This window comes from Podarcis bocagei (genome assembly GCF_964188305.1).
Source record: "Podarcis bocagei genome assembly, chromosome: 3".
NCBI lineage: Eukaryota > Metazoa > Chordata > Lepidosauria > Squamata > Lacertidae > Podarcis > Podarcis bocagei.
Window position 1 is genome coordinate 54,610,623 of NC_138127.1, and position 72,089 is coordinate 54,682,711.

The following is a 72,089-nucleotide window of genomic DNA, read 5'->3' on the forward strand; positions in this document are numbered from 1 at the left end:
AGAATGTTGGCTGCTTTAAGACTCCTTTGGGTAGTGATAAAGTGGCATATCAAATCCAAACTACTACTACTACTACTACTACTACTACTACTACTACTCTTCTTCTTCTTCTTCTTCTTCTTCTTCTTCTTCTTCTTCTTGAAATCATTTCAATTATTCTATCCAGACACCACATTGAATCCACATTTGTTTATGAATTGTTGCTTATATCATGCAACCAATGTTTATTTCATTTCTTTCTCTATTTTAAATATGTCTGTTATGGCAAAGTCCTCCCAAGGTTGCTTGTGTGCATAATAAAATGAGCTGGGCATGGGGACCAAAAGGGCAGGATATCAAAGTTAATAGAAATAAATAAAATAAGTAATATATAAAAATTGTAACACCTCATTACAATAAAACTAAAACAGGCATCTAAAAGCATTACACTTCTACAAAACCAATTTACTTTTGTTTGTTTTTTTAATCCAGCAGCAATGTGAAATAGTGGGAAATGCATGGTGCATTATAGGAGCCTTACCTAAACTGGTGCTATCCAGATGTTTTGGACTACAACTTCCTCCATCTCTGATCATTGGCTATGCTGGCTGGGGCTGATGGGAGTTGTAGTCCAAAACTCCTGGAGGCTGCGGTAGGCTATTTTATTGCAGAATGGGAGGGAAATAAAGGTCTTTGTCTAAACTTTAATTGCTAGGAGAGAGCAAGGATAAGGAATTGGAGCAAAGGGAAGATGTATCAATGTTTTAGAGGAGTCACCAGCAGCTTTTGCAGCAAAGAAATATTTGATGAATGTAAGAGGAGAAGGTGGTCAATGGCACTGCTGACACCACAAAGAGGAGGACAGGGTATACTGGGCAGGGGTTTCTTGTAGCCAGGGTGCAAGGGTTCCAACAACGACAGGAGCATTGGACAGCAAGGAGGTACATTGGCAGGAATGAGCCAAGTACCCCTAAGTTACAATAAACCAACCTGGACATGACCGGTTGAGACCACAGTTTAGATGTGATTTCTCCAGGTAAAGACACAGCTGGCAGAACAGGTGAAGTTGGCAAATAACATTCCAGACCACTGCACTTTGTGGGTATTTAGGAGAATTTGGTGGATGGAGGACTCAACATATCCCCCAAGATGAAAACCTGCTTCTTTCAGTGGAGTGTAACCCTATCCAGATGCTTCAATCAACAGTACCTGTATCTTGCTAGGATTAAACTTGAGTTTGATCAGCTTCATGCAATCCAAAGCATGGCCCAAAACACCAGTTCAGAATTTCAGCTGCATTCCATCTGTACATTGGAAATAAGAGAGGTTCACTTCCAAACATATGACAGCCACTGATGATGGAGCTTTGAATGGAGCAATGGAAGGTGGCTGCTAATGCATTAGATATCCATATGTGAAAGTTCTACTAGAATGAAAGAACCCAAGGAAAGCTGAAATGACATAATTAAAATCTCAAGCTACTCATTCAGAATTTATGATTCACATTGTAAGTGCTACCATATGCTATTCAAGCTGTAGCAAGCACCCTTGTGGTTCTATGGGTAACAAGATCAAGAATAATAAGAGCAAACTTGATCAAAATAAAGAACACCATTATGCAAACAGTATAGATGAACTTAGTCATTATGAGAAATATAACCAACTGAGTGGTGGCAAAGGGTTGTATACAGGGAAAATTAGGAATGAAACTGTGTGCTGTTTTTTAAATTCTGTTTTCACTGTTACTAAAAGTTACCTTCTGTCTTTCTGTGTGTTCAGATTTGAATTGTGCAGGGTAGCACTAAAAGGAAATTCACTCCATCGGAATCTCAACATTCTTAGGGCTATACTCAAAGCTTGTATGCAGATACATTTAGTAAGAAAGTTGGGCAAAGTGACTTTTCACCTAAATTCCCACTTTTCTTACTTTTGCTGTTTCCACCTGCTCAATTAGGATCACGTAACATGATGACATCACGATGCCACATCAGAGGAAGGACAATACTGTGAATGGATGCTGTGAATGGCTAGACGCATTCACACTGCTCCAAAAATGTCTAGAAGGGGGAGTGTTTTTTGAAAGTAACAACAGCTTTCATTTGGCTTTGGGTAAGGATAAGCAAATTTTTCCTATTCCATTCTTTAATTGTTCTTTTGATTTTGTTTCTCCTGTATTTCACTTACTCAGCATTCTGGTTTAATCTGGAATTAGAACATGAGTACAGTGGTACCTTGGTACTCAAACTGCTTGGCTCCTGAACGCCGGAAACCCAGAAGTAAGTGTTCTGGTTTGCAAACATTTTTCAGAAGCCAAATGTCTGACGCAGCTTCCGTTTGAGTGCAGGAAGCTCCTGCAGCCAGTCAGAAGCCACACCTTGGTTTCAAACTGTTTCAGGAGCCGAACAGACTCCCAGAATGGATTAAGTTTGAGAACCAAGGTAGTCTGAAGCAGCTTTCGACTTCCAGAGAGTAGGACTTGAACCAATGGCTTCACATTACAAGAAAGGAGATCCCAACAAAACACCAGGAGCACTTTCTGGTTGTAAGAGATGTTCAACCGTGTAACAGGCTCCCTCTCCTTCCTTGGAGGCTTTTAAGCAGAGTTTGGTGCTATGGATGCTTTAGCTGAGATTCCTGCACTGCAGGGGGTTGGACTAGATGATCCTCAGGGTCCCTTCCGCCTCTGTGATTTTATGATTCTATGTGTTTTCTGAAATGGTACAACCCAGTAGAACCCAAACACACATTTAACACATCAGTGATACCTAGGCCTCAAAAATTAGATTAAAATTCCCCATCTTCTACCATCTGACATTACACTTTTCCCAGAGAACTTTGAATTGTGAAGGAGATATCAATCCCCTCCCCCAAAAAAGAAATTAACAGTTGCTTTAGAAATACAGTTATTTCTGTACAGAGTACCCCCTGCCTCGATGGATGGATGTTTCATAGAAAAGGCTACGTTTGACACCATTTTCATTATACCTTTGCGACTCACCTTGAAGGTGGTGAATTTTGAAAGGGTCCTCTGCAGCAAAGTAGGTACAAACCTTTCAATTCCCATGTAATACTTCACATACAGGGCTGGATAGCTGATGATGGCCAAAAGTAGGTCTTAGAAGAATAAAGGAACCAGTTATAAATGAAAGGCCTTTGTCCCGCTCTTAAATACTGCAAAGAATAAAAACAGAATGAATGAAGCAGAATCAACTTATCTGAGTTTAGAGATGAGTGAATTTGAGAGGCTGGAATAACAGGTGTTGCTTCTGCCTTGGTCTTATTTCATCAAATACTATTATGCAAATTATAGATATCTAAAGTGTTAACACTGATATTATCGAGAAGTGAAAATGGGATTCCTTTACGAGATGAGATCTAACTGCTAGATACGCTGTTTTTGTGTGCTTTTTGGATATTTGATAGTGCTAAAATAAAATAGGAGTATAAATTAAAATAAAATTACATATTGAGTGTGCAGTTGGTAAATTGCTTATAGGTCTGTATGAATTAATTTGAAAATGTCTCTAGTTTGTTTCCACTCTGTCTTTTCTCATACATAGGCGCTTTTGTATTTTGCTGTATAAATGAAACAACAATTTAATATATATATATATATATTAATTCCTGGGCAAAAATATTTTAATAGCTGGTGTAATGTCAGCACCAGCCATGTTTCCTTATTGGAGGGTGTTTCAAAGTCAGGATGCCAGAGAGAAAAGGCCCTCTCATTTGTAACTGCATGACACACTTGTGCTAAAAAGGGGGGGGGGGACTTGGGAAAGGGACTCTTAAGATATTGGCAGGCTGCTATGGGAAGAGGCTCCTCCTCAGGTAAGCCCTGCAGACAATGCGGTGGGGGGACGGGAACGTGTGCATCCCAAACCATGCCCCCCCACCAAGGTTTTTTTAATGTCTTTTTAATTTGTGACATGGCAGGTATGGCAGGTAATGACAACCTCTTTCTAAAGAATGAGGTTGGTTTTAGAACTGGAGCAATTTAAAGATAGAGATATCTTTAAAATTATGTGCACAACAAAAGCCTCATTTGGAAAAGCCCCCTAAAGTCTGCTCACTAGCAGAGGGGGGAGTTTTCATTATAACAATCACCCTATGATTACTTAAGTGATCTTGAGGCGGGGAGGGGGGTGGCAGCCTGTATAATAACCTTACCTTTTAAGGGGTTAAATATGAGAACTTCAGACTCCACCTCTTGGACTTTAGTTTCCTCTGCTTTTCAGTTCCAGTCGGGTTCTCTATATACCAACCAGCAATAAAGGAACTTGTTTGTTTGCCTGCAATAAAAAGTAAGAGTTTGTTTGTTCTGCCTCTTTGATGCTGAGCAGAGCAAGATTGGGTGCTTGTTGCTGAAAAGGTATATTGTGAACCTATCACTCAGAAAGCTTTCTTGCATATTTATCAAACATTTTTGTAAGTCTATGAAAGGAAGTCTATTATGCAGTAAATATATTATAAAGCTAAGAACCAAGTCTCATTGACAAGAATATTGTTCTTGGTGCCACTCTCCCTAAATGCTCAACTGTGGTTGCACTGCAAGTGTGTTCTTACTCTGTTTCTAAATCCCCACCCTTTCTTTTTATTGGTGTTGTCATGATACAAGATTAAAACAGATTTTTTGAGAAAACAAGCTCCACACTAGTTTTTAACTTCTTAGTTACAACATCAACTACAGTGGTGCCTCGCAAGACGAAATTAATTCGTTCCGCAAGTCTCTTCGTCTTGCGGTTTTTTCGTCTTGCGATGCACGGTTTCCCATAGGAATGAATTGAAAATCAAGGGAAACCGCCTTCAGACCAGGTCCGGGGACAGTCTGTCCCCGGACCTCTTCTGAAGGCTGGGGGGGGGGGACAAGGGCTTTTCTTCTCACCCCCAGCATTTTAAAAAACCCTGGGACAGCGGAGGACTTCTCCGCTGTCTGGGCGATCTTAAAATGCTGGCGGGCGGCATTTTAAAATCGCCCCGGACAGCGGAGGACTTCTCCGCTGTCCGGGGCGATTTAAAAGCCCCTGGGAAGGCAGGCAGGGGGGGGACAAAGACTTTCGCCCCCCGCCCGCCTTCAGAAGGTGTTCCCACCCCCCCGCCCGGCTTCGCAGCAGCGCTACGAAGCCCGGCGGCTGGGGCAGGTGCTCCTGCCCCCCCACCCCACTTCGGAGCAGCGTTCCGAAGCGGGGCGGCTGGGGCAGGTGCTCCCGCCCCCCCACCCCGCTTTGGAGCAGCGCTACGAAGCCGGGCGGCTGGGGCAGGTGCTCCCGCCCCCCCACCCCGCTTCGGAGCAGCGTTCCGAAGCGGGGTGGCTGGGGCAGGTGTTCCCACCCCCCGCCCGGCTTCGCAGCAGCGCTACGAAGCCCGGCGGCTGGGGCAGGTGCTCCCGCCCCCCCACCCCGCTTCGGAGCAGCGTTCCGAAGCGGGGTGGCTGGGGCAGGTGTTCCCACCCCCCGCCCGGCTTCGCAGCAGCGCTACGAAGCCGGGCGGCTGGGGCAGGTGCTCCCGCCCCCCCCCACCCCGTTTCGGAGAAGCGTTCCGAAGCGGGGTGGCTGGGGCAGGTGTTCCCACCCCCCGCCCGGCTTCGCAGCAGCGCTACGAAGCCGGGCGGCTGGGGCAGGTGCTCCCGCCCCCCCACCCCGCTTCGGAGCAGCGTTCCGAAGCGGGGTGGCTGGGGCAGGTGTTCCCACCCCCCGCCCGGCTTCGCAGCAGCGCCACGAAGCCCGGCGGCTGGGGCAGGTGCTCCCGCCCCCCCCACCCCGCTTCGGAGCAGCGTTCCGAAGCGGGGTGGCTGGGGCAGGTGTTCCCACCCCCCGCCCGGCTTCGCAGCAGCGCTACGAAGCCCGGCGGCTGGGGCAGGTGCTCCCGCCCCCCCACCCCGCTTCGGAGCAGCGCTTCGGAGCGGAGCGGAGCAGCGGGGAGAAGCGCAGCCACTTGCTTCAAAAGAGCTTTACCTCAGTCTAAGGACGGAATCCGAACAGTGGAAGGGCACCAGTGGCGGGAGCCTCATTAGGGAAAGCTCGCCTTTGTTTAAGAATGGTTTCGGTTTAAGAATGGACTTTTGGAACGGATTAAGTTCGTAAACCAAGGTATCACTGTATGTCGTTTGTTTGATTCCTGGTGCTCATACTGAATTTTCTGTTAACTTGACCTTTACAAAGTCCATTATACAAGTTAGCACCCTGCCTGCACAGAGAAGAGCAAGACGGATAGTCCTAGCCTTTCTCTTCTCCTGGGCCTGGCCCTTACACCCTCCCCACCAGTGAGGGGGGGAGATTGGCTGGTGCCTCCTCCTACCCCAAAAATGCCCCAACCCAAAATGTGGCAGTCCCATCTAACAAGGGAGGCTGGCTACAGGAGTAATGCTTCCACAGAAAATGTCTCCTTGTTTGTTTTGTTAATAGGCTTTTATTTTTTGTAAACCGTCTTGCGGCTTCATAATGGCATATTCATTCCAGGGCTGGGGAACCTGTGGCTTTTCAGCTGTGGCTTGGCTACATCTCCCATTATCCTTAGTCACTGGCCATGCTGGCTGAGGTTGATGGGAATCAGAGTCCAAGAACATCTGCAGGGCTACAGGTTCTTTGTTTTTCACAGACCTTAACCAGGCTCAGTGGCACAGATCAGAACTTATTACACTTGGAGACACCTAATGTAGCAATCTATATGGACTCTGGGCATGGCCTAAAGCAGGGTTGCAGAATTTGCAGCCCTCAGTTTGATTACATGTATATGGGGGGGGGAGGCGGGGAGCCCAGAGGAAAGGAGGGAAGATGGGGAAAAGATAAACTGGAGAGAGCAACAGAAGGAAGAAGGAAGCCCTCTGCAAGAAACTGATTCACACCTGTAGCAAAGAGGAGGGAAAGCGGGGAGCCAGATGGGTAGTGTGATGGAAAGGGGAGAGCCCTCTGCAAGCAATTGGCTCAAACCTCTGGCAGGCGCTATCTTTCCTCCTTCTGGCAGCCTGCTGGGTGAAGAGAAAGAAGCAGGAAGAGAAGGAAGTATTAAACATAATGAGTGAGTGGGGTTAGCAGAGGAAAAAGGAGTGGCAGAAGCACAGAGGAAATCAGTGGCGTAGCGTGGGGGGTGCAGGGGGGGCCGGCCGCACCGGGCGCAACATCTGGGGGTTAGGAGGTGCAAATCCACGGGTTAGGGGGCGCAAATCCACTGGTTAGGGGGCGCAAATTACTTGCCTTGCCCCGGGTGCTGACAACCCACGCTACGCCACTGGAGGACATTCATGTTTCACTAAATATGACTAGGAGCAATCTATGGGGCTCCCCCCACACACACACCCTTTTCATTTAGTGAGCTTCCTACTCACTAAGCAACACACACATGAATCTACTGTCTTAAACACAAAATAGAAGAAAAATAAACAACGTAAGTATATCGTTGTGTTGGAGGTTGCAGTAATACTGAAAAAGAGAAAATAGGAATAAAAGGTATTTTGAGATTATAAATCACAGTGTCCCATTATAAACAGGACTGTGTTATATTTTAACATTAAAATAGAAAGTTAATTTCTTTGAAATACCCTTTTTAGCACCCAAAGGAGAAGAATCCGCCATGTGTCGAAATGTTGCAGGCTGCCCCAAACTAAAAGTGCATTTGACATGATGATGAAGCAAGACCTCTTGCTTCAAATTGTCCTGGGCTGATTCTCTCAAGTCAGAATCTTATTAAAAGCAACAGATTCTAATTTAACAAGTGACAGGATCCAAAGGCATGCTAGTGACTTTCCTCTATTAATTTTTTAAATGGCCCTTGACACTTCCATTCAATCAATTAGGAGTCTTTGGGGAAGACAGCCTAAGAAACACATGGTAAGGACTGTTGCGTTTTTGTGGGGCGCTGTTACCAATCTTCACTTTATCCCAGGCTCCCATTTGCGAAGAAGATGTGATGCTTCCTGTGAGCTGTTTGATATATCCATAGGGAATACATGTATGTGATTAACCTAACTGGCCACTGGGTGTGACCGTTGCTCCACACAAAAGCAACAGAGGCTTCTTTTAAGTGACTTGAATCGCTTCACATGAAAAAGGCTCTTTTATCTTAGGAGGTAAAACATTCGCAATGAGAATGTCATATAATTTATGTTCCTTCAGAAACAAGAATAGTAGTATTAATAAATCCAGGAATGAAACACCCCAAAGTTTCACAGTGACGTATTTAAATGCTAATTGTGTTATCCAAAGAGACCCAGAATTTTCTCATCCCAAGTATTCAGATTTATTGAAGCAAAAATGAATGTGATTGTTTCAGAGAATGGGTTCCTTTTGTTCCAGAGATAGCAGAAATGTGTCGCCTGCATACTCTTAAGTGTGCACCTCTTGTGATGAGGGAAACTGTGCGATCACATTGGAATGTTAGCCCTTGTCAACTTTAGAAACAGATTTTATCCCATAATATTAAGCTACTGTGAGGTTTTGCATCTTACCACATTAGGTATTCAAACACCATTCTGTCTGTGGACAATAATCCAACTTATTATTTCAAATGCATTTTATTATATCAAGAGTGCAACGGAAACCTCATTATTTGTTAAGAACTCTTTTACTCCATATCACTGTCCCCTGTAGGCCCATGTCAGTGTAGCCATGTGTAGGAAGCATTTCTGTTTATAGTTTCATTATCTATATAGTTTAAATTTATCCCCATTCCCTACTGGGGTTGTGTGTTCGTGGTGTGCATTCCTGTACATGATGAAAAGCACAGAATGTTTTGTCACAATGGCATCTTTTTCTGCCAGGCTCTGAAAGGATGTTGAGTAACTGGGCTTTGTTGTTTAGTCGTTTAGTCATGTCCGACTCTTCGTGACCCCATGGACCAGAGCACGCCAGGCACTCCTGTCTTCCACTGCCTCCCGCAGCCTGGTCAAACTCATGTTGGTAGCTTCGAGAACACTGTCCAACCATCTTGCCCTCTGTCGTCCCCTTCTCCTTGTGCCATCAATCTTTCCCAACATCAGGGTCTTTTCCAGGGAGTCTTCTCTACTCATGAGGTGGCCAAAGTACTGGAGCCTCAGCTTCAGGATCTGTCCTTCCAGTGAGCACTCAGGGCTGATTTCCTTCAGAATGGATAGGTTTGATATTCTTGCAGTCCATGGGACTCTCAAGAGTCTACTCCAGCACCATAATTCAAAAGCATCAATTCTTCGGCAATCAGCCTTCTTTATGGTCCAGCTCTCACTTCCATACATCACTACTGGGAAAACCATAGCTTTAACTATACGGACCTTTGCTGGCAAGGTGATGTCTCTTCTTTTTAAGATGCTGTCTAGGTTTGTCATTGTAACTGGGCTTATATTGATTATAAGCACTGATTACAAAATATACCAGCTACCAGCATGAGTTTGACCAAACTGCAGGAGGCAATGGAAGACAGAAGTGCCTGGCATGCTCTGGTCCATGGGGTCACGAAGAGTCGGACACGACCAAACAACTAAAAAACAACAACAACAAAAGATACACATTTTAAGTGAAGTATAGTTCTCTGCACTGCTTTTTTTCTTTAAAAAGTGTTTAGGGGTACTCTCATTTTCCTACTCATATTGAAATACTGCCTCTCAATGAGGCCAAATTTAGATTTAGATTCACAAAATGTTTAGGGGTATGTGGACCCCTGCGTTCCCTCCCCCCCCCAAAAAAAGCACTGGTTCTCTGTATTCTTTTTGGGGGGCAGGGGGAATGGCCAGAAGTTTCTCTAACTGCTCATCTATATATTGTAGTCAATGCATGAATGCCTCTTTAAGAGCATAAAGAAATACCGTACTTGTAAGATTAGGTGAATTTACCCTGATCTTTTTAGGGGAGAGGCATCTGTATATGTCTGCTCTGAAGTAAGCCCCACATAGCTGAATGTGGTTCACTTCCTCATGGGTAAATAGGTATAGGATTACAATCTTAGTTTTCACTGTTGCACTACTGTGTAGCATCAGGCTCACCAGGAAAAAGTACATCCTGGGGACATTTATTAAGTCTGTTTATGAACAATAGTTATCAGGGTAGCAGTGGCAAATCACGTGGCATCCAGGTGGACAACCTTACATGAAGGTAGCAATCTTATGGTTCAATATTATTATCATCATTACTATTCTTTTTTTTTCTGTGCTGCATTAGTCCAGTTGGATTATTATCTTACATAGGAGCCTGAAGTAGTGCTGAGTTTAAGAGTCTGTAGAAACTCCATGCATTTTATCACTTTTTAGCTACTATTGATATTAATCATATTTTGACAGTTTTGAAATACCTGTTTGTAACTGTTTTTCAAGAATGTTTTATTTTATATTTTGGTGTAAGGTTTTCTTACAGTCAAACGGTATATAACTTTTGTTGAATAAAATAAATAAATAAATATTTTTTTATTTTTAAGTTTGATCATAATTCCCAAAGGCATTTCGCATTTTACAATTTTAAGCGTAAGCTTGCAGTGATTGACATGTGGACATAAAGTACTGAATGCATCAAGCAAAAATCATATGGTGCTTTTATCAGGGAGCAGGGAATGGCTTCAGCTTTTTATGTGATACAGCCCTCTCTGATATAGCCCTCTTTAAGTGGTCCTGGGCAAGGCCCTATTTCTCAACCTTACCTAACTCACAGGATTGCCATAAATATATAAAATGATACAAGGATAAACCCTTAGCTGCTGTGATAGCTGTAGAGACAAAGAAATCTAAATAATGTTCCATCAGTCCCGATAAGTGTTTGTTATTCTAATCAAAACTACAGCCCTCAACATGCCCAAGAGACTGTGAAACCTAATAGCTAAAAAAACTAGCATTGCCAATTAGTTTCAGAACAATGTTACCCTACTATGAGTTATACCTTGCTCCAAGTCCTGCTCTGGATATGTTAAGAGATGACCGTGTGCAACAGAATGTGTCTTTCCATCTGTTTTCTACAAGAACAAGTGCAATGTTGATTTGAAACAGGCTGAAAATTATTTTAAGGTGTATGCTTGTGTGTTTCTCAAAACTGCCAACAGCAGGAGATACACTAAGTGCCTGGATTTTCTGCTTTTTGAAAAAGAGTGTGTTTGTGTTTTCCACATAAAAAGTGTGCTTTAGCAAAAGAAAAAAAAGCTTTCAGTCAATTTTTCAAAACCTAGTTTTTCAGAGCTTATGCTGAAAATCATCCACACTTCCTAGAATCATTTTCTTTCTTTCTTTAAGTGAGACATCTGGCATCTTCCTGATTCAGTGATGAGCTGCCAATGTTTACAATGAGGGGCTCCTGGGGGGGGGAACCTCTTAATTGAGTTTGTGATAACTTTCAAATTCAAGCAAGGTTGTTTAAAATGCAATAATTGTTCAATACAAATCTCATATGAAATCACATCAGCTTTGGAGCACAGAACATGCTCTGCAGGTTCCAAAGTGTTGTTTGTGTCTAGAATTGCCAGCGGACAGTGCAGGGTCCTTAGGCCATACAGCAATTCTTTCTGGCCCCCAGCAGCCCTAAGTAATTGTAATTAAAGTGTTCATGAGCGAGAGAGTGATGTCCCCCTGAAAAGTGCGCAGCCATCAATCCACAGGTGCCCCTTGGAGAAGCCATTCAGGATCAGATCAGAGTATTGTAATAAAGAAAGGTGGAAGAGATAGGTGTTCCCTATTTAATGTTTTCTTACATGATAGAATGTTACAGCACCTCATTACTGAATAATTTTATTGATTGATTTTGTGGGGGGGGGAGCCTGTTCTTTATTAATTGCTTTGATATCTTCATTAATACATTGTTCTGATATGTTTTGTTGTACACTTTGAGCTACTTTGGGCACATTTCTGTGCAGGAAGCACCATATACATAAATTTAAATCCCAATCTGTGTGTTTTGTATGCAATGCTTCACATGTGCCTCAACCTATGTACTCCATAGCTATGACATCTGTACTGCTCGATGGTGTAAGGAGATAGACTGTGAAGCAAATACACTTCCAGTCTCTGCACCTTTGTCTGAAGGATGAAATGTCCCTCAAGAATAATAAAGAAAGTTAATCTGAAGTACCCACTGCATGGGAACTGGTTGTCTGCATTACTCTTGTGGCAAAACTTGAAAATTCATTGTGCTATAATATAGCAGGGGGTCAGGTGGGGGCAACCAAAATGGATTGACCATAATGTTGCATCCATCTGGGAATTCCAACATACTGTCTGTCTCTCCTGGGGAGTTTCTTGATTATCAAAACTTACCTTAAGAGTTCTATTGTTGAGAGTACTTGGCATAATAGAGAATGCTGAAGGAGATTTTCAGGACTCTATATGCACATTATATTTTGTTCCAAGAGACGACAGTGTTTCAGTGAGCTCCAAATTCTAATCTAAGCAAGCACAAGACATAATCTGCAAAATGAAAATCAACCTTGGAAAAACTGTTGTGTTCCCTCCCTAATGTAGCATAGAGATAGATGGAAGATGGAACACAGGACACAAAGGTACAGTCATGAAGATCATGACTGAACATATCACTGCTTTATTCTACCTTGTGGAGTTAGTATGAAGACAGATGTAACATCACTATGACCACAGGAAATCAGTGTGAGTGTCTGGAGGCGGTTGGAGGATGGATGGCGGCTAACAGATTGAGGTTGAATCCTGACAAGACAGAAGTACTGTTTTTGGGGGACAGGAGGCGGGCAGGTGTGGAGGATTCCCTGGTCCTGAATGGGGTAACTGTGCCCCTGAAGGACCAGGTGCGCAGCCTGGGAGTCATTTTGGACTCACAGCTGTCCATGGAGGCGCAGGTCAAATCTGTGTCCAGGGCAGCTGTTTACCAGCTCCATCTGGTACGTAGGCTGAGACCCTATCTGCCTGCGGACTGTCTCGCCAGAGTGGTGCATGCTCTGGTTATCTCCCGCTTGGACTACTGCAATGCACTCTACGTGGGGCTACCTTTGAAGGTGACTCGGAAACTACAACTAATCCAGAATGCGGCAGCTAGACTGGTGACTGGGAGCGGCCGCCGAGACCATATAACACCGGTCTTGAAAGACCTGCATTGGCTCCCAGTACGTTTCCGAGCACAATTCAAAGTGTTGGTGCTGACCTTTAAAGCCCTAAACGGCCTCGGTCCAGTATACCTGAAGGAGCGTCTCCACCCCCATCATTCTGCCCGGACGCTGAGGTCCAGCGCCGAGGGCCTTCTGGCGGTTCCCTCATTGCGAGAAGCAAAGCTACAGGGAACCAGGCAGAGGGCCTTCTCGGTAGTGGCGCCCGCCCTGTGGAACGCCCTTCCAGCAGATGTCAAAGTGATAAACAACTATCTGACATTCAGGAGACATCTTAAGGCAGCCCTGTTCAGGGAAGTTTTTAACGTGTGATATTTTATTGTATTTTTGGTTTTTATGGAAGCCGCCCAGAGTGGCTGGGGAGGCCCAGCCAGATGGGCGGGGTATAAATAATAAATTATTATTATTATTATTATTAGTATAGGAATTAGTCACAATTAAACTGTTGTTAATGCCTAATGTGATTTGTGCATCCTGAGAGTGCTGCTGTTTTTTTAAAACAAAAGTAGGTGTAATGTGAAGTTCACCCAAAAAAACCTGAATGCTTAAAGAACATAGATCTCAATTAAAGCATATCTGAAATTATTTCCCAAGGGTACTGCTTGTTACCACTTGTGTTTTCATTTAGCATATTTTCAGCTATACTTTATTTGGGGGTCCATCATTTTTTGACATGAAATATTTCTGTGAACTTGAAACTAAAGCCTTAGAAGTAAAAGTTACTATTGCTTAAGACAACAGATGCCTGTTATGGCACCAAGATGTTCTCTGCCACACCAAGGCATTATTGGTATGAATTCATAATGCGAGAACCTTTCATGTCAAAAAGAGATGGAAAATCAAATGTGAGTCTAAATAGCATGTAATCTCCCTTGACTCTTTGCAATTTCATGGCAAAACAGCCTCAACAGATTACACGGTGCAAAATAACAAAATATCCTTGGAAAGGAGATCAGACAGGAATTCATAGTGAATGGGCCACATTCTTCATTGACATTATTTCATTGGCCCCCAACTTCTTTCTGGTTGTAAATCATGCAGTGCCTAATGGATCTGCTCCCATGCATCTGAACCCAATTATAAGCATAATTTTGAGACAAAACAAATGTGGGTAAAATGGTTCTTACATCTAGTTTGAAAGTAAACACAGTTTGCTTTGATAAATCTGTCTTTTGGTGAGTCAGGCTAATATAACCTAGGACTGTCTGCAGTGAGTGGTTGTGAAGAAACAAGGTTTCTTCCAGACCTGCTGCTCTTACATTCTTTTAACTGGAGGTAAAGGTAAAGGTAAAGGGACCCCTGACCATTAGGTCGAGTCGCAGACGACTCTGGGGTTGCGACGGTCATCTCGCTTTATTGGCCAAGGGAGCCGGCGTACAGCTTCCGGGTCATGTGGCGAACCAGAGCAGCACACGGAAACACCGTTTACCTTCCCGCCAGAGCGGTACCTATTTATCTACTTGCACTTTGAGGTGCTTTTGAACTGCTAGGTTGGCAGGAGCAGGGACCGAGCAACAGGAGCTCACCCTGTTACAGGGATTCGAACCACCAACCTTCTGATCGGCAAGTCCTAGGCTCTGTGGTTTAAGCAGGGATTAAATGTGGGGCTTTCTGAATGCAAACCATGAGCTCTCCATGTCAGCCCCAGCCCCGGTAATGAATGCTTAGGCCTCAACATTACATTTACAGCGTTCTTTTTCTGTTGTTGTGGCACTATGTTGCTATGAAGCTTGCATTTACATTTTGCCATCTTCACTTGACATTGAAGCATTTGTCTCCATCCATTTCCACTGCCATTAGTGCAAGAGTGATCCCTGGAGCAGCAAATGCTGTTCAGGTGAATGGGGGAAACTAGCGCTAGCCATCAAAGGGATAAGCAAATATGATGCAGAGTTTACACAAATTATGCAGATTAGGCACTGTGCTTCCAATGAGTGCCGTTGGAAAATAAGTCTGAAGGCATGTGCCTTTGACATTTGGAAACACAGGGGTTTCCCATTAGAATTCAGCACAGCAAACTCTCTGTTTGAAACCTGAGTTGATGCAGGATGCTTAGATTGTCCATCAAAAATGCAGTAACCAAGAAGGAGGTTACCGGCCACAATATCTATTTTCTGCCTCAACCGCCCGATGCATCATGCTGTCAGGTGAGCAGAGTGCTGTTGTGCTCATGCCCAGTTGCAGACTTCTCACAGGCACCTGGTTGGCCACTGAGAACAGGATGCTGGACTAGGTGGGCCATTGGCCTGAATCAGCAAGCCCTTCTTATGTTCTCAAGGATCTGCATCTTGCAGTTTATCCCACTGATTGCTCAGGAGCTCCTGCAATGTGTCATTCCTTTGCCCCTAATGGATGCAGTCAGCCCAACATCAGAATCACGTTGCTGCCCAGCAGACTTGACAGAAGCTCAGGCTCAACAATACTGTTAGAATCAATAGGTGAATGTTCTGCACCCTGAACAAGAATGGGGTTCAGGAAAACGTTCAGAGAATTAGTGAGTTTGAAGAGACCTCAAAGCTCACCCAGCCCAACCTCCTCCCAACACAAAATCCAATGCAACCTCATATCTGATAGGTGGCTGTCCTCTAACTTCTAACAAACAGAGTCCATCACCCTCTGAGGCAGTCTATTCCTTTGTCAATGAGCCTGCACCCTGGAGAAGTTCAGCTGGTTAGGCTGCAACTTTAGGAGACGTTTTATTGATACGTTTCTCATGAAAAATGCATCTGTTACATGAGAGTTTGGTTACTGAAAATTGCTGTAGCAGGTCATCACTTGTAGAGGCGTATTATCACCTCTGCAAGGTATCAGCGCTCAGTGAATGACAGGCAGGTGGAACTTCTGAGTCATGAGAACCCTGTTAAAAGGAATTTGCCTTGAGCAAGATGAGCTGCTTAAGGCTGCAACCCTAAGCATCCCACATGCCCTAGGGGCAGCGCCAAGCAGCAGGATGCAGGCAAAATCCTACCCACACAGGAAACACAGAGCCTGATCAACAGGTGGATGGGGATGTTGTCAATGCGCAAGGAAAGAGAGGAGGAGTAAGGATGAAAAATGAGAAGTTTAGTCTTGGACACTCTAAGCTTGAGGCAATGACAAAGCATCTAAGTGGAGAATTTGATGTGTGATTGGATGGCAGGAGAAAGTTCTGGGGTGGAGAGGTAGAACTGGGCATCATTAGAGTAAAGGTGATGCTGAAATATATAACAGGCACACTATGTGGCATCAGGTGCAGGGCATCTTAAGCTGCAGCTGCATAGGAACAATCGGGAGCCTTAAAGTGCACTCTTGATCATTCCTCTGCAACTGGTCTTGCATTTGGCACCTTTTAAATTTGGCACCAACTGGCTAGATTTGGCTCTAGCCACAAACTCCTGATTGGAGTTCACGTGTGGAGCCAATCTGTGCAAACCACCTGGCCAAAAGAACTTTATTTTCTGCTGCATGCTGGTCTGCAGAGGGAAATGCTCAGCCTGACATCATGGTGATGTCAGGTGACTGACAGGTTGGTGCCTGTCAAAGCTGACCCCTGGGGGGAGCAACAGGGCCAGATCCAGGTCACTATCCCTGACATGTATAGGGAATTGTACAGGGCCCTGAAAGACCCTGCAAACACACTGAAAGATCAGTTAGATAGCTGTGAAGATAATCAGCTGATGGACGAAGTTTTGTGACTCTTCTGGCACAACTACGTGTGGCATATTAGTGGCATGATAGTGCTGAGTAATGCATCCTATCAGCACAAAGATTTCCACTTGTGCAGCAAAACATCTCCAACCCTTTCCTGCCCCTGCGTGTCTTCTAGGGGTTCCCTCAGTCCTCTGGAGCAGATTTGGGGCATGTGCAGGGGGAGGAAAGGGGGAAGTCCTGTTGTGTAAACAGAAATCCTTGCACTGACAGAACACATTGGTTGGCTACAGTCCACGTTCTTCACAAACAGATCCACCACACACGTGCCTTTTGCATTGTGACTCAGTAACACTGAATACATTAGTGTAAAACGGCCCTCGCAGACCAAGTTAGGATCCCCTTCCTGGCCTGTTGGCCTTGCCTGACCAGAGATTTCCCATGCCCATTTCAGATCAAAACTCAAACTGGTATAAGGAAAGCTAGACCAGAAGGCACATCCTTTCTAGGGTTACCTTATCCTAAGAGTTCATCTTTAAGGAGAGGTGTGGTATTATTGTGTGAAAAGAGTAGATAATATCAGACCAGAAGAGGGGGAATCTTTCATAAGCAGGAGGGGGGGGAGAGAGAGAGAGAGAGAGAGAGAGAGAGAGAGAGAGAGAGAGAGAGAGAGAGAATTGGGCACATCCATTGTCTTCCGCATTGTTGTTCATTTTTATCCTAATTGTACAACTTCAAATGAAAAGAGCAGAAGAAAGAGGCGTTATTGATGATGCAAGGTAAGTGCCTTGTGGAAATAATTCTTATAGATTTATATATTGTCTCTCTATATATCCAACAACGACCTGGGGGTTACGGAGCAATATATGGCAGCACTGAAAACAATCTACAAAGCTGCATTTCTTGATCTATTTATGTTCCGCCCAGATTAGAGTACAGCACGGCAGGCGAAGCCACGACTGCTAAGCTTCCATGACTGCTATATGGTATTGCAGGAATGTAATTGCAGGAGGAGAAACTTCTATGATAAGAACCCTCTGCTATTTGCCCCAATACAGAATGAATCCAATTATCCCTTAATCACAATAAAGAGCGTGTCCAAAAACACAAAACCAAAAAAGGAAAGCTCTTCACAGAAGAACCAGACTGCTTTCATGTTGGTTGATTTATTTATTTTTAAGTAGGAGGGAGGAAAGGAACCAAGAAAGAGAAGTCCCACAAGCCGTGCCTTGAGGAGATTAACACTGTGTTTGCTGTAACACTTCTTGACCTCTTAAAAGCCACCCAGCCAACTTGGGGGAGTCAAAATGTGTGTAGCCAGATGTAAGGGTGTGGGGAGGAAGGTTTGTACTACTACCCCCAATCCAGCTGTACAAGGTAGACTAGAACTGATGACAGGAAGTTAAGCTGTTGTCTTGGCACTTCCATGCACATTGGGAGGAGATCATAAACCTTTTTCTTCATGTTTGCAAGTGGAATCAAAGGTTTACCTTAATTTCAGACCATCAGTCCATATAGCTCAGTAATGTCTACACTGACTGGCAGTAACTCATGAGGGTTTTATCCAAGGAGCTGTAGTTTAGCCCCTCAAAGAGCTACAATTCCCTTCACCCTTAATAGACTATGGTTCCCAGGATTCTTTGGTGGGGTGTTTTAAATGTGTTTTTCAAAGTAACGTGCATATGCAGTCCAAAGCCAAGACCAACAGGTGCCTGTCTAATCACCAAGCAGATAGAGTCCCACAATACTGGTGCAACCACAATGAAGGCCTTGTTGTTGGTGACCACATGCCAAACATGTGACACTGCTAGTAAGGATTTATCTGCTGACTGTGGAGACCTGGACAGGCATCTAGGGTGGCAAGTCAGCCTCTAATTTTTTAAAACAAATAAACAAAAAACAAACAAACTATACGTAATAAGGGAAACATGGGGTTCCCAGACTTATTTCCCCTTCATAGCCATTTCTTTCTTTCCAGCCAGAACTCACTGGAACTCAATTCTAGCACTTCTCGGGTGGGCGCCATTGACATTCTAAAACTATGAGGGAGGCATTCACGGTGTGTTCTGGTACCTCTTTTTATAGAAAAACAGCACTGCTCATAACACTAATTTGAGAGGGGGAGAAGGGCTGACTGAATCCTCATTCATTCAAATGGGCCTTTTCTGCATTAGCTCTAACCCATGGAATGGTCTCCTCAAGGAGGCCCACCTGGCACCAACTTTGTCATCAGTTCAGCACCAGGGAAATATATTTTTGTTTTCCCAGGTCTTTGGACGTCATCAATGATTAGATAATTTTACTCTGTGTTTTCAATATGACTGTGTGTTCTTCTGATACAGTGGTAGCTCGGGTTACATACGCTTCAAGTTACATATGCTTCAGGTTACAACTCCGCTAACCCAGAAATAATACCTCGGGTTAAGTACTTTGCTTCAGGATGAGAACAGAAATTGTGCTCCGGCGGCGCAGCAGCAGCAGGAGGCCCCATTAGCTAAAGTGGTGCTTCAGGTTAAGAACAGTTTCAGGTTAAGAACGGACCCCCCGCAACGAATTAAGTACTTAACCCGAAGTACCACTGTATTCTTAACGGTATTCTATTCCTGTTGTAAATTGATCCTGGACTTTGGTTGTGGGAAGAGCTACATACATTCAATACACCTAAACCTAACCATGGAAGGCTTTGAATGTTAGATATTAATTGACAGTTTAGGTCAGCATTTCGTTCTGGGCATCACTTGATTTCTATGGGATGAAGGGGGAATTACTGAACAAACTACCTACTTATTCTTCCCTACATAAAGCTACAGGGACCCTGTGTCTTTCCCCCTGTGGGTGGAAAAGCAACTTATGGGCCGTGCTGACAAATGGCAGGATCAGGAAGGTTAAGCAGCCCCTCTTCTTGTCTCTCTCTCTGCCTCTGAGGTGCCCTTGCTTTTAAAACAAAACTGTTAGGGGAAAAGAGTCACCAAATGCAGTCGTGTGTAGACTGAACTGTGAATGCATAAATGTACTATATAAATTCTAATAATTATATTAGAATTATATTAATATAATAATAGTTATTATTCTTATACTAATTACTCACGAGGAAAAAGTGCTTGGAATTTGAAAATATATAGAAAATAATTGAAGATCATTCTGGCGAAAGAGTGTACGTCCAAACTCTCTCACACACATTATTGAATCTGACACTGACATACTTTCCTTGATAATACAGAATAGGGTATATCTTCCTTCCTTCTTGTGGCTAGATTGGAAAGAGTGACCTCTGCTTGCTGATAGCAATCCAGTTGGTAATGGAAAGCTCACTCCACAGAAATCGAGTGACTCCTCAGGTCAATACGCTGACCTGAACTGTCCGGATAGGATGCAAGGGATACCTGGCACTCAGACTATCCAGTTACTGAAGATTTTCAGTATCCATTTCTATCTACTCAAGCACAAACTGTGCTGTTTTTATATAAAAACACAGCCTTATGGGGGGGAAAAACCTTTAAAATGAACCGATTTACTGCGGCATACACCTTTGTGAACTAAAACCCGCTTCATCAGGGGCAAAGGTTGTTATCATTAATTGGCATGTATGTGTCCCCACACATACCCACACATGGGTATAGAGGGGGGAACTGTAAGCAGTGGGACCTAATGGACTCTAAATGTAGCAATATGCTTTTGTTCTCAAAATGTTAGCTAAATGTAGCAAAATGATACGGATCTGGATGCCAGAGGCACAGATCCAGAAATGGTTGCAAAGAGGTAATTGATTTCAAAAATCATGCTCCTAAAAGAACTTTCACATAGTATGATTCAAAACTGAAGCTTCGTTCCACTCCCTAGCTAATCAACACCCAATACAATACACCACTTTTCAGCTGAACAGGCAGAGAGCATGGTCAGTGCTTTTTTCTGGGGGCACGCAGGGGTACACATACCCCTAAATATTTTGTGAAAAAACGAAAAAAAGTTTTTTAAAAGTTTATTTTCTAGCATGGTGAATCATCAGTTCTGTTGCTACCCCCAATGGCGGCCTCATTTCCTGTCACAGTGTTTCTTGAGTCTCAGGCGGAAGCGGGCGTTTAATGTGTGAAGTAGGAGCTGGAATCTAGCATGGTGATTGGTCAGTTTCCTTGTTACCACCTCCAATGGCAGCTTCATTTCCTTTCCTGGTGATTTTCTTGAGTCAAAATGAGAGTACCCCCTAAAAAAAATTTTTAGGGGGGAAAAGCACTGAGCATGGCCAACGGTCAGGGAAGAAGGGCAGTCTAGCATCCATTGTGGGGAAACCCCTTCTTTTTCCTCATAAGGAGAAACAACTAGAAGAGTATCCATTTTGAGATAGATTTATAGACCCTCCTTTTTCTTACACCCACAAAGTCATTGTAAAAAAGCACAGGAGAAAGAATTGTCTCTGCTAAGAAAACCTAACAATTTCATTATAAACCAAGGGGGCAAAAGGAGAGGTGACTTGTCCAAGATCACCAATTAACAGGTATGGCAGGAATAGAAACCACGTCTATTGTTTTCTTGTCCAGTGCATCTTCCCATGGTGCTTTGCCTCTCCGTGGACTTGGGCCCTTGGGAATATTGCGCTTCCCTCAGATTCCTGACACGGGCACTTTGGTATTGTAATAGGAGAAAGCCTAAAATAGTGCAAGATGCCAGCCCGTTCTTTTAATATAATTGGGATCTCTCTTGAAGAGAATAGCACAAATATTGCTCTGTATTGCTTGGAGTTTTTCCCCCTTTTCTTTTCTTTTCCAGGGCTGTTGTTTTTCTGAATTAGGAAATAAATCAGGGGAGATCATAGTAAGCCTGTAATACCCTGCTCAGCACTATGGAACACATCTTACAGCGATGAAACACAAACCTCTAGGCAGGAAGATAAGATACCAAAAATGAAAATTTGCTGAATATCATCAGAAACCACATACCCTTGAGAAATCTCCAAATCCAAGAACCATAAACAACTTGTTAAGACATACAATTACTGAATAGTCCTAGCAGCGAGTGCTTCCCTTGATGAAACGAAGAAAGCAAGGCAGCAATAAAAAATCAAGCCCACGAAGCAAGTAGACCCAGAAGGTTATTTTAGTTATTTTAGAGAGGGGGAAGAGACTGGTGGAAATAAGGACATGCTTCTAGCACTTCAGCTCTCATGCCAAGGATCACGGCTCAAGCTTCCCTCCCCAGTATTACAAATTGCTACGGTTCTACTCGGCCCCTCTGCTGTATTCATTTATTCTGCAATAGGCTGTGCTCTATTGATGTAAAAGCCGAATACAATTGTATTTGTTGTCAAACGATGTGCCAGAAAGAAACGTAAATTGGCTTACAATGGCCTGCTTCAGACATAGTCCTCCCGATTGTCAAACCATTATTTAGTGGTTGGAAGTGCCCAATAGGAACACAGGCTGATCCACTCCTCCCCACAAGCAGAGTTGCTGCAAACTATAGTTAGGTCTTAACCCAGAGGTAGAAACCAGACATGAGATCTAATTTTCAGATTGGATTTTCAGATTGGAAAGCAAAGTTTGGTCTGCAGTAACTTTAGTTGCTCTGGTTCTGTTGCAAACCATAGTTATGGCTAGCTAAGAAATGCTGGGGGTGGGGAGAGGGTTGATGTGGGCCGGGGAGCCGGAACTGGCTGGGTTTCCACTCAGAACTCACATATTGTGCACCTGGTTTTCTTGTGCGTTTTTAACTATTGACATCCTCTTTGCTTTCAAGATGTTGAAAGTCAAGCTATTGCCAGGTACATTCATTGGTCACATGGCACATGGAAAAGAGCCTCCAGCAGTACACAGTGGTGGGACTGGGGGTCAAAGGAAGGGATCCTCAGTGTGAAGAGTCTCTCTGTTCTCAGCTGTGAAATCTCAGACGTATGGAAAGCATTTTAGCACACTTTCAACTAAAGCATGCAAAGTGCCTTTATTCCTAATCCTAATTCATTTGTCTAATGGGGACAACCACTTAAAAAAATAAATCTGGAATTATATTTCACCTTTGGTGTCATTGGGTTGAACCCAATAGTAGCTTTGAACTACGGGAAAGCTCTTCCGCTAGCACAATGCAAGGTAACCAATTTTTTACTGATCCCTCTTACCTCCTGCAGCCCTCTATGACCCCCCCCAAGTTGCCATGGAGGGTTGGAGAGCATTCTAGAACAGCATGGGATATGATGGTAAGTAAGGGTGACGGTGGTGAAAATCAGGTATCCTGTTTTGCATGAGCAGAAACTACTTATATTAGTATATTGAATTTAACCCTAACTTAGCTATGTTTGAATGGATATATGTAACTGCTGTGTTTCTGGTACATGGGAGAGTCTAAAATTCAAGCTCAGTTACTGCTTTGGGTCAGAAGTGAAGGTTTTTGTACCAGATTTATTTTAGTCCATTGCTGATTATGCCATTAAGAACAGAAAATAAGATTCACTCTGTGTGGCATCTTAGCCAGCACTATTTTGCTCAAACCCCTGTCATTAAGTGCCTCACTTTTTAAGCCTTTAATTTACTCAGGTAATTATTTAAAGAAAATGGAGTATCAAGCTAAGAATCTTTTAAAGACAGTTTACACAGAATTCTATATAGTCAGCCATGTAACCAGTCAGGAGGGAAATAACATGTTATACAAGAACAGAATACAATAAAAGTGATGGGCAGATTGAATCCTTTGGTATCTGACTACCCGTTACACAGAAACAAAGCCTGTGTAATACTACAGTGATACCTATGTCCTGAAGTGTTGTCGTTGTTGACAATGGGGATGAAATCAAACTGCTGCATTAGCAGCACTGAAATGACCTCACTGGGCACAAACCTGGGCCACTGCTGCCCAGCTATAGATACACACACACAGTTGTCAATGGTGTCCAAACATTTTTTGTGGTGGGGATTGATATTGTTCCACATCGCCAGACCTCACAGGAAAACCAACTGGCTCTCTTAGTAAGTGAACAAGAGAGGTCTTGTAGAGCAGTGTTTCCCAACCACTGTTCCGCGGCACACTAGTGTGCCACGAGATGTTGCCTGGTGTGCCGCGAGATGTTGCCTGGAGGGAGGCGGGCGAGTCAGGCAGCGAGAGGCGGGGCGGCGGCGGCGAGGAGAGGCCGCCCAGCGCGGGGCTCTCGCCGTCTGCCTGCCTGGCTGCCTGCGAGCTCGGCGGGCAGCGCCTCCGTCCGCAGCGCCCGCCTCGCGGCTCTCATTCCCTGCCAAAGCTCACCCAGCCAAGCCGCGCTCTCCTTCCTGCCTCGCTTTGCTGCCTCCTCCCCCCCCACCCCCAAAGCTTGGAGGTTCCCCGGCAAGGGGGAGGGAAAAAAATTGAAACTTACACTTTCGTGCGTCCCTCCCGGCGTGACGCTGCGCGCTGACGTCACGGGGCTGTAATGGTGGTGTGCCTCGAGATTTTTTTCATCAAACAAGTGTGCCTTTGCCCAAAAAAGTTTGGGAAACACTGTTGTAGAGCTCATTGCCAAGTTTAATTATTGTGAAATTCTCCACCATCTCTACTTCTTAATAATTAGGATTTCATTGTAAACATAGAAAGGAAGCTCAGAATAGGTTAAAATGCTTTTCTGGCTTACCACATTCCACTTACAGTTCTGGTGGAAACCTGAGATTTCCCCATCTGCATTCTAATGAGGCACAATTCTCAATAGGCTTTAGTATGACTGATCTTGTTATTGCTCAGCTTTGAGAGGCCTGTCACCTTATCATCTTAAACAATTACTAAACTGTCCACCAAACAGAGGTAGACAAACCTATGACGGGTTGCCTACAGGCCATTGATACCTGGCTTTTATTTAAAGTAAGCATGAGAACTCACTTCTTAAGAGCCATGGAAATGAAGGCTATTGGTCAGATCAGATCAGATTAACTCATCACAAGTATTCTTCTGTAAAACTAATGAAATCATAAAGCTGCAATAGATGCAGAATTGACCAATTCACCTTCAAAGTGAATAATGTAGGACAGGAAAGTATGGGTGTCATCTCAGAAAGGGAGTGAGGACTGAGATGAAAAACTAAAAATGGAAGAGGGCAGAAATGCACAGCTGGTGTTCTCGCTTAATCAGGTGGCAAAATCTAATAAAGCTTTGATGTGTGTTATTGAACTACTGGAAACCAAAACACCAGCGTAGAATATTAGGCTGCTGAATCCTACTGTCTCACTATAAGAAGAAAAACTAAACAGCAATCTTGTAAACAGAACCTGGGTTCCAGAGACACAAAATTTAATACAGAAGATCACTTTGCAATGTGTGTGCATGTGATATATATTACAGTGCAGGCCCAAAATGTGAAGGTCAAACCTAGGTTGGCCCTGCTGGCTCATCCGTGCAGTCCCAACCTTGCTGCCATAATAGGGAATGCATGTTAATAAACAGTAGGTGCATGTATGGGCAGTTAGTTTGTACCGTTGTGGCACCTCAGTATAATCCATTTTGGACAGATATGGCACCAGAATGGAATTAAATGATGACTGCATGTAGAATGCACAGGTCGACTCTATCTGACTCATTTCACAACCATTCTGTAGCATGCCCTTACCTTTTTTTTCCAGCATTTTGCAAAATTTTCAGCACTTGCCTAATATTATTTCCCACCGATCACTCCCACCATACTGATCTTTTTCTGTGTGTGTCTGGTTTTAAAAATTACACTTTATAAAGAAATCCCATAAGGACGTACGGTACATCCTCTGTTCACCGGTGACCTTTCCAATTTATAACTTCATGGCGGAAGTATTCGTATCTGATCCTCAAAACCTTGAAACTAGAAAGTGTTGGTAACAGCCGATGCCGGCACTTGGGAATGGAGCTTGGGCCTGCTGCTTAGCATGCCATACAATCTCAATTAGGTGTGACAGCTCAGACTTTCTTTAATGAGATGATGCTCCATTTGATGTGATTGTCACATAATTGACAAGGCATATCTCACTTGATTTTTATCTCTGAGATAGCTCCTTATGGGAGCCAGTAATATAGCAAAATATCACCCCCTCTCTTCTTTCTCTTCATGCAGATGTCTTGATATGCATTATATTTCCTTCTTTCACCCCACCTTCCTTGCATGCATTAAATCACCCACTCACCTTCAAGACAGTATCTAAAGCTGGTCAAAGCAAGGTATACCAAACCCAAAATTTTGTGTAAATGTCTTCTTCAGATTTTGAGAGATGAATTTCTTTGCAAAAGATTCATTTCTGAGAAACATGCAGAAGGAGTACATCTGTTCAGCCTTCCGTCCCAACATGGTCCACCACCAAATCCAGCTGCCACTCCTTTCATACACACCTCTGGCCTGGCAAGAATGGAGCAAGCTGGTTATTATTAGTAGGATTATTTTGGTTTAGAAATCCTCCTGATCCCCAAAAATATATAAGTGGTACCTCGGGTTACATACGCTTCAGGTTACAGACTCTGCTAACCCAGAAATAGTACCTTGGGTTAAGAACTTTGCTTCAGGATGAGAACAGAAATTGTGTTCCGGCGGCGCGGCAGCAGCAGGAGGCCCCATTAGCTAAAGTGGTGCTTCAGGTTAAGAACAGTCTCAGGTTAAGAACGGACCTCTGGAACGAATTAAGTACTTAACCCGAGGTACCACTGTATAGCCTTTATGATGTACAGCAGGGTTGGGGAACCCCCCCACCCCATCCCTGCCACTGAGGTTGTGCAGCTGCAGCAGCTGCTTCCAGCGGGTGCTCGTGAGATCTCATGGCACTCTCGTGAGATTTCGCTGGAAACCACAGCTGCTGCAACCATACATACCCAGTAAGCCAGGCTTTGGTGAGGGTGGAGTGGCACCTTCTTCTTTTGCTTCATGAAATGGGATGGGCCACCAACGTTTTCCACTCAGTACTGACCCATCTGTGTTGAGATAATAGAAAGCACTCTAGGCTTCATCTTACAATACCATAATATCACTTGGCACTGCTATATCTAAGCACCAGGGCAAACCAAGGACAGGCCAGAAGTTTAAATGCTTCCCACTTAAACACTGTTTTAAAAAAGTGTTAAATTCCATTTCTACAAAAAAGGGGACATTCACAATAATTTAAGCTACAGTTCACCTATACATTAGGCAAGGGTACATAGTGTATGAAAATGTCACACAGAGGACAGTTCGATGTCACAGGACTCGCATGCAAATGGAATAAAACTTTCATATACTATGTGCTCCATATAAATGCAGACACAGCATAGTACTCCAGCATGCCTCAGTCCATCAGAAAACCTCATCAAAAAAATTCAAAAAAAGTCACATTTGATGCGCACTGTAAACACATAACTGGCAGAAATTTAATGCTATTATTGTGGTTAAATGTATATCCGATCTCTTTCCATCAAGGAGCTCAAGGTAGAATATGTAGTTTATTATCATTAATAAAATTATCATTTGCAATGCATCCGGGGGGGGGGGGGATATTTGTATATAAATAAGACAGAGATCAGAAACATATAATAAATCCTGAATTCAAAAGAAGCACATTTGCCTTATGACCTGTATAAACAGTCAATGAAAATATGATAGTACCTTCCATGATTAGCAAGCAGATCTCTTTTAATATATTTTGTGTATTCTCTCTATCCCTGTCAAAGGAGAAATTGTTTTGAAGTCAACATTAGAGCCCAACCCCCGCTTTCTAAAGCAGCTCCTTCAATTGATCCTTCACATATCAGTATCACTCAGTAGGTGGCTAAACTCTAAAAGGTTTGGGCAGAAGTTAATATCAAACTATTCAGACTTCAAGGTCCTCTCCATCACCTCCCAACCGACATCTATCCAAGTCAGAATGTGCAGTGTGTCACAATTCAAGTTAAGGGATTGGTAGCAAATGCCACTTATCCTTTGAAGGAACCGGCATGTGTGAGCTTTATAATGAAAGGAAACAGCAGAAAGAAAACCCTCTGCAAAGAACTGTGTTTGGGGTTTGTTTGTGTTTGGAGAGGAGGGGAGGGAGATTTGCTTGGAATATGGGGTGTTAAGCTAAATAAAATCAGAGAGTTGAAGGGAGCCTTGCATGGCTCTTGGGATAGGCATTTTGCTTTTTTTATATAATAATATTTATTGCTTTTACAACAATTTAAACACTTACAAAAGAAAAAACAAAAAAACAATACATTATAATACAAAAAACTACATAAAAATTAACAAAACAAAAACACTTTAAAAACACATCAAAAGAAAAAGAAAAGAAAAAAGAAAAAGAAAAGAAAAAAGAAAAAACTTCCAATATCTTATCTTTCTTTCCCATATTTCCACGGCCTCCTCACACCTCCCATTTTGTATTCCACTTCTATTAATTATTTCAGCAATTCCTTACCATCTTCCCCTGTTTTCTATCCTATAATTATCTTAACACCTTTTAACCTTATTTTCCTTTAATACTCTACTAATCTATTTATACTTAATTCCTTATAACATTTCTACTGAAGCCGTATAATTTCATTCCAACATTCTTCTAACATTCATTAATTTTACAATATTTGTATAAATAGTCTTTAAACTTTTCCCAGTCTTCTTCCACCGACTCTTCTCCCTGGTCTCCGATCTTGCCAGTCTTTTCCGCCAATTCCGTCTAGTCCATCAACTTCATCTGCCATTATCCAACACTTCAGTGCTTTTAAGAGACAGCCATTCTCTCAGCCAGCAAAAAGCAGATGACTCACAACAAAGTTTAAGTGTCTGGCAGGGCAGGTCCACCTCCTTCTTTAGCATCCGTCAATATCTTAAGTTTTACTCGATGCGTCCTGCCCTGCCAAACCAATCCAGGAGCATCCCTCTGCCACCTCCTGAAACAATCCCTCCCATCCAAAACTTGCACTTTTTGACACAAAAGCAACATCCCCGGCAACACAGCAACCCTCATCCCCACCACAACAGCTCGGCCCAACCATAACAACTTCAGATTTGTCCATATTTCCCAATCCCCCTTCTCTTCAATCCAACATCCTTCACAGTTACCCTTAAGTAAATTCACATTTTTGGCGGTCCTAATGACCCCCAAAAATCTCTCTCTCTCAGCCGATGTTGATCCTGTCTCCTCCTGAAGCTCTGTCAAACTTTCCTTTCCCAGTTCTGGTGGGGTTCTGATCCTCAAATTCATCTGTTTTTCTTTAAGCTCCATCATAGCAAATATCAGCCTATGTTTGTCAAGTTGCTTTTGAATGTATGGGGCTCTCTCACACTCCAATTGTGTTGTTTTACATTCAGCAGCAAATGTTTTCTCCCTGACTTCATCCGGAGTTTGCCGTATTAAAGTAGATTCCTGTGTCAATTTCTTGATGGTTTCTGTGTTGGTGTTCACCTTTTGTCCCAGATTATTTAAACTTTCTACAATTAAATCAATTTTATTATTTGCAGCGTCCGCTTTCACATTCATCACTTCTGTTTTCTTGTGAAGCTGTTCCAGCGAGTCATTTAGTTTCAATAATGCGACCACTAAGGCCTCTCCTGTTGACATTTCATCTGTTCTTTCCTTTCCATTTGCCATAACACTTAAGAGATTCAAGGTCAACTCCAGAGTCACACAGTTTTTATCTTGCAGCTGGAAACTCCCCTAGCCCAGCTCTTATGAAGTAACCAATTTAAGAAACTTCCACTAGAGGGAAACAGTTTCTATTTATAATAGTCAAGAATGTCACCTTTAAGTGCAACTCGTACAATCCAAAGTTAGTTTCAGTTTTCAGTTACTTTATTACTCCTTTTTAGAAGCAGCCAGAAACAGTAGAAACAATATATCTCTCTTATTTTGCTAGCTGTCAAGGAACATTCTAAGTGCTGTCAATGAACATTCCAAAACGTCAGTCCTACTAGCAGCCCATTTCCAGGGTCAGAGCGGTAGTATTTTAACTCTCTTTACTCTCTCCTGCAGGCATACTCAGTCCACAACTTTCCCCCCTCTTCTCCTGCCTCCAAGGGGGATTTTATACTCTTTGCCGATGGAAATTTAATCTTTTACAAAAGGCTTTCCAAGACTTCAGCTTACAGACTCCTTGCCTCAGTCTATTTACAAATAGGGAAGGCGGACTTCCTGTTTTGAAGCTTCCAGTTTCGATGCCAAATTAAACGTTTAAAATCCGATTCTCCTGTATCAGCTCTACTCACGGGTAATTACTTTAGAGTCAAATTGTCCACAGGAAAAAGTCAGTGCTCTCCGGCAACAGCTATGCGGCTTCGCTCCGTGGAAGAAGCAGACAATTCGAAGCACCGCGCCACTCACCCCACATCGCTCCGGGTCCCCGAAATCGGGTTCCCCCACGAGTAGGGGAGTCGCAAAAGGTGCCCGCCGAATCCCACGTTCACAGGCTTCTCCTGCATCAGCTCTACTCACGGGTAATTACTTTAGAGTCAAATTGTCCACAGGAAAAAGTCAGTGCTCTCCGGCAACAGCTATGCAGCTTCGCTCCGTGGAAGAAGCAGACAATTCGAAGCACCGCGCCACTCACCCCACATCGCTCCGGGTCCCCGAAATCGGGTTCCCCCACGAGTAGGGGAGTCGCAAAAGGTGCCCGCCGAATCCCACGTTCACAGGCTTCTCCTGCATCAGCTCTACTCACGGGTAATTACTTTAGAGTCAAATTGTCCACAGGAAAAAGTCAGTGCTCTCCGGCAACAGCTATGCAGCTTCGCTCCGTGGAAGAAGCAGACAATTCGAAGCACCGCGCCACTCACCCCACATCGCTCCGGGTCCCCGAAATCGGGTTCCCCCACAAGTAGGGGAGTCGCAAAAGGTGCCCGCCGAATCCCACGTTCACAGGCTTCTCCTGCCTGTGATTTTTACGGGTCTCTGCCTTCGCCGCGGCGGTACAGACCCAAATTCCCATGGGGCAAGTTCCTCCCGATCAGAGGAACTCCGCCATTGCCGGAGGCACCAACCCGGAAGTCCGGGATGGGCATTTTGTTGGTTGCCAGCTAGGAGAGAAAAGACAATGGAGGGGAGAGGGGATTAGTTGTGTGGGAATTGGTTGATCGCGTTCATCTTAAACTTCAGTTTACCATGAACCTCTTTTTGTCTTTTCTTGTTAAATCTAGGTAATTGTCAGTGAAACCCAAGCTTAAAAGGTTTGAACGCTTACCCCAGTACCTGCCTTTATGCAGTGTTTTGTAGACGGAATCTCTTCCCATGCTGAATTTCGTCTATTTGAAAACAGTGAGAGAAAATGGCTTCAATAAGAATGTAATCTGTTGTCGGGCACTTGATTATCTGGCAGTATTTTATGAGATTGTGTATTTGATAAAGACACACAAACAGCCAAGGAGAGGATTTTGATTGCAAAAACAGCCTACATAGAAAGGGTTATGGGCGCACGCAGTGTTGCTCCGATCAAATTTGTGAACTCTGGAGTCTGCATTTCAAAAAGGCTTTTCAGAAAACTCCTCTGGAGAAGTTGGAGACAGAACCCGCATGGAAAGTAGGTGCTCTGCCAGTGAGCAGTGTTCCACTATGGCCACTCAGAGACAGATTTAGGGGAGCACGACCGGTTCCTCTCCACAGGACAGTGAGCTGAGGGAGTGCCTTCCCACCTCCTTCCCAAGGCCTAGTAAGTCCTTGCTTCAGGAAGGAGGTGTGAGGGCTCTAGCAGGATCCTAGAGCTCTTCCATCTTCTTCCCAAAGCCTAGTTTGCTCTTGTGCAGCTTTAGAAAGGAGACGGAGGACTCTAGGACCCTCCCAGAGCTCTTGTGCCTCCTTCCCGAAGCCCAGTATCTTGCTTACCCAGCTTTGGGAAGGCAGCCTTGGGCTGAGGGGGCAGTCAATTTTTGGCTTCGCACAAGGCGTCATATTACAAAGGACAGGTGAAGAGGGAACAACAGCACCACTAGGAAGAAGCAATAGAGTCAGGATGCTCCACGACTGGCAGTGTGTGGTGTGGTGGTTAGCCTGTTTTTGGGTGCCATGCTCTCAGCACAGAGCCCCAAAATGCATGAGAGCGTGATCTCACGTGAGATCACAGAGCCCCAAAATGCTCAAGATTGCGACCTCACACAAGAGCACAGAGCCCAAAAGCACATGTTACTTGCACAGCTAAGAAGATGCACATCCCGGTTCTCGGCCTCCGCATGTTGGAGAGTATGGGTTAGTGTGTTGGATGAGGACCTGGGAGACCAGGGTTCAAATACCCACTCAGCCATAAAGCTCATTGCGTGACCTTAGTCTCCTAGCCTAACAGGATTGTTCTGAGGGTAAAATGGAGAAGAGGGGAGATGCATGTAAGCTACCTTGAGCTCCTCAGAGGAAAGGTGGGATATAAATGAAATAAACACAGTCAATAAAAATAAATAGTTACCTGACAATGCTGGCCCTTGGCCCTGGCCCTTAACAACCTCTGTACACTCTTCATCCTATTAGATCAATCACTATCGCAGAGCTGTTTGGCCAAGCAGCCGATCCTTTTCACAAAAGCCCTGCTATTGTAATGCACAAGTTTGAAGTCAATTACAATGCAGAATTATTACATCTTACCAAATATGTAGCAGTGGCGGCAAATAATGAGATGAATGTACTTGCAGCTTATATATATATGCAGCATTTATAATACAAAGAGAATTGTGTTTTTAGGGGGAACCTGCCAGCTTCACAGTGTTGAACTGCCCGCTGCACCCATTTAATCCTCCAATAACTAAGCCCCCAAAGACTATCACCTCCAGCTTTCCTTCCTCCCTGCCCCCTGCTGTACCTTAATATTGAAAAATTAACCCCGGGGGAAAGCACTCGCTTCCATAGTTTTTGTTCCTTCTCTTTCCTATTATGCCAGTGTCACATTCTGCCTGACAATTTACAATAGCCCGGCTATTCTACTTTTATATTTTAAAACCTTTATGCAAATCATCTTGAGAGCACAGCAGCCCCAAGTTCGTGCATTAATGCCAAGTATTATTCACATATAAAAATTCCATTTAAATCCCATTAAGGTTGTGACATAAATCCAAACAAACTAGAAAATGCACAGTTAAGGTGGGGAAGTGGCATATGTCTTCCAGTCTCTTTCCTCAACAAGGCAGAATAAAAAAGTGATTAAAGTGTCACCCAAGTGAAGCAAAGGGACTGAAGCACATATGCTAACTGCTCCACGTTTTGCCATTTGATTTTTAAAAGAAAATCTGTGTTGCAGCCCCTGTGGTATAAAAGCTGCCATTTGTTTTTGGGTAACTATGGCTGTTGTGGTGTATTGTTGCAGAAATGAACTGAGCCGAAGGGAGAAACGAAACAAAAACACAGTTACATACTGGAAAAGAGATGGAAATGCTACAGATTTTCTGTTAAACGCTTCTTGGCGGTTATTAGCGATGGACGGACCAACCTATCTCTATTCCATGTCATTTTCAGTTGTAAGCTCCTTCCATCGCACTTTCAGCAGAATTATTTTTTCCGTACCAAAAATAATAATTTAAAAGTATGGACATTTCCTCCTAATATACATCTTTATATAAGCACTTTTCCCTAAAGAATTTGTCTTGTACATATTTTCCTCCCCTAAAATGCTCATTTTGTATGCTGTCCTAAAAAAACGAACAAATGGTAATAAAATATGCATTTTTGTATGCATTTTCCCCATAATGTGTATAGTGTTTTTGCTAAGCAAACTTACATTGCAAAATTCAGATAAATGCTCAGTCTGATTGATAACTGTGCCCTGTAAGTCCAGGGACTGCGAATTATGGAAATTCGCTTTCAAATGAGGACCGAATGAAATTCTCTTCCACCCCCTAAGGATAGCAAAAGGCAGTATGCTATGTTATTGTGCTTGCAGAAATGAGCAGCATTTATCTTTTCCTGCTCCAATCTGGCATTTCCAATTTCCCCCTTTATTACAGACATATCAGAATTAATAACAATAATGAAGCAAAACACCAAAGTTTACATACTCCATCCACACGCTTCTGTTTGTTCGCTTATCACTTATTCATCCTCATGAGACTTCAAAGTGCTTTACCAAATATAAGCCCTTGTCTCAGAAATCAGAAGTAACACTAATGGAAAGAAAAATCCCCTAAGCCCACTTAGTAGGGTTTCATGCACATGGGATAGCTGCTTTGTTGCACATCTGAACTGGATATTTTTTTTACCTGTGGGCTAAAAATGCAAATATATTTTCCCCCTGTAAATGTCAGGACTGGATGCTAGTATTCAAGGGTAAAACAATGTATGCAAGTAGATGTGGAAGCAGACTGGCAAAGATTAAAATGCTATTTATTCCTCCTGCATACCATGGATATGCAGGCCTTAGATAGCTCAGCTGGTAGAGCATGAGACTCTTAAATCTCAGCATCATGAGTTTGAGCCCCATGATGGGCAAAAGATCCCTGCACTGTAGGGAGTTGGATTAGGTGACCCTTGGGTCTACAAGTCTGATTCTATAAATGGATATTCCCCAACAGTTCTGGGTGAGACTTCTTCGCCTTATCTGAAACCCTTCCACATAACAACTCTTTCTCCATCCAAAATCAACTAATTCCAAAATCAACATCAAAACTGTTTAAAGTCCAGAAGTATGTCAAAGGCAAGGCTGTAGCGAATGTGTCCTACTTTACAGAGGACAGCTCTCTTTGAAAGGATCCTCTGTTTCAAGGGCCACTCAGTCTGAGTCTTTAAAGATAAAGAATCATAAGAAGGCACAGCAGGAGCCTTGAAGTTGCCCACCAACAGTTAGCATCTGAACAGCTGACTGAGCAAGCATTAAGGTCCCTTGGTCCACAGTTTTCTTCACTATGGCGAGATGCACTGTATCACTACTTAACTTATAGTAATCTTTCTCAATGTGCATCTATGCATATAAATTAAGGTAAAGGTAAAGGGACCCCTGACCATTAGGTCCAGTCGTGGGGTTGCGGTGCTCATCTCGCTTTATTGGCCAAGGGAGCTGGCGTACAGCTTCCGGGTCATGTGGCCAGCAGGACTAAGCCACTTCTGGCAAACCAGAGCAGCACACGGAAACACCCTTTACCTTCCCGCCAGAGCAGTATCTATTTATCTACTTGCACTTTGACGTGCTTTCGAACTGCTAGGTTGGCAGGAGCAGGGGCCAAGCAATGGAAGCTCACCCCGTCGTGGGGATTCGAACCGTCAACCTTCTGATCGGCAAGTCCTAGGCTCAGTGGTTTAACCCACAGCGCCACCCGCTTCCCTTTGCATATAAATTGGCAGATACAAAATTTATGTGAATCTGTGTTCTCTTTTGTCCTCGCTTTTGATGATGCATGTCCTCTTTTTGGCTGCGCAAGCGATGTACAAAGGAGAGCACACGCAGCCAAGGCTCACGCTAAACCATAGTTAAACATTACAACTCAGCCAGATCGATGTGATCCATGATTTTGACTTAGATAAGACTAGAAGTTTCAAAGATACGGTGAACATTTGAGAGCAAGAGATATTTTACCTTAACCAGAAATCTAGCTCTTTCTTTAAAATAGCATGCACGCGCGCACGCACACACACACACACACACAATTTAGATATGGTGGTAGATTAATTGATATTGTGCAGCTCTGATCCCTACACCATTGACATGTGAGTAGTAATACTGAGATCAACAAGGCTATCAAAAGTGGTTTCAAAACTATAGCCCACATGCTTGACTACCTAATAAGAGTCTGTCATTCTACGAACACTATAACAGTCACATAATAATAACACAGCACTTCAGAAGGTTATAAATTATACCCTTGCTGCCATCCTTCATGTATTCTATACAGATCATAGAGTTATGGTTATTGGTTGCAGTACGTATTACTAGGTCCCAGGGTCACCAGCACAGAGTTAAATGATGTAAGGGAGTGAGTAAAATGATGATCTATGTTTTCCAACATATTCAGCCTTGGTACCTACTTAACTCATTCAGTATGTTGATATGCTGTGCATGCATAATCAGATCCACTGGAAAAAGGCTGACTGTTGACTGTGGCCATACCAGGAGTGGAGGTTTATTTCAATTAAAACTGTTTTTCAGCAGAAAGCATCAGAAAGACTGCTGTGTTAGCAAAAACCTTGGGGCCTGATTCAGTCAGTGAAGCAGCTAGGGCTGCGCATGGATAGTCCAGTAATAATAAAAATGCTGGAAATCTTCCTAACTGTTTGGTAAGGAAGAAATAGTGAAGACTGACTCTTTCTGACCCCTTCCGCTTCTCCCACTGAACAGCTGGCTGGCTTTACTTACTGGACTACATGGGCTCTGGGCAAAGGGAATCATGAACACAACCTCCTTTTTTGCATGCAATTTACAATCCAACAATGGAAACACTTATAAAAGACTCATTTCATGCACATACAGCATCGAGCACAGGTCTTCACTCCCCTCACCTTAAACTGCATCACACAAACTTCACTGTCAGTGGAGAATGAGAGAGAAAAACAGAAAGATGGGGAAAGGGAAAAAAAGTATGGTAGAGTTAATATTTGACAAGAGTTACCTGGCAACAGTGAGTCCCAGCACCAAAAGGATTGAGCACCACTATCTCCCATTAAGTCCCAATACGGCACAATCTCTGTTACAGATTCCAGCCTTCAGGCCACTATGACCTCCAGGCCATATTTTATTCAGCATATAAAGAAAGCTTTCATAATGACCACCATATTTCTCATTCATTTAATATCGTAGTACAGTGGTACCTCGGGTTAAGTACTTAATTTGTTCTGGAGGTCCGTTCTTAACCTGAAACTGTTCTTAACCTGAAGCACCACTTTAGCTAATGGGGCCTCCCGCTGCCACTGCGCCACCTCCACACGATTTCTTTTCTCATCCTGAGGTAAAGTTCTTAACCCGAGGTAATATTTCTGGGTTAGCGGAGTCTGTAACCTGAAGCATCTGTAACCTGAAGCGTATGTAACCCGAGGTACCACTGTATGTGTATTCTCAGTAAATATATTTTGCATGATAGTTTGGAATGAAATCCAGTCCTATGCTAAACTTAGCCAGATCCCACCGCAGCTGCCTCTGTATACGAGACAAGCAAAAGTAATGTTTTTATTTGCATTTAGCCAACTCAGTGTTTGTGCTTGAAGCTTGAAGCATCATTCACTGAGGTTTTATTCATGAGTCCTTTGAACTCCGTTCCATCTTCGCTCTTTGGTGCATTGTATTTCCACAAATTTGGTAGACCTCAAAGACAATGCTAATAAATCACAAGTTGTGCTGTGGGGAACTACTGGGGCAGAATGAAGCAGGAGCCTCCTCTACAAATCCAAAATGCATCAGGGACACCCACTCTTGAAAGAGGTAAACAAGCATAATTGCACAAAATTGTATTGCAGAAATTTCAGATTACATAAATCAATTATATGCCCCTGCCCTGTGTTGTTAGATCACACAGATTTATGGACCAGTTATTTATTTATTTACAGTAATTAGTTAGGATTGATTGATCCAGCTATCGGCCATGAAATGTCAGCATATTCAGTAGTGCTTGGTGTCAGCAAAAAAATAATAATAATAAAAATGTGTTTGTGTGTTACTTTTACATTCAAGATGAAATCATGTTAGATTGTCAAAGGAGGTGTCACCTGGAGAGTGAAAAAATTGTGCTTAGGTGTGAGTTTTCATGTAAATAATTCCTGCAAAGCAATCCATCAGTTTGTGAGAGAACAGGAGAGTTACCTTACATAAATATTTTGTTTTCTGTACAGCTTTTTATTTCAGAGAAGCTGTGTCATTTTGTAATGTGTGTACTGCATATGCTTGAATAGGACAGTGTGCTTCCTGGTGCTTTTTTATATAAAACAAAAAACAAAAACCCAAAACTCCCACTTGTCTGTATCCAATTGCTGGATATAGAAATACAAGGAAGATGAGCGCCACAACCCCAGAGTCGTCCGCGACCGGACCTAGTGGTCAGGGGGTCCCTTTACATTTAAAGAGAAAAGTAACAACTCTTTCACTGGGAGCGGGAGACACCCCACTCCAGACCCTCTTTAAGTTAGCATACAAAGAAAGCTTGCATAATAGCCAGCGTATCTCTCATTTAATATAGTATTATGTGTACGCTGACCTCTTTCCTTTGCTTTTACAGCTTATCTCTTCTCTGATCCTGTCCCTAAAGTGCCCTAGGCAGTTTAATCATTACCAATTAAGGAACATTTCCCCCCAAAATTGCACTGATTTTATTGGGTTTATGGTAATGATTTTTGTGTTTTAATGTTTGTTTTTTGGAATCCACTTTGATTTTTTGAAAGCACACACACATACACAAACAAACAAAAAAAACACAAATAAAAGGCAAGAGACACATCTTAAGTCACAAATGAATATCTGCCACATGACTATCTACCATATCAAGTCAAGTATGTAATTAAAATCAATCTGCATGCATAAAAAAGGACTCACGGTCAACCCCTGATATCTCCAGATAGGTAGGGTGAGACACCTGTCTGGAATTCTTGGAGACCAGTTGCCTGTTAGTTTGAACCTCACTGAAGTTAGTGGGCCCATGGTCTTTCACAATCTAAGGCAACTTCCTATGACTTTCCCCATGCACACCTTCCCCTTCAGACATGAAATAAAGCATCTTAATATTGTTTGCTTGTAGCATTCATTCAATAATATATTGATCTGAATGGTATTTAGGAAGGAAAGGTGGATGAATAGAAATATTACAGTATTTACCCATCATTGGGACAGGACAGAAGATCAGGGCTGCAGCTTAAACCTTGCCTCCTGGATTCTCAAAAGTAGCCAGATACATGGAGAGTTGAATGAAGGAGCTTCTGCAGCCTTGCTGGTTTTTATTTTAATGGGGGGTGGGGTTTGAAACAGCCCCAAATCTCTGACAGCATACTTTTAAATAACTTAAATTATTGTGCTCCCATAGTGCAGGTTATATTTTACACAAAGAAGCTCTGTAAAATGCTAAACACAATATTCAGGAAGAGAGTTGCTACTTTCCTCTGACATACTCTGTTTCCTAATGTAGTCCTGAATCATTTTATACGGCTTAGAGCCCTCACCTTCGAAGGGTACAGGCAGCCCCCTGTTTACGTTCAGAGGCACTGCGTGAGTTGAAACCCAGTGAAAAAGTCTGCAAACACCCCACTCCACTCCGCCCCCCGCCCCCGTTCAGGGTTACTATTATTTTATTGTAGCATATTCAGTGTAACACAAGGTGCTTAGCAGAGTAGTGCAAATTTTAAAAAGACAGATCTTATAAGATTATGGAGCACACAGTTGAATTCTATACTTGATTACATTTTAAGTGTGGCATCAGTTGCATTTTCTCATATGTGGACTTTTTCATTCATTATCAGCTGTCTTATTTGGCTTTCAAAGACAACTGTTCAAAACACACACACACACACACACACACACACACACACATGTTTATGAGTACAGTCGTACCTCGGAAGTCGAATGCTTTGCGAGTTGAATGATTTGGCTCCCAAATGCTGCAAACGTGGAAGTGAGTGTTCCAGTTTGCGAACATTCTTTGGAACCCAAAGGTCCGACATGGGTTCCAATTGGCTGCAGGAGCTTCCTACAGCCAATCAGAATCCACGCCTTGGTTTCCGAACGTTTTGGAAGTAGAATGGACTTCCGGAATGGATTCTGTTCAACTTCCGAGGTACAACTGTATATAAAATTATACTCTGCATACTCAGGTGGAACTAGATGTTACAAAAACTTGGGCTACCAAGAAAATTCAACTGATATCACAACACATCTCTTCACCCTGTAGCATGTATCATGTATTTTAGTTATTTAGTTATTGTAAAACCTTTATTATTCAGTCTTCATTACAGCAGCAAGACCAGAGCACAAAACATAGAATACTGTGATGTGACCGTCCACAGCCCACTCCATTAAATGGAAGGGATGCAAGCAAACCACACAAGGCAGCCCCTCCTTCTGCCACCAGGTGGATAAAACTCCCTTCTCTATCTGCCTCCACTAAACAGGATTTTACTTTCTGGACTGGCCCAATGTAGTCCCAATACTGAGTAGAGTAGTCTGGCTCTTAGGCATGGGGTGGACAGGAAGGCTTCAGATCCAACTTCTTTCCAAAGTTAAGGTGTAAGTGAGCCAACAAAATCAACCATTTTTAAGAAAAATGTTTTAGAAAAAATTGAACTTCATAGTTTTGAGTAGTTACCCATAAGAGTAAACAGAGATGATTGCATCCAGCTATGCCTATTCTATAATGTATCCCTAACCAGGCCAATACTTATCACTTTGCATCCCTCTGTTCATCTTCTGATCCTCTTCATGGTCCTCTCCTTTTTCCTTCATCCTGTCCCCCCCCAACTATGCTTTCTGATACTTCCCAGTTTGCTAGCTCTCTTAAAGTGTTCCAGTCCTTTCTGCCCTTGTGACTTCTAACTACTATATTTTCCAAGCTTGACATATGCAATATTTTCATTCCCCTCTCAAACTTTTTGCCAACCAGTAGGAGTGGAAAGTCTTGAATATGTTTCTATTTTCCCGTAGAGTCAAGGTTCCAAAGACCCTCGCGTATACATCCCCTTGTATAAAACGTACTGAGCAAAACATCTCCATGTACATTTGACCTATGTACTAGAGTCTTTAAAAGCAGCCATTGTTCAACCAAAAACTAAACATAAAATAGCTAAAACTCCTATCCCTTCCCAAATACAGATCAATCTACTCCAACAACCAGAAAACAAACACAACGATAAATGTACAGCTCAGGCACAAAGACTCAGCAAATGCCTGAGTGAAATGGTGCTGAAAACTTGTAAAAGTAGGTGCCAGTCAAGTCACAGAGGAGAGGAATTTCCAACGCTGGGATGCTGCCACTAAAAAGACCCTCCCTCGGGGCTTCATAGCAATGAAACACATAATGCAATGTCATCCAACAATACAGAATGGTAAGAGGGAAGTGGGTGACATAATTGTGTCATGTCACCTATTACATTACTGCATATTATAAAAGGGTGACTGTATTTGGCAATGTCTGGTTCTGTCTGCAGTGTCATTGTTTTGTTCCAGTCAAGGTTAATAGGTTCAGCTTAGTGGATAGCCCTGTGGTGCTGCTTGTGTGCTTGGGAAATAAGCTATTTGATTACAGTGGGCACTTTTGAGATGACTCTTTGCTTGCGTCCATCATCCCTAGAATAGTTGTCATTTGTCAAGACACTTGTCTCTCAAGGAGTCCACAAGAGAGATTAAAAATCCAATATTTCATTTGCTGTCTACTTGGTTTAAACAATAAGAAAAATAACTTCATTACCCAAAAACTAACTGGATATCTGGCAAGATGTGAGCCATAGTCTTAAAATGAGGATATGACAATCTTTAGATAGGGAACATTGTATGAAAAATTGTATATGTGTGGTGAGGTACTATAGGCACCTGATGGTAAGTTAATTTTTCCAATCTTTGATTCAGTTCTCCACATTTCTGCAGCAATTTTCAGTGTTTTATTCCAATATAAATCCTTACGAAAATCTGTCAACATTTTAGTGTGAATTTCTGCTAATAAACACATTTTTTTGTGGGGAGATTTGACTAACATATATTTCTGAAAGCAATCTCCCTTAATATAATGCATTTTGGTGTGCTATTTTCACAAATACCGGTATATTCATTTTTATGTACACTTTCCCCTAATATAAGAATTTCATTAAAAAAAGGAGAACTGCAACACAAAATTCAGATAAGTGCAAATTTCAAAGGATAACTGTGCTCCAATTCAAATTTTGCCTGAGACATGCAAATAAGGTAGTTTGTCATTAAAATAGAACCAAAATCAAATGTCTCCTCATCTAAAAACATTATTTTCTAAGATCACAAACAATCCTTTTTACTTCTGTCAGCATGTTTTTGCCCCTTGTCTACAAGTTGTGGATATGATTTGTTGTCACATAAAGTTTTGGTCATCTTCAGAGTGAATATATGGATTACCCAAGAGATACATCCTTGTCATAATTCACTGAAAGATGTTTACGATTTAATCACTCTTCTAAGAGTCTGATTTGGCATTTATTTTTCCTTGATTTGCCATTTTCTCTCTGAAGTGAATGAGTAAGCAATGCTGAGTGCTGGAACTTGGATACAATCTTCTTGTGAAGCTTGGTGCACCTGCCAATATGAGTTGCTTGCCATCTGCATATTCAGGTATCAGAGTAGATGACTCAGCAACAGCGCTTGGAAACCTTGTCATAACTCAGCCTGATTTTTCTTCATTATATGATAGGCTAATTGCATTTCTCCCATCTGGATGAGGAAGAAAAACTTCACCATCAAGATTTATATTTTATAGTAATCTCCTCATTACAGAGTGTTAGGGACTTGGCTGTCAGGATATAGATTTAAGGGTGATCTAAGGGTGAAGGCCATGGCTGACTATAAGAATCAAAATGATATCAAGTGTACCTAACGTTGTCCACTAATAGTCCTTTGCAGATCAAGATATCAATTTTAAAGCTTAGAACTGGCTCATAACCAGAATTCTGAGTCAGGGTATGGCTTGTATATCATGGCCAGGAGTTGATGCAGAACTGGAATTCAAGAGTTAAAAGGGGGTTCCCCCCTTTTATGGTTCTATGGTTCCATAGAGTTTTATGGTTCTATAGGGAAGCTGAAGATCTATGGTTAAGTCCAGTCAAAGGCGACTATGGGGTGCGACACTCATCTTGCTTTTCAGGCTGAGGGAGCCAGCATTTGTCCACAGACAGCTTTCCGGGTCATGTGGCCAGCATGACTAAACCGCTTCTGGTGCAACAGAACACCGTGATGGAAGCCAGAGCACATGGAAACACTGTTTACCTTCCTCCCACAGCGGTACCTATTTATCTACTTGCACTGGTATGCTTTCGAACTGCTAGGTTGGCAGAAGCTGGGACAGAGCAACGGGAGCTTGCCCCAACACACAGATTTGAACTGCCAACCTTCCGAATGGCGAGCCCAAGAGGCTCAGTGGTTTAGAATTAGATCTAACCCAGGCTAGAGTTCATATTGTGCCAGAGATTGTGTCTGTTCAGAGCTGGCCAATGGAGCTGTTCTAAGCAGAAGAATTAGTCCCAAGACAGGTCACAATGATGTAAAATACAACATTAAAACCAATTTAAAACAAATTACATTCACAACAGGGTCCTAAAACAATATATCAGAAGCATCAAAGATCGGGTTAAAATGTTGTGCCTTTGGCAAATAATGAAAACTCTATGAGGAACGTGACACATGCTTTCCTGTGGGGAAGGAATTCCACAACTTAGAGGCTGCCACCAAGAATGCTCTCCCCTGAGCTACCACCCTTCGAGTTTCTGAGGATGGGGATAGAGGGCTTTTACATCTTAACCCATGAGGTGGAGTATGAGGTGGAATATTGCTCAGAAAGGGTTCTTTAAAGGTCATTTAGCCCAGTGGACTTTGCCCAGTGCTTGCTCAAGCAATTATCATCCTGCTATTTACATGATCTCCGCATCTTGTTTCGGACAGGATGACGAGCTCTAAAGAGACAGAGGGCTCCTTTGTCTTTTTAATAGTAGTGCAATGGGAATTTTGGCAAGGATGGCTCTTTTCACTCCTATACAGCAAGCATCCTCCAAATTCCCTCTTCTACAAAGTGGGGTTTTGAGGTAGGAGGGTAGGCAGTATGCCTGAGTCTCTTCAAATTCTTGCCTCCAACAAGGATTCAATTGCTGGAATAGCCAGACAAGTTTCTTGGTAATTACCTACGTTCAGGTAAGAAGTGAAGTGGCTCTATGTCAGAGGGCAAACAGGTGAGCCCCCCCAAATAATTATGCTCAATGTGGTGTACAACAAAGAAACAGGAATGCATTTCAAGCAAACACTACAAAAAAAATTCATAATGACATAGCAAAACAATAACATAACAACAATTTCATAATAGCATAGCAAAACAAAAATATAATAATATGCAAAAAATAACATAAATATAGCAAGATTACATAAGCGACTTGCAATATCCAATAGCAAAAATAACAAGGGAGCTTCAAAATTCCACCTTAGTTCTAGAAATGCCCCTCCCATGATGTTGTTTACACACATCTACTTACACACACACACACACACACACACACACACACTTGTCCTGCTTATGCATAACATGTATAACTCATGCCATTCAACTATACCGTGTTTGCATGCACTGAACAATTAATCACTAGTCATTTTAAGAGCACTGCCTGCTCCTCTGTCAGGGAAACCCCTTTCCACCGAAAGCATACAACCATCTGTCCCTAGCCTCAGCGCACTTGGCAATTGGAATGTTTATAAACATTCCCTAACACTCAGCAGCTGAGTCAATGGTTTTGGAGGTCTTATCTCATCATACAAAAGCTGGAGCCAATAGCAAAGAATAAGTCAAAGACTGCAGTCTGCATTGACCTTGCTTTTATACCTCTTGCTATCCTTATATTGAGGAAAGAACAATTTGTCTGCAAGCCTATGTTCTATGCCATAATCTGAAGCTTCATTCACCCCTTTACTTCCATAGTAAGCATCCTAACAGATTGTCCAAAGGTGCTTTTAACTTTGCAATATATATAGTCATCTAGTATCAGCAATATGATAACAGTGCAATGAACATTTTAATGTTTTTAGAGGTTTAAATTGTTTATAAATATTTAAAATGTGTTTTTATTTTATTTTTAACTGTATGGTTTGCCACCAGCATTTGCTATGCTGGGCTCCTTCGGAAAGAAATTTAATAAAGAATAACAATAATAAATAGAAAGTGTTCTAACAGATTGTCCAACACTGGCTTCATCTTTGGAATAGATATACAGTCATACAGTATATTGAACATGCTCATTTTTTTAAAAAGGTGTACCATAAGCTTATAAGAGGAGAGACTATCAGTTACATCACATTAAACTTCAATTAATGAATCCTGGTGACAGTCACAGTCTCAGTAAAGGCCCCACTAGATTAATGTACTATTGAATCTGTGACTAAAAGTTTAGATCAATATCTATGGTTTTTTCCACAATTTTTAAAGCTCTTTTCAAATTGGCAAAGGCCACATTAAGTGCACTTCATCATTTCTAAGACACGAAGATTAGGTTTTGACTAATTGGTAGATTTGCTCATTATTTAAATGCAACTTGTTTGCCGTTCCATCATCTGTGTGGTATCCAGAAAGGCATCAGACTATCCCATCAATTTAGTTAGAAAAGAATAAATGAATAACCAGGCTGACAATTTCTCCCCCTGGGATGCTCCTTGACACTGCATTGTTTCCCCATTATTAATTACTTACATAAAAATAATTTGCTGCACAGGAACATCTACTCCTTGTTTAAAAGACTGGATCAAGTGTCAATCTGCTTATCCTTCTGTGTGCATTTCATTTTCTTAGTGTGATGGAGTGCCACTAAGTACTTCACTTGTTGGAAGGGATCAAGAAGAGAATGGATTGATGGTGTCACACAGCAACTTCTTGCCGTCTGGGATGTCCACAGTCCGTGTCCATTTATCGTGCATGACGTCCTGCACTGGTTCTCAGGGTGAAATGTAAAGCTGCATTGCAAGCACTTTATTTGTAAGACTGTCAGGTGATGCATTCACAGATGTCACTGCCAGGTCAAGTTGCAGCTCAGACCTGTGCTCACTGCATCTCTGATGCTGTTTGTGTTAATTAGAGGCATGTGCTGGTTTATATAGAAAACACTTAACTCATTTAGCATGTAGTGTAGAAATGAATGTGTGATGGTGTTGGTTCTGGGCTGAACCCTCAGAAGCTTGAGCCTCAGTCCTTGGGGCAGCTGGCCCATGTTTAAGAACAGCAGCAGATCCATGTTTAAGAACAGAGATGAGGAGCCTCCAGATATTGTTGGACTACTTCTCTCATCAACCCTGGCCAGCATGGTCAATGGACAGGGATGATGGGAATTGTAGTCCAAGGACATCTGGAGAACTACAAGCGCTGGTCTAGAACATGGCATGGGTGACTGCTGGGCTGCTGGGTCACTGGCAATAAGCGCCCCACCACGGGAAAGTGGCTGGACACAGGAAAATTCAGGTGAAAGAAGTCGACAAGTTCCAATATTCACCTACACAAATGCATTATACCTGTTTGGCACAACCATATCTAGTCAGGCTTTCGGTCTCATAAGAAGTGAGACAAATACTTCAGAATAAGCAATAAGCCCAATTCAGGCATTCTACTTCTGTGCTTAATCAACACATGCGAGGGGACAATATTGGACACCGTAGAAAAGGGTAGATCATGCTCTCTTTCAGGTAATACAGTCAAATGGAAATACTTGTTTCCAGTTTGACACTTGAAAGACTCAGATGGAATTTGGAGTGGAAATGATATTAGCAAGAAGATGACTCTATATTTATTATAGTCATTCTACTTCCATGTTTCATCAATATCCTCCTATTTGGGAAAGTAAGACAAGAAATTTCCTATTCTTCCAAATCATCTTGATTTTCATATGCCACACCACAAAGAGATTACTATGGCTGTAGCAACAGGACTGACTAACAGCCCCTTGCGATGGTTGGGTTTGGGAGTCACACAGACCGTTGTTCCCACTCTTTTCTTACATTTGGACCCTTTGTTGTGGATTAGTGCAGGAGGTAATAACGTAATAGCTACAATAAGGTTTTATTGGGATAGTTAAGTGTGATTCATCCTTCAGTCTTTTAGTTTATCATTTCAAGGCTGAAATGATGCCATCTTATTGCATTCAGTGAGGATTATTTCTGAGGAAGCATATGCAGGATTGCTTTGTAAATCAAATAGTCAACAATCTAGTCATGTACTTATGCCAATATGTTTCTACTGGTGGACATAACAACTATTGTTTTATTGCATTTTTCTTCCCTGTTTCAAATCGTGTATGTGCAATAGAGGAAAAAGGAAGAAACCTGGTCTCAATTCTCATCCAGTTGTTAGCTCTGTTTGTCACCTAAATCTGCACTGAAGCTTTTTCACCCACCAGCACTTTCTGTGATCAATATCTAAGCCACTTCCTGAACCATTCAAGCATGTTCACCTTCTGTACCATACAGCTGTCCCTGCCGATTAGCTTTTTAAAATTTACCATTGCTGTGAAAATATCACACTGGCTAGGTAAATAATATTTGTAGACCCCTCCTGTTTGCTCCTTTGTCCTCTTGCCTAAAAATAAAAATGCTATCAGATTAGTCAGACAGGATCATCTTTGTATTAATCCACGTGCAATCCATTTGATCCAATAATATCCCAGTAGGTGTCCCTCTATCCTGCCTCACGTCAGCCCTCGCTGGCATTTTCTACAGGCATTAATGTCCATTGTGCTGTTCCACCCTTCGCGTCATCATTTCTTTCATGACAAAAGCATGTCAAGATTAAGAAACATATGGTACTTTAATACGGCTTTGAAAAATTAGACAGCATGAAGGTTTCAGAGACGTATCGTTTATTCCTGCTCCCTGAAGAGCCTGGCATCAATTGTCCTGAAATAAGTGAGCCATTCTGGAGCTGCTTCCTGCCAAGCCACACAGTTTCAAAGACATTTCTGCTTGCAAGTCAGAAAAATCACTAATGAACATCACACCAACTCCCAACCAGGGGTTTGCTCCATATAGAGGGGGATGAAAATAACACTTGTCTGCCATCTCCCATTGTCTGAAACTGCAAGCACCGGTCTTCTATAGATACAAGATACTCCCCCCTAAATCCAGCAGAATGAGATGGGTTGCACATTTACTCTTGTTTTAATGAACCAGCAGTTGTTTTCACTTCTCTGCCATGACGCTGAGGGACTCGTGAGACGTGCAAAGCAAATTGACCTACCAACTCACCTACTTGTGCAGGAAACACCCGGTTTTATAAATATGATAAAAATAATAGTTTTGTTTTTCCTCTGGTAAATTTTATCTTCACTGTGCTTTACTAGGCAGTGTACAGTAACTGTCAATTAAAATAAGCCTGCCCTCAAGCAAATGGTGCTGGGCTAAATTCATTAGGTCAGAGTAAAGCCCTCTGAAACAAAGTTCGCTGTATGCTACACACCTCAGAGCATGCTACTTTTATTTTGCTAAATTTGAGCTGCTAGATTGCCCGCATCTAAGACACTGTAAGGAGATGTTGCACACCTTAGATCCGAGCTACACAGTTGGTCTAGTTAAGCAAATGTCTTAATCTGCTCATTTGACTCTTTTGCCAACCAACATTTACTGAGTAAATGTAGAAAATCAATCACACTTCAATGCGAAATTGCATTATAATATGTTTCCAGATGTTTCCAGACTAGGGTCTGCTACCTTTTTTTTTAAATAAGGAAGCTGCTGTTGTATATCAGCAGCCTGACTGCTTTTGCAGTATGTCAGCCAGGGCTATTTTTATAGAAAGAGGTGTCGGAACTCACCTCGTTGTCTTAGCATGGCAACGGTGCCCACCTGAGGGGTGCCAGAACTGAGTTCCAGCAAATTCTGGTTGAAGAAGTCAGCCAGTCCTGAATGTGCTTGAGAGCACAGCCAAGGGTTCTAATCTGGAGCTTTAAAACCATTCCAGGGTGAAGAGTTCAACTTGCTCGCCTGTTGTTTAACAAAAAAAGGCAGTTCTGCGTAAGTTATCCTGTCTCTGTTGCCTTCTTTCTTCAGGCCATTTGCCCAGCTTTTGCCGCTGAATCTCAGCTCATTGGTTTTCAGCTCACTGAGACTTCCCTGAACAGGGAACTACCGGTACTTCTTAGCCTAGTGCTTCTTTTAACATCTTTTGTCCATAACTCTGACATTTCAGCCAATAACCATGAAGAAATCTTCACTGCTTTCAGTGCTTTCATTCCCCCCTTTTTATTTATTTATACTTTTCAAGTTTAGACATTTCACTAATTTTATACATTTCACTAATTTTACAATCATTTTGACATTTCAAAACTTGACTTCCTTCCCCCTCTTTCTGCTGTTCCTTAAATTTATTTATTAAATTTATATCCAAATTAACTTAACTTACTCATTTATTCATCTTCTTTAAATATATACTCTTATAAAACTGCAGGTAATTACAATAATCCTGCCAATGCTTTTATCTGTTTATAATTTATCTGTAAATATTCAATAAACCATTTCCATTCTTTTGTAAAAGATTTGTTATCTTGATTTCTTATTCTCCCGGTAAGTTTCACCATTTCTGCCTATTCCATAAGTTTTTGTATCCATTCTTCCTTTGCTGGGACTTCTGCTTCTTTCCATTTGGGGGCAAGTAACATTCTTGCTGCTGTAGTAGCATATGCTTTCAGTGCTTTCAGCAGCACTGAGATTCTTGCATTGCAGCGGGTTAAACTAGATGACCATTGGGTCAGTTTCAACTTAATGATTCTTAATGATTCTATGAGCAGCAGTCCATTTTGCTCCCCCTGAGTTCATTTAGGTCTGAGGAAACAGTTTAAGAACTTGTGTGAGACAGATCCCTGTCTGGAAAGTTTCTGAACCACACACCAAAGACCCCTTCATTCCAAACATCCAAAATACAAATTACAACTAATTCTTTAAAATGCTAATCCATCTTCCGAGGTTCATTTGTAGTTTCTCCTACAAACAGAAGCCTCCTGAAGCTAGCTTATATATAATAAATCTGCTTTTTCATTTGGGTCAGGAATGGAGAACTGTGGACCTCCAGACGCTGTTGGACTCCAACTCCCATCATCCCCAACCAGGCTGGTCAATGGCTGGGGATTATGGGAGTTGGAGTTCAACATCTGGAAGGCCGCATGTTCTCCATCCCTCCTCTATAGGTGGCTGCCACTCAGATTATTTCTTCCATCAGATAAAACAATAATACACCCAGCCTGGCTTTCTTGTCTTCTTCACTTTCATAATGAGTGACGTGGTGGCAGCTATGGGTCTAAATCACTCTTTGGGGGATTTCCAAAGCTGGGAAATACGAGACTAGGATGGGAGGGGGACTTTGGGTTTATGTTTCTGATGACTGCAATCAAATGCAATGTCCCCTGAAGTGAGAGGAGGTTCCTGCTAGAGGTAGTGCACTTTTCTGTCGATTAATTTACATGGCCTTTAGCAGTTTACAGTAAGCATCCCTAAAATTCAGCACAATTCCAGTTTGATTGCTTTGATATCATTAGATGATTGTATCTTCCCTTCTTTCACTGTATCTACTGTACTGTGTGGGAGAGAATGTCAACAGAAAAGGCTTGATCAGCTGAACAATCCCCAGGCTAAATGCATTTTGTATGGGCCACTGCACAACATGTGCTGATTAAAACTCCCCTAAGAATAGTGTATGAAGTGACTAGCGAACACAGCTTCACAATATTTATGAGTCCAGAAACCTATATCTGGCATTTATGTTTACTTTTATCTCCCTCTCTGTTCGGGAGATTTTTTTCCCCCTACAGTGGTTATTGTGTTATCTGTATGAACGCCACATGATCATTGAATTTAAAGCATTAACGATGTCTTGCTGCAGTAGTGAAATTTTGTTCTGATACTCTAGACACTGAATTTTTAATTCATTCACAACTGTCACTTCAGGCTGAAGTTTCACTTTCACTGACCAAGCAACATTTTACTCACAATGAAGAGAGAAATATCACTTCAGCCTGAAGGGAGAATTGTGAACAAGTTAAAAATTCTCTGTCAATATATTCTAGAGTGTCGGAACAGAATTCACTATTGCAGCAAGACATCCACCATGCAGTGATCATGGTGTTCATACAGAACATCACAGAAATCTTTTGGGTCGACAAGACAGAACTTCATTTACATTTATTAGAACCACAAATCATTAACTGAGTGATATATAGCTTGGCTTGAGTCATCACAAGCAATCTGCTCTGAAGGCAGAATGTTTTTTCTACTCTCTCATGCGGTCTGAATTTTGAGATGCACAGCACAACCCTATGTTTCTTTACTCAGAAGTAAGTCTTCTTCAGTTCAGCAGTGCTTACTCCCAAGTAAATATGATTAAGATCCCCTTAATTAGTAGTACAGTTGCAATCCAATGATAAATATTTTGGGGAAGTCTGGTTGAACCAAATGGGACTTTCTGTAATAAACATTAATAAGAGAGACTTAAGCACATGCTAAATTCTCCCATGAAAATTAGGACTGAAATCTTACTTGATTAATTTTTTAATCTAATAATCAAAATATTAAATTTGCACTTATATTTCTGAAGCAATCAACCCTGTTCCTTTGATTTTAGATGTGTCCTATGATCTATGACGAATGTGTCACTGCAGGCATCATCTTGAAAGAAAACGTAGTTGAAGTTGCTGGCCCTAGTTTGCAGGCTCACATTTGAAGTAGATGCCAAATGGTTGCCCCTTACACATCGTCAAAAAGAGGGCAAAAGGGGGCACAGATATGAATAAAATCTGCATGTGCTTATTTTTACATATAGGTGCAGATTTAGAAAGAATTTGCATAATTTAACTAGAAACACAACAATTCTGACTATGTAACCTCCATGTCTGCTGTCCAGGTGCTATTTTGTATGTTATTTCCACTAATATGTGTGTTTATATGAACATATAAACCCTAGTGTATGCATTTTTCTACACATTGTTTGACTGCATTGCAATATTCTGAGAAGTATGAATTTTGAAGGACAGCTGTGTTTTATTCAGCCTATCATTTCCTAAAGGGCAAATTAGGTATGTTCACAGGGAAATGTGAACTGAACCAAATTCCTCCCCTGCCCCAGTCCCATGTAAAGCACACCCTGCCTGAAGGACAGCAATTTTACAGCATCTCATCAAAAAACACAGCAGGTATCCATATGCAAGTACCCACAAAGAGAAAAGGAGAACCCAGGCAAGGCTCCGATCTAGAAATGAAAGCAGGCCTTTTCTTTTCCCAATTCATCTTCTCTCTCTCAAATAAAAAGAGAGTGTAGTCACACCCCGCAATGGAAGCAGCCTGTCCCTTCATTCCTCTCTCAGTTTGGGCAGTGCATATTAGTCTTTCATTACCAGCAGTAGTAATGTGCAGATGTTAAATTATACCCAGGAGGGTTCCTTGAATGTAATAGAAACACAGGAAGAATTACAGCATGAGAAAATTTAATAAAAATATCAACTATAAAGGGCTATGGAATTAAAACAATGTCTTTTTCCGAGTTCATGCCGAGATCTAGGTGCACGCAGTAGTTCATGCAAATCAGATGTAATTTACTGTGTGATTTGTTTCTTCAATAAAAAAAACTGAGAATATGGAGAACAATTCCCTCCCCCCCACTTACATTTTAGCTACACATTTCTCCATAAAGTGAATAACTACAATAATGACTTCTTATATGTTGCACCAACGTGATTGCCTCTGCGTTTAAAAGCCATTTCACTGCTGTACAATGGATTTCCTGTCGAAGCCTGGGTTCAAATCCCTAGTCAGCCATGAAGGTCATTGACTTTAGGCAGCCACCGTCACTTAACCTAAGTTCCCTTCCACACAGAGTTGTGTGGATAAATTGTATGCTTTTTCATTGAAGGACAGGTGTGTGGGTGTGGGTGTGTTATTCACTCTTTAATCTGACTCAAAATGCTATACCTTTGTACCTCCCCGCTGACCAAACACGGGTCCCCTTAGAACTATCATCAGTTCATGTCCACAGATCTGTTCTGTGATGTATGTTACCTTTAATTTAATGGTGGTTTGAGGAAACCCTGTACAAAATCATGCAGATCCATGAGGATCCAGTTTCCTTCTACAGAATCACATCTTCTAATTTGCATCTAATCGCATCTTCTAATTCCAGGACAATTCATTTTAAGTCTACTGCATCCATCTTTGACCCATTTAATACTATTGGATCTTCTGCAACATTTCAAATGTCTTTAACATGAACATTACTTCTCTATATGATTTCATATGTGTACATATTGAGAAAAACGGGGAGGTTGCATTTGCACACCAGATACACATGTGTAAAAATACGCATGTGTCAAAATACTTCATATAATCCCCAAACTTAAATTGAAAAGCAAAGAAACAATTTTATGCCTGAAGCTGCACTTCTACCATTGTGTTAGGTAACTGTTACATATAATTTTCCCCGGTACTTTTTTGTGATCTTCATTTCCACCCGCCACCCTTCACTCACTTCACAGAGCATGTGTCTTCCTTGTTAAATAGAAATGGGAGGATAATACACTCTTGATTACATTTCTTGGTTTTTGACATTGTGTTTAACTTTGTCATTTGTATATATTAATACATAATCAGCTTTGCAATTAATTGTGTCAAGGGAGCTATTTATTGGTAGCCTTGCTAGATTTTTACACTCAGGGTAGCAGATGTCAGTTCCTTCCCTAATAGAGGGAACTGGATTCCTCTATTCCCCTCTAATAAAGGGATTCTGATTAGACTTGTGTTTAAGTGACGCTCATAACCATTCACTGCTTTGGGTGGCTTTGTGGTGCATAAAGGGCTTGGCTTGTGTAAGGAAATGAAGAAGCTAAAGTTGAGAGGGGCAGAAAATGCAGAATCTGAAAAATGCAAGCTGGGGAAAAGGACACACATCAAGGAGAGAGACTAACAGCCATTATATCTGTCTACCAATCTAGTGTCAGTATGTAGCGTTCCATCCCTTCTCTCTACTCCCAAGCCATGAGTCCCAATTGGATTTTATCTATCTTATTCTCCTGTTCTTGCCACGTCAGAATGCGATAGCTCTTGTGACAATACCAGTTCAGCCTAAGGTCATTCTTCTTTTCAGGTTCTTCCTCAAACATTGCCGGAACGTTTTTAAAAGTTATCTTGTAAAAGAAGAAGAAGAAGCAAGCGTCTAAAGTGCTCTAAGCTTTCGCTGTCACCAGGAGAGGAGCTCCACAGAGAATGTGGAGATCGATGGGATGCTACACTCAGAGTATTATGTAATGTCCTTCCTCTTGGATTCTCACTTTTAAAAGTTTGCAACTGCCAAAAAGCTCACAATTGAATAGTAAACAATTACTGTACTCTGCTGTGAGAAGAATGAAGCAATTTAAAGGCACCTCTTCTTTGCCTTCTTGTCCTTCACAGCTTTTTGGCTTCAAAGCAAGGTCATCCTTCAGCTTCCTTTAGCTACAGATATTTGAAGAAAAGCATCTAATTTAGTCCTGCTATCCATAAAATTAAGAAGAGTACTGGGTAAGCTAGAGAAGCCATTCACACTATTGACTTCATTTTTGTGCTTTAGCTTAGTCAGGTAGATCAGATGTTGCTTGTGCTATGTATATCTATGCACAAACTACTTTTAATAGCCACCAAATTCAGCCTAGCACAATTAATCATTTGAAATTACTTGCTCCTTTTCTAAAAACAATTCTTAATTCCCAGATTGTTTGTGAAAACTGTTCAATTTGGTTATGTACTTTTTGATGTTTTGCTTACTGTTTATGACTACTTTTGTTATATTCCTGGTTATATAATCTTTCATATGTTGTAAGCCACCTGGAGCGTGGTTTTAACTTTGGCAAGGTGGCATACAAATAAAGTGATTAATTACTGATTGATTGAAAACATGATTCAGTGTAAATAAGCAGAAGTGCTGCTGAACATGGGCAGAGTGCCATTCCGTCTTCTCACCATAGGCTACCATAATCAACAACCATATTTCTTGGGACAGGTATAGTGCCTCCCAAAAGGGGAAGGGGAAAACAAAACAGCTAATGGAGACGCAAAGATGCAGTGTGACAGGATCCTAAGGAAGGCAATGTCTCTCTCCCCAATCAGCCCAAATCTGCTTAGACTGAATGCCCCCAGCAACAGATCCACCTTGCTGTTTCATCAGCCCAGTGTGATCTGAGAAGGGCAGAAAGATCTGCTCCCACCCCCACCCCCACCCCCATGCCTGGCTTCAGATATTCTGCTCTAGGCTGAAATCCTAACCTTAAGCATCATTAAATTCTGTAGGTGTAGTTAGGCTTGTGCTGGTAGACTTCTGATGTCAGTGTGGGATGCTAATCCATGGATCCTAGCATGGATGGAGCAGCAGAGAGCATGAACACACAACTTCCTACGTGTTTTAAAAGAGATTCTAGAATTTTTGCACATTTTAGAAAAGTTGTTGTGGAAGGTAGAGTCAAAGACTTGTGAAGGTGCTACAGATTAGGGATGGGAAGTTGTTTTTTTGTGAAACCACTAAAACCCTCAAAAAAGGCAGAGGCAGATGAGCTGCAGCTATCCTTCAGAAGCAAATTTAGGGTGGCAGCATGACTGGTGCCACCACAGTGGGTGCCAAATTTAGGAGGTGCTGCATGTAGTGAATTGAGCAGAACAGAAGGCAGGGAAGTGCAAAATTTTGCCTTTGCACAGGGTGCCGTTGAAATTTGAAAGACCCAAATCCACCCTGTAAGCTCTCTATCATCTACAGCAGAAGCAACAAACAAAACCCCCTTAGGCAGCTGCATGACCCCACTGGCTTTCACTTCTGCACTGCCTTTTGAATCACTGGGCTCGCTGGGCATGACTGGAGGGATGCCCTCAGCATGTAGGTGGCAAGGTGGCAGCACAGAAGCAGTGCCTGCCTGCCTCTCCACCCAATGCCTTGCATTGAGGTTCTCGTAGCAGGAAGGGCAGGCAGCAGGTCAGTGGGCCCCTGAGACCATCTGGGCTCTCAGCCTGCGCTCCTCCTGGGCCCTCCCTAGCACTGGGCCTGTGCATTTCCTAGACTGTATAAATACTTGAGTTAGTGCAGAGTTAGGGTCATGCATAGTACAGTTCTTTACAAGCACAAAGGTGAATCTACAAATTTAATTAAACCATTCAGAGTTCTCTGTTCATCAAAATTTGTACTGTTATTGCTTTTCAGATGTTGCAATGCTTAAGACACTTTAATAAATATATTCTTGCAACCCACCCCCAAAAGAAAGTAACACTGATTAAAGACATATTTCAATCATGAGAGAAAGCTGTCTTATGAACTACCTCTAGGTGTCAGTCATGAACCCTTCCTTTACACAAAAGAGAAATCAAAAGTTTGGATGCCTCAAACAGACAAGAGTTTCTTATCCCTTTAGTCTGCAGCCATGTCCTGAGCAACTTTTCAGGGCTCCCAGATATGTAGTAAACAACATCTTTAATGCTGGATAATGTAGCGCTACTTACCGTCATCAAAATAAATCTTAGCAGAAGGAGAGGTTCAGGGACCAGTACACGGAGACCTTGGAGCAAAATGATATGTTATTGATTTACTTGGTAACTATTTTCTTGGCTCTTCTTAGCTACAGGTGCAAAACGGCTATTATGAATGTGGTTTTTATGATCTTGATTTTAAATGATTAAGTGGTTATTCCATGGTTGATGGAGCCTACTTTGTTTTGTTGAAGGCAAGTTCGTTTCTAGTCCTTTTATGTTCTACGGGAGGCCTGAGGACGTTTCGTCATCTTCCCAGCCCCACCCCAAAAAATGTTAGTCATGCCTTAGTCCTGTTGAAACCACATACATTATCAAGGAAATCAGCTCCACTGAAGACTTAAGTGTAGCTAACTTTATCTGGACTGCAGCCACAAATGGTTGTTTTGTATATATATGAATTTACTCAAACACATGCCTGGTCGTATGAGGTATATGTTACTGATTTACTCAGTAACTGTTTTCTTGGCTCTTCTTAGCTAAAATGGCTAATGTGAATGTGTTAGGAGTTGTCCAGCCATCTGAACGATGAAAAGCAGTTGTGCAGTCCAACTCCATTAAAATACATTAGAGCTTCGCTGCTGAGTTCCACCTCTCTGTAAGCAAATTGGCTTTAAATTTCTACAGATTTGACTCTCTGCTCACCATTCCAGAAATCAAGAAAGAGCTAAGTCACTAAAATCAAGCAACCCAGACCAAGCACTGTTGGACATGTATGGCAAGAACCCCCAGGAATAAGGAGTGGGAAGAAAAAAGAGAGGTGATTTTTGCCTTTTTTGCCTTCTGTATTGTAAACTACTGTTTGTTTTATTTCATAAAACCGATACACCACATGATTAATTTTTTAAAAAACCCAAACCTCAAACTATCTCAGCCTATTTCCCACTTTTGATTCTTTTGCAAATCATAAGACTTGCAAACAAAACCAAATAAGCTCTATGTTCTCCCTCCTTTATCCTCTGAACATTGTTCTCAAAAAAAGGGGGCTGCAAAGTGTCTCAGCGCTTGGGAGCTGGCACCTATACTTAGATATAAAGGTAAAGGACCCCTGGACGGTTAAGTCCAGTCAAAGGCGACCATGGGGTTTGGTGCTCATCTCGTTTTTCAGGCCAAGGGAGCTGCTGTTTGTCCACAGACAGTTTTCCGGGACATGTGGCCAGCATGATTAAACTGCTTCTGGCACAACAGGACACCATGAAGGAAGTCAGAGTGCATGAAAACGCCGTTTACCTTCCTGCCACAGTGGTACCTATTTATCTACTTGCACTGCTAGGTTGGCAGATGCTAAGACAGAGCAATGGAAGCTCAATCCGTCCCATGATCTTCTGATCAGCAAACCAAGATGCTCAGTGGTTTAGACCACAGCGGCACCCGTGTCCCATCACTTACCTGGATGGAGAACAGAGGGGGACCAGGTGAGTGTGCAGAGAAACCAGCCTACTGTACAAAAGTGCAATCCATGTTGTTGCACTGCCCCGGATCCCAACCTAGCTTTGGCACCTGACCTAAAAGGCAATTTGGCCCCTGAAATATCTGTTGCCTGGGGCAACTAGGTTGTGTGCTTGAAAATATGGCTGAAATCCTAGGCAGTTACTATCTGCAGAATATTTTTTTATATTTTTTTAATGAAGGTGGTCAGCAGCTCTTGAAACCCTTTGCATGGAATCCAGTAGGAATGCAGATTTCAAAGTACACCCACATCTGATTCACTCATTGGTCTGACAGGTGCAGATCAGGTGAGTCTGCCTTGGAAGTGGAATTCACCAAATTCCACCCTCATCCCTGGTTTCAAGCAGAGGTCTTTTCCATCTTCTGCCACCTGACCCTTTAGCATTAGAGCCATAGACAGAGAAACAGATGCGGTATACAAAATGTATTTTACACATGAGTCGCAGCAACTACAGTGGGGTGGGTAAGGTTACACAGAATAGAACAAGAGCATAAACAGAAACAGTATCCCTGTTTTTAACTTCTATTCTGTATAGATTCCATTACTTGAAGCTGAATGCTTTCTCCAGCTTTTCCCTCCTTACCACATTGATCTAATGTTTTACCGCTTAATACTGCTCTGAGCCATGGAACGATTCCTGGCATTCAACTCAAACTCGGGCGTAAAAATTATCTTGACAAATAATTCTGTAAGAATCCAGATGAACTCAGCCCACTTTGCTTGACGTCAGCATGAAACTGCTTTCATCTTGCATGTTGTTTTAGTTAGGTTCCAATCCTATACACATTTGCCTGGCAGTCAGTTCTGCTGAATGAAGGTGTGCTTATGCCTGAATAGACAACATGCATAGGATTGTGCTGTTTATGTTCCCAATAAGTAATAGATAGTAAGGTTCATCGTGAACCGGTGGAAAGTCAATTCCCTGCAGTGTTTTCCACTATGAAGGTCAGGGACATAAGAAGCATTCTACTGAGCCACAGCATTTGTGCCTATCTAACTCCATACTGTTGGCACTGACTGGCAGATGCTCTCCTGGCTTTCAGACAGAATTCTCTCCCAGCCTTGCCTGGATACACAAGAGATGTCACCTAGGGCCTTCTGCATGCAATGCAAATGCTCCATCACTGAGCTGCAACCCTTCCCCAGTGACAGCCAGACCCTAGGATGACTATATGCAGTGGAGGCTGGTCCATTAGGGGTGAAGGGGACACTGCCCCACTAACCTGGGGTCCTGTCTGTAAAATGAAAGTTAACAATACTAAAATCAGGGGTAGCTGATTGGTGAACTGCCAGATGTTGGACGCTAACTCAAGCTGCCATCATCTCCAGCCAGCATGGTCCATGGTCAGGGATGGTGGGAGCTGGAGTTCAGCAACATCTAGAGGGCCACAGATTAGCCGCCACTCACTTAAAGCTTTAAAACAGGGACAGGGAACCTACTGCTCTCCAGATGTTGTTGAACTCCAACTCCCATCATCTCAGATCATGGGCCATGCTGGCTGGAGTCAAGGGGAGCTGGAGTTCAACAACTTATGGAGGGCCAGAGATTCCTGGACTACCAGGGGCAGCCCCCAAAGGGGGATATAATATATCACCAACTGCTACAAAGGGGAAGGAGAAGGTATCACTCAAATGCCTGGGAGAAGATTATATTGGCAAGTTGCTAACTGAATGGACAAGGTTACTTGTATGTGTGCAGGGCTATCTAAATGGGTGGACTTTAAAAATGTCTTGCAACATGGGTTTTCTTTTGTTATTACAAGGAAGAATTTGAAGGTACATGGTGTCTTAACAAGCAATGTTCTGAAATCCATCACTATTCCATAAATGTATTCAATTTATTCATGGTCTTTCCTGAAAGAATTTACTGCGCAAGGATGTCATGCTGCCTATGAATCTTAAAATTGGATCATTCCCCCCAATTAAGCTGTTCAAGACTTTGACTCAAAGAGCTGTCACAGTTGTGACAACTAGATTTATTTCCTGATTATGGTCTGAGCTCTTGAGCAAAATGTGAAAGGGCAGGAGGGCTGGAATAACCTTTTGAAAATTTACCTATTTTTATTTGTAATGATATCAGAGGGTGAGCCGCCCAGTTTCATACTAGCATTAAATTAAGAATATAAGAGCACAAGGAGAGCCTACTGAATGAGACCAATCCTGATTCAGCCCAGATTCTTGTGGCCCATCAGACACCTGTGGGAAGGGAAGGTCTGCAAATGGCTCCTACTCCTATTTGCTTCAACACAAGCAGAACTCCTGGCATTGTCAGGGTCCCCAGTCAAACAGAGGGTCAAACAGATGCGGATTTGATTAATTCACCTGGGTTTGGGGCAGGTGTGTGTGTTGAATTACCGTATATTGAATGATTTGATTGCTTAAAGGGTGGGGGAGCTGTAAAATACATTAGTCTCTATCTATATGGGGCTGTTTAAATCTGGAAAGTGGCTAACAAAGAGAGGAAGTTGCCTTTTACCAAACCATATTGTTGGTCTATTTTGCTGCTGTCTGTCTCCACCGCTGAGCCACAGTGGTCTTTCCCTGATAGATTATTTGTACTCTATATATTTATGCTCTTTCTGCTCCCCTCATCCTGCAAAAAGCACCAAAACCATCAGAGGCATTGCCCTGTAGATCGGAGTTGCTGACTTCTTTCTCTACTTAATTTATTATGTGACCTTCTGTTTTATTGTTCTTGACTGCAACGACAACTACGCTCACTGTTTTCCAAGTTAATTTACAATGCTGACACTGGACCTGCTCAACCCCATTTGAAATCTGAATGATTTTGAATCATTACAGTGCTGCCTGGCAGCAACCATGGGAGTATTAATGGCTGAATGAAGCAGCAAAGTTAACTTAGCTAGCAGAATATAAAAACTCATGATCTACCACACCTTCTAATACATTGTTGTTGTTGTTTAGTCGTTTAGTCGTGTCCGACTTTTCGTGACCCCATGGACCAGAGCAATTGCTTCCTACTGTGTTAGTCTTGCTTTCTAGCCATGTCGCTACCTGTCCCACACTTGACATCACATGTGACCTCAGGTGCCTAACAGTTGGCCTTACTTTGGGGTAAATGTCCTGGTGGGCCAAATTTGATCCACCAGCCAGATGTTCCCCATCCTTGCTGTGGAATTCTTACCTTCTCTTCCATGCTCACACTTGCTGCTGGTGTAGCCTATGATGATTTCAGGCAAGAAAATAAGCATTGCCCACACATTTCAGGTCATCATCAAAGAGTCCTCATTGTCCATCTTCTTAGCTCTAGTTGATATCCTGACCTCTCTCTCTCTCAATTGTCTTTTCTTCCTTTATTGCATGAAGGTTGCTTAGGTCCCTGTGATATGCTGCTGTTTGGAAGATGATATCACCATATGCCTTTTGTTCTGCTGGTGGAAAGAACATGAGAAGCTGAAGGCCCTTTGAGTCCATAAGGAACTCTGGTTTCTTCTGCAAAGGCCAATGGAAGGATATGTAGACAAGCTGTTTGTGAATGAGACTTCAACCTTTTTGTCCTATTGGACCAGAGAGCATTGGGTGTCAAGATGCCCATGCCCCAATCAACTTGTGGTTATGTAGCTCTTCCATTCATTAAAAAAAAAACTCATAGCAATATAGAAAAGACAATCCTTCCACTCTTGTAAAACACCAAATGGAAATTTTCCTTGGATCACGCATCTTCCCCTAATCTTTGTGGGCTACCAGGCTTTGTCACCACCATCAATATTATACTGTAATGGGAATGAAATCAACATATGTTTTCATTAACTAAGATGCTATAGACAGGAAAAGCTTATATGAAGGGAATCATTGGAATGACGGTCAATTTTATATTTATTTGTTTATTTTTAGTCTGTATGCCTTTCTTGTCAGAGCTAATACAACCAGTATAAACTTGCATAACCACAACAAGGGATTAGCCAAGAATCTTCCATCATCAACACAATTCTTTTAAAATGGCAGTAGTGTTCCAGTAGCAGAGCTGATATAAATACAAAATTAGCTGTGCATGTATGTATCTGCATGTGGAAAATCCTTTTTTTATTATTTCCTTTTTAATTATTTGCTATTGGCTAATAATTCATTGCCAAAGGGATAAAAGGAAGGGGCACAGAGCGAGAGACAGAGGGAACATGCTGTCATCGCAGTGTTTTCATCTGTCAGACCTGCCCCATTATATATTGCGAATCTTTGACTTTTTGTAGCATGAGTCACCCACAAATCCTTGAGCCCTCAAGTAATTTCCTCAATCGGCAAAGGGCGGAGGAACTTATATTGCTTGTCACTATGATCAAATGAATTCCTAAAAGTGTGGCTCAGATCCAGGTTATCTAAATAAAGTAAAAATTGGATGGTGTAGGTAACTTTCTCTCCTGTACGATTCCTGCAATTTCAGCTTTTCCATTCCCACATATTAACATACTAATTTCAGCCTGAAGCATGGGATCCAGTTCACCCAATTTGAAGACTATCTTGTAGCTTAACTAGTTTTGCTGGAGGGTCACTTTGTGAAGAGAGGAAGGGATTGAGAGCCAAGATCCCATGCTGTATACCCCACAAAGTGCCCCAGCCACAAGTATATTGCAAGTGCAAACAGCAGGTGGAAGCGCAGGTGGGTGGGGCTAATAGCCCATCCTTATCTTTGCGGCTACACAGAGTAATGTTTTAATAGTTATCATTCAGATATTAATCCTAAACCTACTTGCTTGGAAGAAATCCCCACTGAAATCAATGGGACAAACTTCTGAGAAAACGTGCCTCCTAGGAGTGTTTAGGTGTGGCAGACAATCCTGCTTCAATGCTGGATTGACTGGATGCTGTTTAGGGCATGTGCCAGGAACTCACAGCAGCAGGAGCATGCCATAGAGAATCATAGAATTGTAGCATTGGAAGGGACCATGAGAGCCATCTAGTCTAGCCCCCTGCAACGCAGAACTCTTTCGCCCAACATGGGGCTTGAATCCATGACTCTGAGATTAAGAGTCTCATGCTTTACCAACTGTGGTGTAGGTTAGGCTAGGAGAGTGTGTGTGGCCCAAAGTCACCCAGTGGGTTTCATGGCTGAGTGGAGATTTGAATCTAGCACTCTAAAAATGAGCCACACTGGTTCTCTAGGTCCTGTCCTACCTGGCAGAGAGAGTGGAGGCAGGGTAGGCAGAGTGTTCATGAGTTGTTCTTGCTCTTGGGCCAGCTCGTGTGGAAGGGTTTCTCTGTCCTCTTTTCCAGATTGGCTATGTTCAGGCCTCCATGTTCCCAGGTCTTTTGGGTTACTGCTGTTCTTGCCTGGCCTCCCCCTCTTCCCTGGAACCCTTGTTCCAGCAGCTGTTGACTGCTCCACAACCTATTTCCACTGCACAGCAGTGCAGCCACTGGAGAGGAGACTGGTACATATTGGAGGTGGAGCCAGATGACAGGCAGGTACAGATGCACAGACTTCCAGGATCATTCCACCCTTTCGGAACTATGATCATCAATGCTGGGTGTTTGTTGTGGGATCATAGATCCCCAGGCATTTATTTATTATTTATTGAATGTATAGAATTTATATACTGCCCTATACCCGGAGGTCTCAGGGTGGTTCACAGAATAAAATCAAAATATAAAACCACAAAATACATAATCAAAATAAAATCAATAACCCAATAGCCCCCCCTCAAAAAAATGCACACCCACACCCAAAAAAATATAGTTCTGATATTACCAGTAATAGTTTGTTTGCCTTTCTGCTGGTCATCTTTGGGGGTAATTATAAGAGTTAGATATTTTTTTCATTGTTTTAAAATCAAACAGATAGAACATTCCATTATTTCTGAAAGAAATGTCCTCTATAATGTATTTCTTCAAAACCTTGTAATAAGTCATTATTACCAAGTTTTTTTTTTTTGCAGTATCTACACATCATTGGCATCTATATTCCCTGTCCCTATATTCCCTGACCTCAATTTAATCCAGATTTACCCTTTCTGGGGGAAATCCAATAAGTTTGGTTGTTGTTTTTTAAGGGGGAAAAGCCTGTTAACAAGGACCCATTTGCAACATCTCAAAATCCCATTTGCAAATTAAGCCCCCATCTGGAAGCACCCTAAGTGAACTGCAAAAAAGCATTTATGGTACAAGAAAGCATTTATGGAAATCTCCAGTTTTTCCAAGTGTATTTGTGTTCTGTCAGCTGTCAGGCTTCCAAATAAACTGTGACTAAACAAAAGTATTGCCAGTGAATCTGCCAACTAAATTGGCAGCAGATCTGCTCATACATACTTCTACCTCCTCTTAAAAAAAGAAAAAAAAATTGTAGCAAGTTGCCTGACTTCAAGCGGATGACTTTGGAACAAATATCTTTGTTAAGGGTTGCAGTCTCAGGAGCTGGTGTGTCACCCCTGCATTCTCTATCGTCATGTATTGCAGATTATGGTGAACTGAACACACATCTGACATCTCCATGATATACAACTGAGATGCTGAAGGCCATCACAGACTGAAGAGGAGTAAAATTACATCACTGAAATTTACGGTGCTTCAAAATGTGTAGCGAAATCTCCTGGTTAACGTTGAGAACTCAACTAGACTGGTAAAGAAAAAGCTATTTTTTTATAGATAGAGGGAGATAGTAGTAATGGGGGACTTCAATTACCCGGATATTTGTTGGACGTCAAACTCAGCCAAGAGCATAAGGTCAAACAGATTCCTCACTGGCCTTGCAGACAACTTCATTGTCCAGAAAGTGGGAGAAGCAACAAGAGGAACAGCCATTTTAGATCTGGTCCTAACCAATGTTGATGACCTGGTTAGTGGGGTAGAAGTGGAAGGATCATTAGGCGCGAGTGATCATGCTCTTCTGAAGTTTACTATACAGCGGAAAGGAGCAGCCAAGCATACTAGGACTCAATTTCTTGACTTTAAGAAAGCCGACTTCATAAAACTTAGGGAAGTGCTGGGTGAGATCCCATGGACAGCAATACTAAAAGGAAAGGGAGTTCATGATGGCTGGGAGTTTGTTAAGAGGGAGATAGTAAAAGCACAACGTCAGGCAATACCAATGAGACGGAAACATGGAAGGTGCCTAAAGAAGCCAGGGTGGCTATCTAAAGAACTTTTAACTGAATTAAGATTAAAAAAGGATGTGTACAAAAAAATGGAAAAGGGGGGAAACCACCAAAGAGGAATTCAAACAAATAGCCAGCACGTGTAGACACAAAGTCAGAAAAGCTAAAGCACAGAATGAACTCAGGCTTGCTAGAGAGGTTAAAAGCAACAAAAAAGGCTTTTATGGGTATGTTCGTAGCAAAAGGAAGAACAAAGAAACAGTGGGGTCACTCAGAGGAGAAGATGGTGAAATGCAAACAGGGGACACAGAAAGGGCTGAACTCCTCAATGCCTTCTTTGCGTCAGTCTTCTCCGATAAAGAAAACAATGCCCGACCTGAAGAATTTGGAGCAAATGATTCAGCAAAGGAAACACAGCCCAGAATAACTAAGGAGACAGTACAAGAATATTTGGCTAGTTTAGATGTATTCAAGTCACCAGGGCCAGATGAACTGCATCCAAGAGTATTAAAAGAACTGGCAGGTGTGATCTCAGAACCACTGGCAGTCATCTTCGAGAAATCCTGGAGAACAGGCGAAGTCCCGGCAGACTGGAGGAGGGCAAATGTTGTCCCTATTTTCAAAAAGGGGAAAAGAGAGGACCCAAATAATTACCGCCCAGTCAGTCTGACATCAATAGCAGGGAAGATTCTGGAGCAGATCATTAAGCAAACAGTCTGTGAGCACCTAGAAAGGAATGCTGTGATCACCAATAGTCAGCATGGATTTCTGAAAAATAAGTCATGTCAGACTAACCTGATCTCATTTTTTGACAGAATTACAAGCCTGGTAGATGAAGGGAACTCAGTGGATATAGCCTACCTTGATTTCAGCAAGGCATTTGACAAGGTGCCCCATGATATTCTTGTAAAGAAGCTGGTAAAATGCGGTCTTGACTCTGCTACCATTCAGTGGATTTGTAACTGGCTGACTGACCGAACCCAAAGGGTGCTCATCAATGGTTCCTCTTCATCCTGGAGAAGAGTGACTAGTGGGGTGCCACAGGGTTCTGTCTTGGGCCCGGTCTTATTTAACATCTTTATCAACGACTTGGATGATGGACTCAAGGGCATCCTGATCAAATTTGCAGATGACACCAAACTGGGAGGGGTGGCTAACACCCCAGAGGACAGGATCACACTTCAAAACGACCTTGACAGATTAGAGAACTGGGCAAAAACAAACAAAATGAATTTTAACAGGGAGAAATGTAAAGTATTGCACTTGGGCAAAAAAAATGAGAGGCACAAATACAAGATGGGGGACACCTGGCTTGAGAGCAGTACATGTGAAAAGGATCTAGGAGTCTTGGTTGACCACAAACTTGACATGAGCCAACAGTGTGACGCGGCAGCTAAAAAAGCCAATGCAATTCTGGGCTGCATCAATAGGAGTATAGCATCTAGATCAAGGGAAGTAATAGTGCCACTGTATTCTGCTCTGGTCAGACCTCAGCTAGAGTACTGTGTCCAGTTCTGGGCACCACAATTCAAGAAGGACACTGACAAACTGGAACGTGTCCAGAGGAGGGCAACCAAAATGGTCAAAGGCCTGGAAACGATGCCTTATGAGGAACGGCTAAGGGAGCTGGGCATGTTTAGCCTGGAGAAGAGGAGGTTAAGGGGTGATATGATAGCCATGTTCAAATATATAAAAGGATGTCACATAGAGGAGGGAGAAAGGTTGTTTTCTGCTGCTCCAGAGAAGCGGACACGGAGCAATGGATCCAAACTACAAGAAAGAAGATTCCACCTAAACATTAGGAAGAACTTCCTGACAGTAAGAGCTGTTTGACAGTGGAATTTGCTGCCAAGGAGTGTGGTGGAGTCTCCTACTTTGGAGGTCTTTAAGCAGAGGCTTGACAACCATATGTCAGGAGTGCTCTGATGGTGTTTCCTGCTTTGCAGGGGGTTGGACTCGATGGCCCTTGTGGTCTCTTCCAACTCTATGATTCTATGATTCTATGATTCTATTCTATGATTCTATTTATATGTGTTGCACGTGTGAAATAACGGTGTGCCACCAGATGGAGACATGGAGTCCCATTTTTCTCTACATGTTTTCCTTGTTTAAATTGACAACGCTTTAAACTGAAACGCTTCTTTGATGTGTCTAGATTCAGCCTGGGACTTTGCCATTTGGGGTAGCACACGCATGGATGTAACCCTGGCTGCTCGCTGATGGCTGAGGCCTTCTGTTCTCATGCTTCTCACATCTCAAGTGTTATATTCTTTAGTGTGCACAAGTCTGAGCTTATTTGTGTGAAGACTGTGCACATAACCCACCAAGCCCCTTGTTTCTGGACAAGCCCAGCTGTAATGTTTTGGCATTACACAGAGGACAGCCATTAAATGATTCTGCCCTTTTGTTTTATGTAGAAGGGAGCAGCATAGAAGCCCTATAAAAGGTATGGACAGTTATTACAGTTGTGCTCTCTCCAAAGTGTTATTTCACAATGTTAAACTTATAAAATCCAATCACATGGTAGCCCGGGAGAAAACTCTGAAGGAGTCAATTTATTTGGAACTTCCCCAGACATATTTCAATCTTGATTGGACATCCTGATATACAACATAAATTTTTATATAGGTTATTTGAAACTCACACCTCATAAATTAAATAGGATGATTTTTGATATATTCAGTGCCTTTTGGCAAACCGCATTAGGCCTAAGAGCAAGCACAGATTTCTCCAGCATTTGCAGTCAGTGTCCTGTGATTAGATTGTTCTAGAGATCAGTTACGTACACAGTTTTAGTTGTGTCAGAGATCAGCCTGGGCATATATTTTCACTGCTAAACCTATGAGGAAAGATTAGGTGGAAGTGGCCTCCAGATGCTCCTTAGCATTGGCTAACTACAAAGTCCCCAGAACTGTGTAAATAAATTAATGTGGTGGATGGGTATTTTTTGACTTTGTTGATTTCAGAAGCTTTAACTATGGTTTAGGGAATCAAGCCAATTTCAAAGCAAAGAGGTAAACTTTCATGTGAGCAGCTCCAAATCCTTGACTGAGATGCTCACAAGAGGTGGTAGATTCCCACGAGAGGTGGTGGACTTTCCTTCCTTGAGGTTTTTAAGCAGAGGTTGGATGGCCATCTGTCATTGATGCTTTAGCTGAGATTCCTGCATTGTAGGGGGTTGGACTAGATGACTCCTGGAACCCTTCCAACTCTAAGATTGTATTATTTTTAAGTGAAACTTTGGCTTCTAAAGATGTTGACTATCTCATATGAGCAATGAAATACACGTATTGGCCTGATTCTGTGTTTTGCATATACAAGAGAAGATGTCAGTTTTCATGCATTCTAATTACACTGATTATCTCCATTATCAAACCCATTTCTAAGTAGCAAATGATATCACCTGGGGTACACAACACTGGCTAAAGAAAGATTGTGGAGGAAATCTATGAACAAAGTCTATCTTTTGCACCTTGACTCCACTTCATTAAGCTTCAAGAAAGCACAACTCTAGCCAGAAAGTCAGACACTCTGACCTTGTCTGAACCTGTCTTCTGCCTTGATTTGGATGTGTGGGAAGAAGTGGGGAGCTGAGGGGGATGGTAAACAGACTGTTGATCCTCAGAGGCTTGTGGCTCTATACAGGGAGGTTATGTTCACAAAGCATTTTACTTTTAAAGGCTGTATCCTTTCATCTCGTCACAGGCTATAACTTTGCTCTTGAACTATATTGCTATGCCTTGTCAGGATATGTGTTTGTACGCCAGTGTCAATCATTCCTTCTTCTATTTTCTCTACCCTTCACCAACTTCAGCTAGCAGAGTGGCAGGTGCTCTCACTTTGTCCTCTATTGATGTGACTTGTATTTTATTATACCGTTTCCCCTTCTTCAAGTCCCTTCTATCAAGACCTAAAATCTGTAAAAACAAAACAAAACAAAATCCCAGGACACCAATTTATAGTTGATATAACCATAATTCAGCTAATTAATTAATGACATTTCCAGATATATAATTCAACCACCCTTGTGTTTATCACTAAAACAATGGATTGGAGCCATGCTCAGGGTAGACTCACATAAATCAGTGGGAAGTTAGTCCTAACTGCCTTAAGTTCCATTGATTTTAATGGCTATACACCATGGCCTACAACACAATCCTTACTATGTGTATTTAGAAATAACTCCTCTGAAATTCGATGGGGCTTACTCCCAGGAAGTGAGGTTAGGCTTGCAACCTACCGTAAGTCTGGATCCAACCCAATATAAATACACAATGAAACAATCAGCAATTAACCCTAATCCACATATCCTATGTGTGATTAGCTCTCTACATTGCTCTTCCCTGGTTAACCTCAACCATGTGCAGAAGCATACAGCCATCTTAAAATTAGCCATCCACACAAATGGTGGCATGAAAAACTGTGGCTCCTGTTTGTGGTAAACAAGTCAGTTAATCCCTTTGTCATGAACAGGCAGCCTTCAAGGACAAATGGGGGGAAAGTGAGCTTCTGGATCTTTGCAAAGTGGCAAGTTGAGGGTTAAATTAAGAAAAATAAATGATTGAGCCAGATGTTGATATTCATTGGTCATGAAGCACTTCCCAGTTGCTGCTGTTGTTTATATCATACCCTTCTTCCCAAAGGAGCCCTGGATGGCGAACAACAAAACAGCAAGACAGTAAGAGCTGACAGTAAGAGCTGTTCGACAGTGGAATTTGCTGCCAAGGAGTGTGGTGGAGTCTCCTTCTTTGGAGGTCTTTAAGCAGAGGCTTGACAACCATATGTCAGGAGTGCTCTGATGGTGTTTCCTGCTTGGCAGGGGGTTGGACTCGATGGCCCTTGTGGTCTCTTCCAACTCTATGATTCTATGATTCTAAGATAATACAACAAAAAAAATGAAAACATTGAAAACATTAAAAACATCTAAATTTAGATTACTCGCTATGCTAAGGGTAGAAGGGACAAGGCGTGTTAGTGACTCCAGACAAGAGTTGTGCCAAACATCAGCAAAGCAGAGACGTGGGGAGAAAATTAAAGCCTGCTTTGCTACATTAGCTTTAGGCATTTCCAATTCTTTTGTTGAGATGTTCAGAGCCCAAATTGGATAAAAAATATTGAATGTATTGGCAGGGTGCCTCTTTTTGTTTCTAGAGATTTTAGCCATAGTTCTTATTGGCTTAACAGGGGACGGGGGAACAGTGAGGGAATAAGGATGGCAAGCATATCAGCAGTTATAGGAGGACATCTTTCAAATATTGAAATGTGTGGGGGGGTTTAATTAGAATCATTTTTACTCCACACTTCTGCCAAAAAAGGTTTATTATATCAACAATATGCCTTGTCATTAACATAAGCATTGATACAGCTTAGCTGGATGATGATGGAGCAGTAGCAAAGTTGAGGCTATGGAAGTACCAAATGGACCCATATAGTGGGTCAACATATTCACTGACCTCTACATTTGCCTGTTCATTCAGTTTGGGGAATCCTTTTGGAACTCCTCACAATCCCTTTTTGTTTTAACCACCTTGCAAAATTTGGTATCATTGGGAAACTTGGCTACCTCACTGCTCACCCCTAACTCTAGATCTTTCATAAACGAGTTAAAAGCATTGGTCTCAATACTAGTCTTTGGAGGAGTCTACTTTCTATGTTTCCTGCTTGGCAGGGGGTTGGACTCGATGGCCCTTGTGGTCTATTCCAACTCTATGATTCTACAACCCTCCATTAAGGGAATTGTCCATTTACACCTACTCTCTGTTTCCTGTTACTCCCCCAGTTCATGGTCCATAAAAGGTCCTCTTCTCTTGTCCCATGACTGCTGAACTTTCTTTGTCAAAAGCTTTCAGAAAGTCTAAGTACACAATGTCAACTTGATCACCCTTATCTATACAATCATTGAAACTCTCAGATAACTCTGAAAGGTTAGTGAGACAGCAAGCCGTGCAGGTTCTGCTTCAGTTGGTAATTCTATCTTTAATCATGCTTTCCACCAGTTTTACTAGAACAGATTTTAAGCAGTCTGGCCTGTGATTGATGTTACATTGGCCCCTTTCCAATCTTTGGATATGGAGGCTGATCTTAAGGACTCGTAAAATCCTTTTGTTAGAAAATCTGATTTTTAAAAAATCACTTTGATGTGTCTCAGTGTTGGGAAAATGGTAATTCAGCCAATCAGAATGCTTCTCTGCATTTGAGTCTGGAAGACAAAAAGTAGACAGAAAGGCCCTGTCAGTCATTCTAAGGGATCGCAGTGAGACATAAAGAAAAATAAATGGCTTTCTGCCTTGCATCATAGGGCTTGCCATAAGGTAACTAGAGGTAGGGAAAACATGTGGTAACAGAAATTGGCATGGAGGCATCCATATTTATTGATGATTATTTTCCCACCATTTGTCTCCACCAAACAGAAAAGAGGGGAGACATATTAGTATTTTATTTTACCTGAAATAGATGCGACATAATTATGGAACCAAGTAATAATGTTTTGTGGCTGAGAGGTTTGAGACAACTGAAAATAACAAAGCTAAGATCATGTAATGCTATTTCACCTGCAGCTTTGGTTTTTCTACAACTTGAGGGGGGCATTTGAAAATATTCTTTCTCCTTCACAGCAGTTGGATCTTGCAGAAGCCATGCGTTCAAAGACCACTACTATTTCCATCTTCAGAATTGTCGCAGGTGAAAGAAACACTTTCATAAATTGTGTTGTTTGTTCTCAGGACTGTAGGCAATAAGCCTTTGCCTTGTTATTGAGGTTTCTGTTGACCAGAGAGTGAAGGTAGCTTTTTGTGGAAAGTTTAATAAGGCCTCAGGAGAAGCAAAGCAAAGGAAATGCACAACATTATTTGCAAATAAATCCCTGCAAACAAATGCATATCTGGGTTTTGAATAGTTATGCCTACAGAAGCATCAGAAACACTAATGAGAATATGGGAGTGGTCTAGGAATTGAGGAATAGCAGTTGAAAACACCCTTTCTGTCTAAGAGCACAGTCAGCCTAAGCAGGGATGCTTTTAACAATGGAAGCCATAGGAAAAAGTAAGTGTAATTCAAATGTTTCCGTTCATCCCATGATGAAGCAGGTAAATAAATGCCATGTGATTTTTTGGGGTGACCAATGCTGCAGTGTGAATTAACAATAATGAACTGAAAGAAACCAGCATGCCCAAAAAGATAAAACTAGTAACAGCTAGCCGAGAATTTATGGAATCACTGGGAAGTAACAAGAGGGCTTATAAGCCTAGTTATATGCAGTTGCCATCGCCCCTCAACACTGGCCAAAGTAGCTGAGGCTGATGGGAGTAGGAGTCAACAACATCTAGAGGGCCACAGATTCACCATCCTGGTATACAATCAAGCCTACATTGTATATATTTCTAATACGCATTTATTTAAAAGCATTTATATAACACTTAATATTTAAAAAAATCTCTGCCTTTGCAGCTGCCTTACGCTTAGTTTAGGACATGATACCATCTCATATTCTGGATAACTTGTAGAGCACTTGCCAAGAGGCTAGCTACACCACCTTTGTATATCTAACACTGAATTCTCTTGCTGGAAAAAGTACTCTAAAATCGGACTCGGATAAAGATGGTATATAAAGCAGTTTGCACGATAAAGTGATAGATAATTTATTTTTATAATAAAATGAACTACGGGTATACAGACCTCTCCCCACTTGTGCACAATCAGCATGCACACAGCCATTGACATGCGCACTGTTTTCAGCTCCAAAACAGAGCAGGGTGGGGGTGGAATGGGGCAGAGCAGGAGTGTAATGGGGTAGAGTGGGGGGCATAATGGCTAGAACAGACTTGTGTTTTTATCCCACTTACGAGCACAGCAGCCAGGAACAGAACCCCTGCATAAGTGGGGATTACCCAGTATTTGAGAAATGTTCCAAAAACCCATGACTGTGAAGTCAACCTACTTCAAAGTGGGCTGCCTTAATTCTGCCAAAACAACTTTTTTTTATTTTTAGCTGT

The 72,089-nt window shown here is 42.2% G+C and overlaps 1 long non-coding RNA gene across 1 annotated transcript; it reads right to left on the minus strand.

The window, feature by feature from the left end:
- Positions 1-20,899: 20,899 nt before the first annotated feature.
- LOC308583480 lies at positions 20,900-55,770 on the minus strand. Its single transcript, XR_014006246.1, has 3 exons — positions 55,576-55,770; positions 25,713-25,921; positions 20,900-21,394 (listed from the first exon to the last, which is right to left on the minus strand). It is a non-coding gene; the product is annotated as an uncharacterized lncRNA (long non-coding RNA).
- Between the last annotated feature and the right edge of the window lie 16,319 nt (positions 55,771-72,089).